This window comes from Gymnoscopelus microlampas (genome assembly GCF_963454915.1).
Source record: "Gymnoscopelus microlampas genome assembly, chromosome: 1".
Classification (NCBI taxonomy): domain Eukaryota; kingdom Metazoa; phylum Chordata; class Actinopteri; order Myctophiformes; family Myctophidae; genus Gymnoscopelus; species Gymnoscopelus microlampas.
The window spans coordinates 3848002-3908793 of NC_139962.1; the positions used below are offsets into that span (position 1 = coordinate 3848002).

The window sequence follows — 60792 nt, forward strand, 5'->3', positions numbered from 1 at the left end:
AAACAAAAGAGTTGGAGAATGTCTCTAAAGCAGGGGTTCTCAAACGTTTTTTCGGCCGCCTGGGCCACCACACAGGCAGAGGGCCCCATGAGATCTCAACACTAGGGCCTCCCTCAAACCAGAGGAGACAACTCTTGAGCGCTGCATTTACATTTGAATCAGCACAATCTAATCTAAATTCACACACTCTCACTCTCTCTCTCTCTCTCTCTCTCTCTCTCTCGACCCAGGGGCCTGATACTGGGGTTTGCCTAGGGCCTCCTGATCATTAAGGTTTTTCTCCAGTGTGGATACGCTGGTGTGTCTTCAGGTCACTTGACTGATTGAAACTCTTGTCACAATGTTTACACTGGAAAGCTTTTTCTCCAGTGTGGGTACGATTGTGTGACTTCAGGTGACCTGACTGATTGAAACTCTTGTCACAATGTTTACACTGGAAAGGTTTTTCTCCTGTGTGGACATGCTGGTGTGTCTTCAGGTCACCTGACTGTCTGAAACTCTTGTCACAATGTTTACACTGGAATGGTTTTTCTCCAGTGTGGACACGCAGGTGTTTGTTCAGATTACCTGACTCTCTGAAACTCTTGCCACAATGTTCACACTGGAATGGTTTTTCTCCAGTGTGGACACGCTGGTGTCTCTTCAGGTCATATGACCCACTGAAACTCTTGTCACAATGTTCACACTGGAAAGTTTTTTCTCCAGTGTGAACACGCTGGTGTGTCTTCAGGTTACTTGACTCACTGAAACTCTTGTCACAGTGTTTACACTGATAAGGTTTTTCTCCAGTGTGGACATGCTGGTGTCTCTTCAGGTTACCTGACTGACTGAAACTCTTGTCACAATGTTCACACTGGAATGTTTTTTCTCCAGTGTGGACACGCTGGTGTGTCTTCAGCTGACCTGACCGACTGAAACTCTTGTTACACAGTTTACACTGGAATGTTTTTTCTCCAGTGTGGACACGCTGGTGTGTCTTTAGGTTACCTGACTCACTGAAACTCTTGTTACAAAGTTTACACTGGAATGTTTTTTCTCCAGTGTGTACACGCTGGTGTCTTTTCAGGTCACCTGACTGACTGAAACTCTTGTCACAATGTTCACACTGGAATGTTTTTTCTCCAGTGTGGACACGCTGGTGTGTCTTCAGCTGACCTGACTCACTGAAACTCTTGTTACACAATTTACACTGGAATGTTTTTTCTCCAGTGTGGACACGCTGGTGTCTCTTCAGGTCACCTGACTGACTGAAACTCTTGTCACAATGTTCACACTGGAATGGTTTTTCTCCAGTGTGGACACGCTTGTGTGTCTTCAGGCTAAATGACTCTCTGAAACTCTTGTTACATAGTTTACACTGGAATGGTTTTTCTCCAGTGTGGACACGCTGGTGTCTCTTCAGGTCACCTGACGCACTGTAACTGTAGTCACAATGTTTACACTGGAAAGGTTTTTCTCCAGTGTGGACACCCTGGTGTGTCTTCAGGTAACCTAACTGAGTGAAACTCTTGCCACAATGTTCACACTGGAATGGTTTCTCTCCAGTGTGGACACGCTGGTGTGTCTTCAGGTTAAATGACTCTCTGAAACTCTTGTTACACAGTTTACACTGGAATGTTTTTTCTCCAGTGTGGACACGCTGGTGTCTCTTCAGGGCACCTGACCGACTGAAACTCTTGTCACAATGTTTACACTGGAAAAGTTTTTCTCCAGTGTGGCTACGCTGGTGTCTGTTCAGACTACCTGACTCACTGAAACTCTTGTTACACAGTTCACACTGGAATGTTTTTTCTCCAGTGTGGACACGCTGGTGTCTCTTCAGGTCACCTGACTCTCTGAAACTCTTGTCACAATGTTTGCACTGGAAAGGTTTTTCTCCAGTGTGGACACGCTGGTGTGTCTTCAGTTCACCTGACTGACTGAAACTCTTGTCACAATGTTCACACTGGAATGTTTTTTCTCCAGTGTGGAAACGCTGGTGTTTGTTCAGCTGACTTGACTCTCTGAAACTCTCTTCAGTGACTTCAGTGTCAGATTCAAGCTCAACTTCAACTTCAGAGCAGTGTGAAGAGATGTCTTCATCAATTTCACTTTTCACTGCTAGTAATGTCAACATTGATCCATCAGGCTCCTCTGGTCTTTGAAGTAGCTCCTCCTGTTCCTCTTTAATGTGTGAAGGCTCTGGTTTCTCGTGGAGCAGACTGGGGCTCCTCTCCTGTTCAGAAGAATCCTCCTCTTTACACACAACAAGGTGCAGGATGTCTAGGAGCAGAACAATAACAATGATATTGAACAATGGATTTCTAAAATGTAACACTATTCTTCCTTTGTCCATGTAGAACAGGGGTCGGCAACCTTTTCGACATGAAGTGCCATGTTTTTATTTTCTTGATAATCAGTGTGCCTTAAGTTTAAGTATGACACCACATCAAAATGTCGTATGTCCACCTGATTTTCATTGTCCCTAGGCTATGCATAACAAAAATTAGACTCAATGACCCACCTACCTCCCCAGTCAGAGTTATCAGTTTGAATGAATGTAGAATGATGTGCAGGATGTAATTTGTATATAGATTTGAGGAGACTTAATTTAACTGACTAAACCTTTTTTGAATATTTCATTTTAAAAGAAAAAAAAACCTCTCTCTCACACTTATGTCAGTGTGCCAATGATCACCCTCCCCTGCGCCAATGTTGGCACTCGTACATAAGGGTGCCTACCCCTATTGTGTAATAATTCATTGTGGCCCTTTGATGTCATTGGTGTCGTAGGCTTGCCTTCCAGCTGACCAGGGAGCATTGTTGTAGCCAACAGACCAGCACCACCTTCCCCACAGGAGTCGGCACCAACCGCCAGTCCTTCCCGCTCTACTCCTGAGGCCCACATCACCGTTCAACTCTACGTTACTCTGCAGGCTGCCATCGCTCAAACCCAAGCTACCCTGCAGACCAATGCCACCGTTCCAACTCCACACTACACTGTTGGCCATCTCCGTTCAACTTCACGCTATACCAATGTTTTCTCTATACTTGCCTACTTGAAACTTGCCACTTAAAGTTGCGGTTGAATGTATAGACCCCTTAACAGACGACGTCACACTGAACCAGTATGCGTGCTACCAGTATGCGCGCAATGAAACCCATTCTGTCAGGTCTCGCTAGGACGCGCCTCACTAGCCAACACACAAGAGGGGGTTGGGGTGTGCTGAAACCAGCGCACCCCAAAACAACAGGTTGGGAATTGATTGCATGAAACAATCAACTGTGCGTCCAGTCTCAATGTTAGTAAACAAATAATTGGTCTATAGCCCAGGGGACGGCAACCTTTTTGACATGAGTGCCATGTTTTAATTTTCTTGATAGACAGTGTGCCATGTCAACATTAAGTTTAATTATGACACCACATCAAAAAGTTATATTTCCAACTGATTTTGATTGTACATATACTGTACATAACTGTTTTTTCTTCTTCTATATCGGGATGTAATGATCATTAGACTCAGATCAATAACCCACTTATCTCCCAGACAATTTGCTATGTACTAGAGATGCACCGATACAGGGTTTTTCAATTTCAATCCGAGCCGATATATGAATTTGGATATTTTCCGATACTTTGCCGATATCCGATACTTATAGTAAATATTAAATAATAAAAAGGAATTATCTTTCAATTAAAGCCATTTATTAATTGTAGGATAGGCTTCAGTTCAAATAACAGAGTGCAGTCAGTGCAACTGAGTGCAAAATGCAATGGCATTGGCAACTCTTTTAAATACTTTAGGCCTATACTTTAAATACAAAACTATCAATCAAGTGCCTTACAGTGCAAATACATACAACTGGCAAATACAAAAAAAGTGGCAACAAGGAAACCACATCAGTGGCTTGTTTTAACAAATAAACAAGTGTCTGGCAGTGCAAACTGCAAATACTTAACTGGCAAATACAAAAGAAGTGGCAACTCCTTAATTTGTTTTACAGAATATTTTAAAGTGCAATAACAGCATAAAAACAGATAGACTATGATCTATCACCAAAAGAAAATACCTTCAAATACTAAATTAAAACAATGTGCATAGCTGCTTCTTAAAATTATATTAAACACAATAAATAAAATACTGTAGGTCTGTTTTAATGCAGCAGCAACCACTGTAAACAAGGAGACCACGTCTCTCATTGTGTAGTTTCACTACTGACATCTGGTCCTCTGACGTTAGCCCAATGTCACTAATCAGTCTCTCACTGTGCATTGGGTGAGTGTGGAGAATTATGCTTTTAATAAAGCAGTGCTGCAGGTGATAGAATGCAGGCCCAGGGGCTCACACCAGTGATTTGATTAAATCCACAATGAAGGAGATGCTGGATAACTGGAAGATCCCGCTGGCTAAAGTACATGTGGTTTTGAGAGACAACGCAAGTAACATGAAAAAGGCGATGGATGAGGTGCCGGTTGATAGTTTGGCCACACACTGCAGCTAGTTGTTAACGAGGGGATTCTCTCCCAGCGGCCAGCGCAGTGTACATGATGCCCTCGCTAACGCAAGGAGAATAGTGACTGATTTTCTCAAGTTGCACAGTCAGTCCCGCTTTGAAGACATTCAAACAGAGCTAGGGCAGGAGCAGGACACAAAACGTCTTCAGCAAGACGTTCAGACAAGGTGGAACAGCTCGCTGATACAAAGCCTACTGGAACAGAATATACGATACGATGATACACTTTCTCCACCCCTCGGAACATTGGCTTCACATCATTGCACTTTGCTGTGCTGCGTCTCAATTGTAAAATATCTCCAAATTACGGACATATTTTCTTTGTTTGTGCCGGCCCGGCTGCACCAAACGAAAACACTTTCTTCAGCGGTGCTACTGCGTGTCGCGTTGATAGGCAAACGGGAGACTCGCACCAAAACTCATGGCCCCATTGTTTTTTCGCGGACCAGCGGTTCTCGTATTTGTTTTACTGAGGATAAGGTTAGAAATAAGTTTAGGGTTAGGCATAGTTTACTGATGTTAAGTTTAGGAATAAGGTTAAGTTTTGGCACCGTTTTACTAAGGTAGGTTTAGGCATAGTTTACTGAGGTTACGTTTAGGAATACCGCCGGATTTGCCGCGGGGCGACTGTGTTTTTGGACGAGCGTTTTGGTGTTCAGTCTACAGGCTGCCCATGCTGTGAAGCCGTGAGTGAAGAGTGGATAGCGACGAAAAAAAGTTTTCTGGATAAGATTGTGAATTTGTGGGATCGTTTTATTTAATGATAATTTGCTAAAAGGTTTGATTATGGGCTTATGGCCGTCATTATATTATATTTATAAACCAGAGACTTTATTTTTATTTTTTATTTTTTATCGGAACGTGGATCGGTTATGTCATGACCGATATCCGATACGTGAATTAAGTCATTTCGGAACCCTATACCGATACGGTATCGGTGCATCTCTACTATGTACCCTCTACACCAAATCTCTTCTCCTAAAATAGCTGATCTACAAGCTAGAGATCTTGTAGATCAGTTAATTTCAGCAAATGCCCCCCCCCCCCCAAAGGAAAATAGGGATGCTAGGGATCAGTGTTACTATTGTAACAGCTCTACAACAAAACAGAAAATATGAAAGAAAGAGAGAGCATATGAAACTTACTGAGGTGTGGATGGTCTTCAGGCTCCTCCTGTTTAATAGAAATGTCCCTGGCTGAGTCTGGAGAGTTCATCTTCACCTGCAGTCTGGACTCCACACACTGGTCTGAAATGAAGCAATTGAAAAAGGACTTTGTTAAATGAAGAAAAAAATAACAATAATATTTGCAGAAGGCAAAGGCAAAATGGCAAAGCCCAACTATCCAACATATGAATCTTGGGAGCAAAGATTAGAGGATTCATATATTAGGGAAGAAATCCTTCGTAATTTAGGATTGCACAAGGAAGAATGTGTCAAAAGATGGATTCCTGCGATGCAAATAATGGTCTTAAGTGAATAAGCTGAAAGTAGCCAATCAGTTTGTCATGTTTCTGCAACCAGACAGAGTGAGCAATTTGTTTTAATCATCAGGATATTATCATTGTCATGATATATTTTGTCATGATTATTTCTTAGTAAAATTAGATATTGTGACAGCCCTACAACAGAAGAGAAAAGAATAGTGGGTGGTCTTCAGGTTTCTCCTGTTTAATAGAAATGTCCCTGGCTGAGTCTGGAGAGTTCATCTTCACCTTTAGTCTGGACTCCACACACTTGTCTGAAATGAAGGAATTGAATAAGGACTTTAGGGTTCCGTGGTTCTACTTCCCCTAAAACGGTGATCATTGGGTATTATTAACCCATTTAGACCTGAGGCCCATTCTAAAAACGCCTTCTAAATCCTGACCTAAGTTTTCTGAAAAACTTCAAATATTTATTCCAAAATTACAAACAATGTACAGTATGCAACAAGAAGTTAAAATAATATTTTTATGTGGACAAAACCCACCAGTTCAAAAGATATAGGCCTATGGCCCTATGTCAAACCATCTATTGCTTGTATGCATATTATAGACATGATGCAAATTCAACCGATTTTTTTTTACTTTTCAGCATTTAGAGCTGAATTAATATTCCCACTGCGTGTTTGCCGTTTTCGTAAAATTGTGATGTAACAATAAAATGTACACACTTTATAATTTGAAAAATAAGGAGAAATCCTTTGTCAATTATAATAACAGCAGACAGGTGAGTTTGGAGCTAAAACTGTCAATTTGCAGCCCATGAACAAGACAGGGAGATCATTTCCAATTCCATGCATTACCTGGATGGTCATTCTAGGTCTCACACAATACAGCATGACAGATGTTTAGTTGGTATAAGGATTCAAGGTGCATGAAGACATGGAGCTCTAACTTCACTTGACAATCACATTAACATTACAGACAGACTCTGTCTGACAGAGTAAAGATACTACTGGTGGTTTACAGGCCGTGACCCCCCAAGATAATCATATTTGAACTGAGGACCCCCCACCCTGATAAGGATAAGAGTTGAGGATCTGCTATTGTGAAAATAGCAGATCTATAAGCTGACAACGCCTCGCGAGCTTGTAGCTCGGCTATTTTCAAAACGTTTGCCTATTTCTTATATTATTTGACGATTTGGCCAATGTTTGACCAGTTTTTTATAGTACTTTGTTGATTACTTTTGATGCAGTAAATTATTTTCGAGGTATTAAAAAGGTCTTAAAAGTCCTACAATTGTCACTTCACCGTCAACTGCATGGGACCCCCCAAAATCATGTGGGGACCCCCCTGGGGGTCCCGACCCACAGGTTGAGAACCACTGAACTATAGGGTTACAGTGACAATGGTGACGTCAACAACAACAAAACCATAGCCTGGCGTAGCCGACTATATCAGAGTGCAATTTTTTTTTTGCACTCGCAGATTCGTCTGGTCCCAGGCTAACAAAACCATACATGTATTAATGCTGCTGCTATAGGGTTACCATGACAATAGTGACGTCAACAACAACAAAACCATTCATGTATTGCTGCTGCTATGGAGCTATTGTTGTGTTTATCATCACCTTATAACAACCTAACAGCTAAGAGTCATTGGATTTATGTTCCAACTTAAATTATGCATTAATAAAGACAAATACATTAAACAAGACGTGATCCGTTCATCTAAAATGATACATAGATGCAAAACAACCTGAATGAGTTGATCTTTATACCTGCTGTGTTTCAGTGGTTGAGCTGCTAACAAACGTCCTCCTGCTGCTTAACGACGACACTGTTTAGAAACGACACGTTTTACTTTTCTTTGCATTTTACTTTGATATAAATCTATGGTATTTTAAAGTGTCAACAACAGTCAGTAACACGCCATGCTGTTTACACTACTGCATTGTGGCACTAGAGCAGTGTTGCCAGGTTTTGTGAGAGATATAAGCAACCAGGTCTAGGAAAACAAGCCCAAAAGGCCACATGAGCACTTTAAACCTATATGATATATATCTAGCCTATTTGAAAAGAGCCAATCTACAAGCTCACAACACGTTGTGACTGTGAGGTAGTAGTTCTGCTAGATTTGCTATTAGTTTTGAAGCATTTTAACAACACAAATCTGGTGCGGGGGTCCCTGCCAAAAAAAAAACGCAACTCGCCGCAACTTTTAATATTTACAAGAAACCTTACTTATAATAAGCAGACATGGCAACCCTGATTTGTTGTTCTTCTTGTCTGGCATTTCAGGGATGTTGCGTCCGAATCCAATGAGCAGGCGCGCCGCCTACTGGGCAGGAGAGGAATAAGAAAATGTGGCACTACAGATTCCCAAACTTTTCAGACGTGACCCCCAAAATAATGACATTTGAAATGGGGACCCCTCACCCTGACAGCTTAAGGCTTAAGCACTAGGAGTAGGAGTTGAGGCATTTAGTTAGCATTACATACAATTAGTATCGCAACCTGAAAATGTAGCTAAATTCTATTTAATAGAGAGCTGGAGAGACACCTGTTACTGAACAAAAGTGGGTTTCAACCTTTTTCATGCCAAGGACCCCTAAATTGAAGCAATGATTTGAGTTAAAAATGTTCGCTTATAAATATAAATATTCAAAGATGTGCACAAATGTTCAAGATTTTTCAAAAATAGCAGATCTACAAGCTCATAGCGCGGCACTCGGTGTCGTGCAATGAGCTTGTATATCTGCTATTTTTGAATAGCCAAAGCTAAGTGGTTAAAATGATTGTGACGCTATGTTAACTCATTTCAATTTCAAACCAGTCATTAAACCAGGTTTATCAAGCTGTGGGCTAGCACACAGGAGCACATTGACAATGTATTAAAATGGCATTAACATTAACATTGAAGTTCAACCTGTGGATGGTCGTGTCCAGCAGTCCTATTTTGGACATGTTATTAATACACAACCACAACAAAAACAACTACTTTTAAAGAGGTTTTGACATGTTTATTAATTGAAATTCAGCATCTAAAAAGCTATGAGGTCAAGTTTTCAGGATGGATGGGGCTGGGGTTGGTTGGTGGAGGAGGTATCTCTCTTCAGTTATAGCAGGGGTCATCACCATGCTTTCTTGTGGTGGACATTTTGGTCAAAATTCCATTTTTGCCACAGACATACAAAATGAGTTGACAATAATATTACCAGAAACACATAAAGAGCTAACCCTGAATGACCTTATAACAGGTCTGTAACTCTGAGCGTGTACAAATGGAACCAAATGGACCCTTATGGGTCCATTTGGTTCCATTTGTACACTCTCAGAGTTACGGTGGTCCTTGCAAATAAAACATTTGTGAACCACTAGTACTAGTAGGACTCCTAATGTTCCATACATAGTGTCATAGTAAATCAGAGTCATACATATTCTGAAGAAAACTAAATAAGAACATTATAATGGTGTGTAAATCAAAATAATTTGCCACTGACAAGACCAAGTCTTTGCCACGGACACATTTGTCTGTGTACGGACATGTTGATGACCCCTGGTTATAGTCTTGCTTGATCTCTTTTTTTAAAAACATTTTTAGTTGGCAGCCATGACCTGGTCCTGTTTTTTTACCAACACACAGACGTAAAGGGTGTTCAATGGTCCTGATTTATGGAAAAACATGCAAAAGCGTCAAAATGGTGTAAGCTGGTTTCTGCCGGACAGCATAATTGTTACCGTTAACACTTGAAGGGATATTTCACTTTAAAAAAAACGTTGGGTCATTTTATCGTCTACTCAGGCTTATGGGAACACCCCGGACAGTTTTTAAGTTGCTTGATTCAGTATTTAGATATTTGATAGTCATTTTATCAGACACGCCCCCTTCCTATACAAACCCAATGTAACTTCAAACTCTATTTTAACCATGTTAGATTCATCGGAAACACCCGTCCTTGGTTCTGGTGACTGATATTGTCGTTCTAATACGTGAGGAGACCGTGTTTTTTCAATAACTTTTTTCATTCATATTCTTTGGAAAATGAAAAGAATTAAATACAACAAAAAATTAATTAAAAATGGAGAAGAGATCAACGGTGGAGCAACACAGACTTTTTAAGCCTTTTATTTATTTAGGTGCAAGTATAGACTGACGTTTCGGTCTTTCGACCTTCCTCAGAGTCAGCTGATTAAAAAGTTGGAGTTTGAAGTTACAATGGGTTTGTATAGGAAGGGGGCGTGTCTGATAAAATCAACATCAAACATCTAAATACTGAATCAAGCAATTTAAAAACTGTCTGGGAGGCTCAAAAAAGCCTGAGTAGACGATAAAATGACCCAACAAACATTTTTTTTAAAGTGAAATATCCCTTTAAAACAAATGAATGTGAGGATTTAAAAGAAGAAAACAAAAGAGCTGGAGAATGTCTCTAAAGCAGGGGTTCTCAAACGTCTTCATACCACGACCCCATATTATGAGGGAATTGTTTGGCGACCCCATCACCCTGGTTGTCTGTCTGTGAGAATGATCTCCCCGCTCGGTAATGTTACATCGCCATCTGTAAATTGAACGGTTTGTTGACTCAAATGCCGATCGGAGACTTATTTTGTTTGCTGGTTAAACTATACACAGTGACGTGGTCCATGTATTTGTGCCCTCTCGGTATCGGAGTAGGGCTTTCACAACTAGAGATTTTTACTGGTCGACTAATTTGCCCCAGTGGTAGCCGACTAGTCGACTAGACGATGTTTACCTATTACCATTGTTTTAATGCCAGGCCCATTACTGTTATTATTAACCTCCTGCCTTTATTTTTATGCCGTTTTAAGGGAAGCGCTTCTGGCACAGCAGCAGAGCAGCACAGCAGCGCCTCCAAGGATCCTCAAAAGGGGGTTATTGCCCAATAGGCTATTATTGGGCTAGCCATGGTTCACATGACGCTTGTATACAAGCGTCATGGAGCCGAGAGTTCCTGGTTTAGAGTGGTGTTCGATTTCTTTACATTGCCAACTCTCACATACATAAACGTTCATATTTCAAATAAAAAGTGCTTACCCCCGAGCCACGGATGTTACAAGTTGATCCGTTCCGCAATAAGTACCCGTATCTCCCGTATTGTTCAATAAAAAGCATTTTAATCCAATCACAGGTAATTTTCTCCATAGCTTTCAACCATGCAAAACTAATGGTTGGGAGGTGTATTGCACTCTGATGATCGGATTAAAATTCTTTTTTGGGGCGCGTCTTCTCCTCCGCGTCATCAGCGCCCATAGCTGGGTCGGGTTGGCGAAAGGGCCTACTGTGTGTGGAGTTTGCATGTTCTCCCCGTGTCTCCCAGTACTAATCCTGGTCATTCTACCGCCTCCCCCATGACAGCCGGGGTGCCTGATGGAGGGAAGGGAACTGGTTGGAATAGCGTATTCCTTCCACGCGCTATGTCCTACCAGGGAAACTCCCCTCTGTCAGGTGACAAGAGGGTCAGTTGGCTCTCATGCACTGAAGGAAGCATGAGCTCGGCCCTGGCCTCCCCAGGCTGTGGGGGACTGGTGTAGCACTGGGCACCGGGTAAAAAAAAATGGGTTACAAAAATCGCGGGATAAAAAAAAGTTTAAAAAACAAAGCTTTTTATTGAACAATACGGGAGATACGGGTACTTATGGCGGAACGGGTCAACTTGAAACAACCGACGCTCTGTGTGTCGATCGTCCTGGAGCAATATGTTCTGTGGCTCTTGAAAGGTTGGTAAAAATGCTCTGGCACTGGCTGATTTAATTCATTAATTAATTCTGGCACTCACTCGATCCTTTTGGTGTGAATAAGCTGATGTCTTTTAAAGTAACCTGGGTGATTTTTTTTTAATATATAAAAATAGAAATTAACAGCTTTCCAATCCATTCGAGGCCCTTAAAAAAACTCCATCATGGCCCCCCAAACAGTCAGGGGGCCCCATGAGATCTCTCTCTCTCTGATAGAGTTATCAGACAGTCTGTCTGTCTGTGGACACACACACACACACAAACATACATGTGTACATTTAGGAAAAAACGTTACAGCTCGATCTGCTATTTTCAGTCCTTTAAATAATATATATATTTCATTTAATTTTTTTTGTAAAACGCCTTTTGAAATAATTAAAAACTAAATGTAGGAAACAAAAAATAACGGGTTATTTACTCGAGACCCTGAAAAATTGGTCCGCGACCCACATATGGGTCCCGACCCAGGGGCCTCATACTGGGGTTTGCCTAGGGCAGGGTTGTCAAACTGGTGTTTCGCGGGCCAATTCCAGCCCGCGACGTCGTCAAATCTGGCCCACGAGGTGATTTAAAAAAAACGGCATTTAATACTACCTCTAATGGAAAAAAAAACGAGAGAGCGTACAGGGGCGTGCTTAAGGAGGACCTAGGCCCTAGGGCCTCCTTAAGCACGCCCCTGTACTCTGGTGTTTCTTCAGGTCATATGACCCTCTGAAACTCTTGTCACAATGTTCACACTGGAATGTTTTTTCTCCAGTGTGGACACGCTGGTGTGTCTTCAGCTGACCTGACTGACTGAAACTCTTGTTACACAGTTTACACTGGAAAGGTTTTTCTCCAGTGTGGACACGCTGATGACTTTTCAGTTCAGATGACTGACTGAAACTCTTGTTACACAGTTTACACTGGAATGGTTTTTCTCCAGTGTGGACACGCTGGTGTCTCTTCAGGCCACCTGACTGACTGAAACTCTTGTTACACAGTTTACACTGGAATGGTTTTTCTCCAGTGTGGACACGCTGGTGTATCTTCAGGTCATATGAATAACTGAAACTCTTGTCACAATGTTCACACTGGATTGTTTTTTCTCCAGTGTGGACACGCTGGTGTCTCTTCAGGTGACCTGACTGACTGAAACTCTTCTCACAATGTTTACACTGGAAAGGGTTTTCTCCAGTGTGGACACGCTGGTGTCTCTTCAGGTGACCTGACTGACTGAAACTCTTCTCACAATGTTTACACTGGAATGTTTTTTCTCCAGTGTGGACACGCTGGTGTTTCTTCAGGTCACCTGACTCTCTGAAACTCTTGTTACACAATTTACACTGGAATGTTTTTTCTCCAGTGTGGACACGCTGGTGTCTATTCAGGTTACCTGACTCACTGAAGCTCTTGTCACAATGTTCACACTGGAATGTTTTTTCTCCAGTGTGGACACGCTGGTGTGTCTTCAGCTGACCTGACTGACTGAAAGTCTTGTTACACAGTTTACACTGGAATGGTTTTTCTCCAGTGTGGACACGCTTATGTCTCTTCAGTTTATATGACTCACTGAAACTCTTGTTACACAGTTTACACTGAAATGTTTTTTCTCCAGTGTGGACACGCTGGTGTGTCTTCAGCTGACCTGACTGACTGAAACTCTTGTTACACAATTTACACTGGAATGGTTTTTCTCCAGTGTGGACACGCTGGTGTCTATTCAGGTTACCTGACTCACTGAAGCTCTTGTCACAATGTTCACACTGGAATGTTTTTTCTCCAGTGTGGACACGCTGGTGTGTCTTCAGCTGACCTGACTGACTGAAAGTCTTGTTACACAGTTTACACTGGAATGTTTTTTCTCCAGTGTGGACACCTCCACTTGTCTCACCCCAATCATCACTGTCTTCAGTGACTTCAGTGTCAGATTCAAGCTCAACTTCAACTTCAGAGCAGTGTGAAGAGATGTCTTCATCAATTTCACTTTTCACTGCTAGTGATGTCAACATTGATCCATCAGGCTCCTCTGGTCTTTGAAGTAGCTCCTCCTGTTCCTCTTTAATGTGTGAAGGCTCTGGTTTCTCATGGAGCAGACTGGGGCTCCTCTCCTGTTCAGAAGAATCCTCCTCTTTACACACAACAAGGTGCAGGATGTCTAGGAGCAGAACAATAACATGATATTGAACAATGAATTTCTAAAATGTAACTCTATTCTTCCTTTGTCCATGTAGAACAGGGGTCGGCAACCTTTTCGACATGAAGTGCCATGTTTTTATCTTCTTGATAGTCACTGTTCCTTAAGTTGAAGTATGACACCACATCAAAATGTCGTATGTCCACCTGATTTTGATTGTCCATAGGCTATACATAACAAACATTAGACTCAATGACCCACCTCCCAGACTGCCTCCCCAGTGAGAGTTATCAGTTTGAATGAATGTAGAATGATGTGCAGGATTTAATTTGTATATAGATGTGAGGAGACTTCATTTAACTGACTAAACCTTTTTTGAATATTTAATTTTAAAAGAAAAAAAAACTCTCTCTCACACTTATGTCAGTGTGCCAATGATCACCCTCCCCTGCACCAATGTTGGCACTCATACGTAAGGGTGCCTACCCCTATTGTGTAATAATTCATTGTGGCCCTTTGATGTCATCGGTTTCGTAGGCTTGCCTTCCAGCTGACCAGGGAGCATTGTTGTAGCCAACAAACCAGCACCACCTTCCCCACAGGAGTCGGCACCAACCGCCAGTCCTTCCCGCTCTACTCCTGAGGCCCACATCACCGTTCAACTCTACGTTATTCTGCAGGCTGCCATCGCTCAAACCCAAGCTACCCTGCAGACCAATGCCAGCGTTCCAACTCCACACTACACCGTTGGCTATCTCCGCTCAACTTCACGCTATACCAATGTTTTCTCTATACTTGCCTACTTGAAACTTGCCACTTAAAGTTGCGGTTGAATGTATAGACCCCTTAACAGACGACGTCACACTGATAGGAACCAGTATGCGTGCTACCAGTATGCGCGCAATAAAACCCATTCTGTCAGGTCTCGCTAGGACGCGCCTCACTAGCCAACACACAAGAGGGGGTTGGGGTGTGCTGAAACCAGCGCACCCCGAAACAACAGGTTGGGAATTGATTGCATGAAACAATCACCTGTGCGTCCAGTCTCAATGTTAGTAAACATATAATTGGTCTATAGGCCAGGGGACGGCATCCTTTTTGACATGAGTGCCATGTTTTAATTTTCTTGATAGTCAGTGTGCCATGTCAACATTAAGTTTAATTATTATGACACCACATCAAAAAGTATACTTCCGACTGATTTTGATTGTCCATATACTGTCCATAACTGGTTTCTTTTTATGATCATTAGACTCAGATCAATAACCCACTTGTCTCCCAGACAATTTGCTATGTATCCTCTACACCAAATGTCTTCACCTAAAATAGCTGATCTATACAAGCTAGAGATCTTGTAGATTAGTTAATTCTGATCTACAAAATAGGGATGCTAGGGATCTGTGTTATTATTGTAACAGCTCTACAACAAAACAGAAACTATGAAAGAAAGAGAGAGCATATGAAACTTACTGAGGTGTGGATGGTCATCAGGTTCCTCCTGTTTAATAGAAATGTCCCTGGCTGAGTCTGGAGAGTTCATCTTCACCTGCAGTCTGGACTCCACACACTGGTCTGAAATGAATCAATTGAAAAAGGACTTAGCTGAAGAAAAAAATAACAATAATATTTGCAGAAGGGAAAATGGCAAAGACCAAGTCTCCAACATATGAATCTTGGGAGCAAAGATTATAGGATTCATATATTAGGAAAGAAATCCTTCGTAATTTACAATGCACAAGGAAGAATGTGTGAAAAGGTGGATTCCTGCGATGCAAATAATGGTCTTAAGTGAATAAGGTGAAAGTAGCCAATCAGTTTTTCCATGTTTCTGCAACCAGACAGAGTGAACAATTTGTTTTAATCATCAGGATATAATCATTGTCATGATATATTTTGTCATGATTATTTCTTAGTAAAATTAGATATTGTGACAGCCCTACAACAGAAGAGAAAAGAATAGTGGGTGGTCTTCAGGTTTCTCCTGTTTAATAGAAATGTCCCTGGCTGAGTCTGGAGAGCTCATCGTCACCTGCAGTCTGTCTTGTTATGGACATGACAAACCTAAAATGCTGTTCTAACACAGTATTGGTGAGATGTCAGCTATACTCCATATGAAATATGAAATCTAGCCTAGCTGTAGCCCTGAAACATGACTGTCATACCATGAGAGTCATGGGCCCACCTGTTCCTAGTTTCCTGATAATTTCTTACATTTACAACTTCCACCAAGCGCTAGGGCTGTCAGTTGTACTGTAAAATGCCATTCGAATTTCAAAGCCTTTTTATTTGTAATATTCGAATATTTTCGAATATGTTCGCGCGCGCGATTTTTTGGGGGTTTTATTTTTTAAAATGTTCGGTTTTCGGGCGGGTTCGGGTACTTTTTTCCCGTTTAAAAAAACCTTATTTTGGTTTTAGGGTTAGGTTCGGGTTACACAGTACAACGAACATCGAGGTGGTTAATTATGCACGTTATGTCCACTAAACGGCGCCCCATCCAAAGCTACTTTTTCAACGCAACAACGCTGATGTCGCTTGCATGTAATAATGGTAGGCAGGCACAAAATGTATAACGTTGGATACGTTGTATTTTATTGAGTACAGCACAGATTGCTATCTAATGCACTTCACTTGCACTCAGTAGACTCAATATGAAACGAGGAAGGAACAGTCTTTAACAGCAGGACAAGTCCAGTTTCTCTCTCCTTTTTTTTTAACAATGAATAGGCTATCAATCATGACATGAACACATTGTGTTCATGTACGCTGAACAGTCCCAATAAGTCCAGCAATGAAAGTGAAATAAGCGAACATTGCGACATTGCAACTGTGTAAATCTTAATCTGTTAAATTATCTTGTCAACTTTGACCAAACAAAACCACTGTTCCAAACGAGTAAAATAATATGAAAATAATAAAGTGCTCAGCGTTCAGCAGCATCAAATAAAAACAAAATAAAACAACAACATTGGCGAGACTTAAAGGTTGTTAGCCAAGAACACAAGGCGATCCACGTTTTCTGGATCTAATGCAGAGCGTTTTTTATTTACGATTATCCCGGCGGTGGAGAAAACCCTCTCTGCTCTAACCGAAGTACCCGGGATGCACAAATAGCGCCGTGCCAGCTGGGCAAGGTGGGGGTACTTGGAACATGACACCCCCCACCACTCCAGTGGGTTGCCGTTGCTCGGTAGCGGGGTCTCTCTCTCGTACGACACCATCTCTTGTTGTAGTAGGTCTACGGTGGCACCTATAGGACCACATTGAAAATAAGTGTTTCGTTACACTTTACACTGGGTTTAAGTTATATTGTGCTTACTTTTATTTATTTTACCCAAAAAATGTACCAAAATAAAATAAAAACAAACCTGATGGATCTGGTGCTTGACTGTAAACATTCCCAAACAGATCTCCCATGGCGCTAAGAGCTGTTTTCTTGGCTGTCTTGCCCTGTCGCGATGTCCCTGCTGTAGCCATGGCTGCTCCTTCCTCGTCTTGCCCCGGGCCCTCAGCAATCACAATCACATCTCGCCCCTCTTCAACCGGCAGCAACTGCAGTTCACTTTTAATTTTCTCACGTACTTTATGTTTTTGTCCGTCGTCCAAATGAACCAGCCGAAGGAACCGCGGGTCGAGGTAGCTAGCGGCGTTAAGTAGCATGAAGGCAGATTTGTCCTCGCTGTATCTCTTCTTGAGGTCAGTTGAGATCTTTGTTTTCATTTCATTGACTGCTGCTGGGTCGTCGGTGGAAGCCTGGAGTTGCGACAAAAGCACAAACTTAAGGGGAAGAACGGCTGATGCTGTTGGGAATCGGTCGGTTGATAAACCCTCAGTGGCCACTTTGAAAGGCTTAAGCACTTCTCTGACCCTCTCCATAATCCTCCACTCATTGGTGCTCAACTCCAGATGACTGAGTTTTTTTTACATGATTACCGCTGCAACGGGGGCTTGTTGCTCAGCTGCCCGACACACCATGTCGTAGGTGCTATTCCACCGAGTAGCGCAGTCGTTGACTAGCTTATTTTGTGTGACTTCAAGTGCCGTCTGCTTGGCCTCCAGGAGGTACATGTCTGCTGGAGACTTGTTGAAATGCAGTGCTGTGGCCTTTAGTCTGCTGACCGGAGTTTGAATGGCTCGAACTGCTAGACCTTTCCTCACAGCCAGGTTAATTGTGTGAGCCATACACGGGACGCTGGTGGCATGGAGGTGCTGCTCCACCGCATTAATATAATTAGTTGCGTTGTCCGTGGTGATGGCGAGAACGGACTCACTACTAACGTTGTACTCATCGAGTATGCCTTTTATGTAGCCTGCGACATTCTCAGCTGTGTGGCTTGTCTGGGCTTCCGCGGTTTTGAGAATGACATCTTTCATCTCCCATTTCTCATTTATAAAATGTGCAGTGAGTGTCACATAGCTTTCCGTTGCTAGTGACGTCCACCCATCTGTGGTCAGGGCAATCTTTTCTCCAGTAACCATTTCTCTGACTTTGTTTTTAGTGACATCATATAGCTTCACAACTCTGTCAGTGATTGTGGTGTTGCAGGGAATTATGTACCTTGGCTCAAGCTCCCGTATGAACTCTTGGAACCCAGCCCCCTGCGAGAGGTTAATCGGTCTCATATCTTTGCAGATAAATTGGGTCAATTTATTTGTAATCGCCTTCTGGCGAGCAGCAGGTAAACCTCGCGACGAGGAGGAGGGGGGCAGAAACGAGGTGATCCTAGCCTGTTTTAACTGTGGTTCATCCAGATCTGCCATCTCGGCAAACGTAGCAGGGTGCAACATTGCGACATGATTCCTCAGGTTGCTTGTAGTGGTGTGATACTTCATTTCGATCTTGCATACTCTACAGATTGCTATGTCTTTTCTTGTTATTTTTCCGTTTTTGGATGGAAATCCAAAAACTTTCCACACATCACTCCTTAAATGATCAGGAGTGGTGATCTCTGGTGCATCCACGACCTCGCCGCCTTCTGCCATGTTTACATCTTCTACTGCACTCACTCACTGTCGCGCGGTGCTGACTCACAAACAGTATTGTTGATATCACGTGACCTGACGAGCACATTCTTTACATGCCTGCAGGCAAGAAGCGGCCTTGTTTCGCATCGTTAGATTCTTTAATAAAACACATTTTATTTAAAATTTTATAAAAAACAAAATGTATTTAAAAAAAAAAAAAAAAAGATAAAAGCTACATTCGAATATCAATTTTAACATTCGAATATTATAAAAAAAAATAACATTCGAATTATTTTCGAATAGTGAAATTCGTTCTGACAGCCCTACCAAGCGCGTACGGTCACTGGGGCCAGCAAGGCCATGGCCCGGTCTGTAAAAACCATGCTTGCCACTGTGTTGGGTAAGATCCGTTGTGGTACGAGCGTTCCGTTTTCCACCCGGAATGGCTCGGTTTCTCAATAGATTTATCAGCCGTTGTTGTGTGAACCCCCCCGATCAGATTAAAAAGCTTTTTATTGAACAATACGGCAGATACAGGTACTTGGACCATTTGCGCCTCAACTTGTTACATCCGTGGCATGGGGGTCAGCACTTTATATTTGATGTCTGAACGTTTATGTAGATTTGCGCTGCAGTAATCTGATCCCTGGTCAGTCAGTCTATCATAGCAGCACTTGATTCTTGCAGCCCGAGCCCCACGGGCATCTGCTTCTTTCACACCCACAGGCAGAATACGTAAAGAACAGCGATTTGTTGAGTATTAGCTTGTCTGGCTCCTAGTTTATTGAGTTGAGAGAGCAACTGCACACGTAGCCAGTAACAGAACGGTCATTGCGGCAAGAGGCAAGCATGCAGCCAATACACAACAACCATTGTGCAACACGATGGGAACAGTGGGGTGCTAGACCAGCGCTGGTCGGGTATTTTCTTTTTAAATAAACAGACCAGCGGTCGGCGAGATCGACAAGCCGATTGCTAGGCCCTTCTGACCCCCCTTCCGGTGCCTATGGTGTGTGCACCACAAGGCAACATGGCCAATTTGTTTAATCATCTTTAATCATCGGGATATTATCATAAATTTTGTCATGACTATTGCATAGTAAAATGTTCATATTGCGACAGCTCTACAACAGAACAGAAAAATATTTAAGAAAGAGAGAGAACATTAAACGTACTGAGGTGTGGATGGTCTTCAGGTTCCTGTTTAATAGAAATGGCACTGGCTGAGTCTGGAGAGTTCATCTTCACCTTTAGTCTGGACTCCACACACTTGTCTGAAATGAAGGAATTGAATAAGGACTTTAGGGTTCCATGGTTCTACTTCCCCTAAAAAGGTGATCATTGGGTATTATTAATATATGAGGAAGAATGTTCTTCCAAAAATGGTGTTATAATTATATTTTTATGTGGACAAAACCCACCAGTTCAAAAGATATAGGCTTATGGCCCTATGTTAAACCTAGCCTGGCGTAGCTAGACTATATCACTGCGTGGATATGAGTCTGGTGCTTCCATGAGGACATGAGGTTTTGTTTCCCAAGGGGCGGGATCAAAACAATGTCCCTCGACGCAATTGGTTAGACCTACAACCAACTACCAATTACAGTCGCCCATATTCGAATACTGGGCCCTGATTGGTGCCCCACGTCTTGTGGAACAGGAAATGGATTCTCTATGGAGCGGTGCCAGACCCAAATCGCAGAGTGCAATTTTTTTTTGCACTCGCAGATTCGTCTGGTCCCAGGCTATGTTAAACCATCTATTGCTTGTATGCATATTATAGACATGATGCAAATTCAACTGATTTTTTTTCTCTTTTCAGCATTTAGAGCTGAATTAATATTCCCACTGCGTGTTTGCCGTTTTTGTAAAATTGTGATGTAACAATAAGGTTTACACTGTATATAATTTGAAAAATAAGGAGAAATCCTTTGTCAATTATAATAACAGCAGACAAGTGAGTTTGGAGCTAAACTGTCAGATCATTTCCAATTCCATGCATTACCTGGATGGTCATTCTAGGTCTGACACAATACAGCATGACAGATGTTTAGTTGGTATAAGGATTCAAGGTGCATGAAGACATGGAGCTCTAACTTCACTTGACAATCACATTAACATTACAGACAGACTCTGTCTGACAGAGTAAAGATACTACTGGTGGTTTACAGGCCGTGACCCCCCAAGATAATCATATTTGAACTGAGGACCCCCCACCCTGATAAGGGTAGGAGTTGAGGATCTGCTATTGTGAAAATAGCAGATCTAAGCTGACAACGCCTCGCGTTGCGTAGCCCTAGAATGTCTGTGATCTTACATACATTTCATGTATTCCAAATACACAGTCATAGATCACCCTCGTCGACGCGCTGTGTAGTGACGATCTGCGCGGCCATAAAAGTGCTCTAAACTCCGTCTGTACTCACCCAATAATGAATTCCTAAGACTTGGAGTCATATTTTGTCCTCTAGTTTCATATCCATTTGAAAGTTCTGCCAGAAAACGTGTTTAGTCAAATATCTCCACTTTTCCACGAGCTGCACACGGACGACTTTCTGTACGGGCGAGGGGCACGGACTTGAGTGAAGGACCACATTTAAAACGTCATAACAAATTGACACAGGGATGCACAAACGAACGGGGAACACAATTGACAGGTGCTTGTGATTGGTGCGGGGTAATGAATCACTCCATCTGCCAATTGTGTGTCCCAAACATTTGTGCGTCCTAAAGGAAGTTCACATATATGCAGTCCTGCACTCATCCCTGGGCCCCTCGCCCGTACAGAAAGTTGTCCGTGTGCAGCTCCTGGAAAAGTGGAGATATTTGACTAAACACACGTTTTCTGGCAGAACTTTCAAATGGATATGAAACTAGAGGACAAAATAAGACTCCAAGTCTTAGGAATTAATTATTGGGTGAGTAAAGACGGAGTTTAGAGGACTTTTATGGCCGCGCAGATCGTCACTACACAGCGCGTCGACGAGGGTGATCTATGACTGTGTATTTGGAATACATGAAATTTATGTAAGATCACAGACATTCTAGGGCTACGCGTTGCGAGGCGTTGTGAGCTTGTAGCTCAGCTATTTTGTTGTTTGACCAGTTTTTTATAGTACTTTGTTGATTACTTTTGATGCAGTAAATTATTTTCGAGGTACTAAAAAGGTCTTAGAAGTCCTAAAATTGTCACTTCACTGTCACCTGGGGACCCCCCAAAATCACGTGGGGACCCCCCTGGGGGTCCCGACCCACAGGTTGAGAACCACTGAACTATAGGGTTACAGTGACAATAGTGACGTCAACAACAACAAAACCATAGCCTAGCTGGCGTAGCCGACTATATCAGAGTGACATTTATTTTTTGCACTCGCAGATTCGTCTGGTCCCAGGCTAACAAAACCATACATGTATTAATGCTGCTGCTATGGTCTGGAGCTATTGATTGTGTTTATGATCACCTTATAACAACCTAATAGCTATTAAAGTCATTGGATTTATGTTCCAACTTAAACGATGCGTTAATAAAGACAAATACATTAAACAAGACGTGATCCGTTCATCTAAAATGATACATAGATGTAGCCCTGAAACTGAAATATGACAGTCATGGAACCGAGAGTTCCTGCTTTAGAGTGGTGTTCGATTTTTTTTTTACATTTACAACTCTCACATGTACATAAACGTTCAGACGTGCTTTATACCCCTGAGCCACGATGTTACAAGTTGATCCGTTCCGTGATAAGTACCCGTATCTCCCGTATTGTTCAATAAAAAGCATTTTAATCCGATCATCAGAGTGCAATACATCTCCCAACCGTTAGTGTCGCATGGTTGAAAGCATCGGAGAAAATGTGGAGAAAATGGCCGGCGATCAGATTAAAATGCTTTTTATTGAACAATACGGGAGATACGGGTACTTATCGCGGAACGGATCAACTTGTAACATCCGTGGCTCATGGGTAAACACTTTATATTTGAAATGTGAACGTTTATGTACATGTGAGAGTTGTAAATGTAAAACAAATGGAACACCACTCTAAAGCAGGAACTCGGCTCCATGACTGACGCTTGTATATACAAGCGTCATGTGAACCATGGCTACTGGAATTCATGCATCATCAAACGCACTCACCTTTTCATCCAAACCGCCTTTTAACACCCAATAACATAAGTATTTCTCACAAGTGATTTATATAAACATAACAAACATGTGCAACAAACAGAACAGAGTACATCCACCAGCCACGGTGTGACGATGGGAGAAGTCACATCCGGTAGCGTCGATGGGGTGTGGCACATGCGCAGAGAAGCATATTCGGTAATGCGTTACAGCGCATGCGCAGAGATGATAAGGTTTAAGCAAAGCCATATACATATATCTATGGTTTAAGCCAGTTATATTGATTGTAAATATGTTTGTATGTCATTGCTCAACCCATGCCTACACTTTTTGGCCAGAAAAGAAAATATTTCACTGAAAGGAAAATCTGGTCATTAGAAAAAATCCATTGACCAGATCTGTAGAGGGCGCAGTGGAGCAACCAAAAACATGTTTTCCTTCCGGTGAAATATTTTCTTTTCTGGCCAAAAAGTGTATTATACAGAGAAGGAGGGGTGCTGAGAGGCTTCCCACCTCCGAGAACAGACTTTCAACAACACAAAACAACCTTTGTTTTCGTGAATAGTGAAGTGGTTTTGTTTATTTTCACTACAGTAGGAGCCCTCGCAGGGCAGTGGAATTCCTTGTCTATGAGCAGAGCCGAGCAGCTGGCAGACTTTCGCACATGAGTGAGGCTGGGACCGAGGGCGTTAGAGAAATAGAGAAATAAGCGTTAGAGAAATAAGCAACCAGGTCTAGGAAAACAAGCCCAAAAAGCAGGCCACATGAGCACTTTAAACCTATATGATCTATCTAGTAGCTCTAGCCTATTTGAAAAGAGCCAATCTACAAGCTTGTAGATCTGCTAGATCTGCTCTTCTCTTTGAAACATTTTAACAGCACAAATCTGGTGCGGGGGTCCCTGGCACAAAAAAACGCAACTCGCCGCAACTTTCAATATTTACAAGAAACCTTACTTATAATAAGCAGACATGGCAACCCTGCTTTGTTGTTCTTCTTCTTGTCTGGCATTTCAAGGAAGTTGCGTCCGACTCCAATGAGTAGGCGTGCCATCTACTGGGCAGGAGAAGAATAAGAAAATGTGGCACTACAGATACCCAAACTTTTGAGACGTGACCCCGCAAGATAATGACATTTGAAATGGGGACCCCTCACCCTGACAACTTAAGCACTTGGCATTGTAGAAGTTGAGGCATTTAGTTAACATTACATACAATTAGTATCCCAACCTGAAAATGTAGCTATCTTCTATTTAATAGAGAGCTGGAGAGACACTTGTTACTGCAAAAGTGGGTTTCAACCTTTTTCATGCCAAGGACCCCTACATTTATTTGGCCGCGGACCCCCATCTGAAAATGTTTTGTGCCAGGGACCCCCCAGAAGCAAAGATTTCAGTTAAAAATGTTTGCTTTACACATATATATATATATATATATATATATATATATATATATATTCAGAGATATACACAAATTTTCAAGATTTTTCAAAAATAGCAGATCTACAAGCTCATAGCGCGGCACTTGGTGCCGCGCTATGAGCTTGTAGATCTGCTATTTTTGTCGTTATCAGTGAGAACCAGTCATACAACAGGTTTATCAAGCTATGGGCTATCACACCGGAGCACATTGAGAATGTATTAAAATGGCATTAACATTAACATTGAAGTTCAACCTGGAGTCGACTAGTGTCTCTCTCACAACAACTCTGGATGGTCGTAACCGGCAGTCCTATTTTAGACATGTAATTAATACACAACCAGAACAACTAAAACTACTTTTAAAGAGGTTTTGACATGTTTATTAATTGAAATTCAGCATCTCAACATCTAAAAAGCTATGAGGTCAAGTTTTCAGGATGGAGGGGGGCTGGGGTTGGTTGGTGGAGGAGGTATCTCTCTTCAGTTATAGCAGGGCTCATCACCATGCTTTCTTGTGGTGGACATTTTGGTAAAAATTCCATTTTTGCCACGGACATACAAAATGAGTGGACAATAATATTACCAGAAACACATCAAGAGCTAGCCCTGAATGACCATATAACAGGTCTGTAACTCTGAGCGTGTACAAATGGATTACGGGTCCATTTGGTTCCGTTTGTACACTCTCAAGAGTTACGGTGGTCCTTGCAAATAAAACATTTAAGAACCACTAGTACTAGTAGGACTCCTAATGTTCCATACATAGTGTCATAGTAAATCAGAGTCATACATATTCTGAAGAAAACTAAATAAGAACATTATAATGGTGTGTAAATAAAAAAAAATCACACCCAGTGTGAAGTGGGCGGTGTGTGGTCATCACAACATGACTCACTTTAAAAAAAGGATAAATGACTTTTTTTAAAGTCCATACTGCTATTCATAGGGCTGCACATGTGTCATGTGTTTTGCTAGCCAATCACGGTCCTGAATTTGCAAAGTCAGCCAATCACATTACAGTTAGTGGTGATGACACTAGCTGTAATGTGATTGGCTGACTTTGCAAAAGTTTCGATTTGCATTAACAATGGAAGGGTTAGGGGGTATACAATGCGTTGTAGACTATTGGCCAATCACGGTGCAGGATTGGTCGGTGTCCAAAACTCACTTATCGCCACAGACAAGACCAAGTCTTTGCCACGGACACATTTGTCTGTGTACGGACATGTTGATGACCCCTGGTTATAGTCTTGCTTGATCTCTTTTTTTTAACACAAGCTCATATTATGAAATCATTGTTTAACATCTTATTAGCTTCAAAATAAGCCCACACATGTATGTATTCAACCTTGTATGAATGATTTAGACAAAAAGAGATGATTTAAGAGGACTTGACATTTACCTTAGATTCAAGAAGAAAGCTTTACATGCAACTAACTGGTTTCTTCCACAACCACATTTCACCAATGATTATACTTGCTACAAAATAAGCTTTTACTGTGAAATAAGAAAGAATTCAATTTGAGTCTGCATGACTTCACCTTTACCACACTTCCTGGGGACAGAGGGAGACAACAGATGTTGACAATAGTATTGAAATAGTATTGAAATCAGCCTGTTAACTAACAAAAGACTTGGCTCGGTGACTTGTTTTTAGTTCACACCTAAAGCTGAACTCCCATGCTCTAGGACAAAAGCCAGGATACTTAAAGTGTTGACTGATCAACACATCAATAGCAGAGACATGCATCTTGTATTCAACAGGCATGCAAACAGCCCGAGGTGAAAAAGGTGACAACATGTTGTTTTCTTTTGGGTCAGGTGTCACACAATTGCCCTATTTGGGTTCAAAAAGGTGACTGTAGCTGAAAAGTGACACTTTTGCATGTCTGATTCAAATCTAGGGGGTTTGCTCCCTTGCTTTCTCATCCTGCTGACTCCAAAAGGTCACAGCTTTACCTGAAAATCTCATACTGTTATTAACCAATACTAAATGATATAGTCCTGGATCTCTCTCTCTCTCTCCCTCCCTCCCTCCCTCCCTCCCTCCCTCCTGATCATTAAACACGCCCCTGTACGCTGGTGTGTCTTCAGACTACCTGACTCACTGAAACTCTTGTCACAATGTTCACACTGGAATGTTTTTTCTCCAGTATGGACACGCTGGTGTATCTTCAGCTGACCTGACTGACTGAAACTCTTGTTACACAGTTTACACTGGAATGGTTTTCCTCCAGTGTGGACACGCTGGTGTGTCTTCAGGTTACCTGAATCTCTGAAACTCTTGTTACACAGTTTACACTGGAATGGTTTTTCTCCAGTGTGGACACGCTGGTGTCTCTTCAGGTCACCTGACTGACTGAAACTCTTGTCACAATGTTCACAATGGAATGTTTTTTCTCCAGTGTGGACATGCTGGTGTTTGTTCAGAATACCTGACTCTCTGAAACTCTTGTTACACAGTTTACACTGGAATGTTTTTTCTCCAGTGTGGACACGCTGGTGTGTCTTCAGCTGACCTGACTGACTGAAACTCTTGTTACACAGTTTACACTGGAATGGTTTTTCTCCAGTGTGGACACGCTGGTGTCTCTTCAGGCCACCTGACTGACTGAAACTCTTGTTACACAGTTTACACTGGAATGTTTTTTCTCCAGTGTGGACACGCTGGTGTTTGTTCAGACTACCTGACTCACTGAAACTCTTGTTACACAGTTTACACTGGAATGTTTTTTCTCCAGTGTGGACAAGCTGGTGTCTCTTCAGGTCACCTGACCGACTGAAACTCTTGTCACAATGTTCACACTGGAATGTTTTTTCTCCAGTGTGGACATGCTGGTGTCTCTTCAGGTCACCTGACTCTCTGAAACTCTTGTCACAAAGTTCACACTGGAAAGGTTTTTCTCCAGTGTGGACACGCTGGTGTGTCTTCAGGCTAAATGACTGACTGAAACTCTTGTCACAATGTTTACACTGGAATGCTTTTTCTCCAGTGTGGACACGCTGGTGTTTGTTCAGACTACCTGACTCACTGAAACTCTTGTTACACAGTTTACACTGGAATGTTTTTTCTCCAGTGTGGACACGTCCACTTATCTCACCCCAATCATCACTGTCTTCAGTGACTTCAGTGTCAGATTCAAGCTCAACTTCAACTTCAGAGCAGTGTGAAGAGATGTCTTCATCAATTTCACTTTTCACTGCTAGTAATGTCAACATTGATCCATCAGGCTCCTCTGGTCTTTGAAGTAGCTCCTCCTGTTCCTCTTTAATGTGTGAAGGCTCTGGTCTCTCGTGGAGCAGACTGGGGCTTCTTTCCTGTCCAGAAGAATCCTCCTCTTTACACACAACAAGGTGCGGGATGTCTAGGAGCAGAACAATAACATGATATTGAACAATGGATTTCTAAAATGTAACACTATTCTTCCTTTGTCCATGTAGAACAGGGGTCGGCAACCTTTTCGACATGAAGTGCCACGTTTTAATTTTCTTGATAGTCAGTGTGCCTTAAGTTTAATTATGACACCACATCAAAAAGTTATATTTCCAACTGATTTTGATTGTCCATATACTGTTTTTTCTTCTTCTTTATCGGGATGTAATGATCATTAGACTCAGATCAATAACCCACTTATCTCCCAGACAATTTGCTATGTACCCTCTACACCAAATCTCTTCTCCTAAAATAGCTGATATACAAGCTAGAGATCTTGTAGATCAGTTAATTTCAGCAAATGCCCCCCCCCCCCCCCCCCCCCCCCCCAATAACATAGGGATGCTAGGGATCAGTGTTATTATTGTAACAGCTCTACAACAAAACAGAAAATATGAAAGAAAGAGAGAGCATATGAAACTTACTGAGGTGTGGGTGGTCTTCAGGTTCCTCCTGTTTAATAGAAATGTCCCTGGCTGAGTCTGGAGAGTTCATCTTCACCTGCAGTCTGGACTCCACACACTGGTCTGAAATTAAGCAATTGAAATAGGACTTTGTTAAATGAAGAAAAAAATAACAATAATATTTGCAGAAGGCAAAGGCAAAATGGCAAAGACCAACTCTCCAACATATGAATCTTGGGAGCAAAGATTATAGGATTCATATATTAGGGAAGAAATCCTTCGTAATTTAGGATTGCACAAGGAAGAATGTTTCAAAAGGTGGATTCCTGCGATGCAAATAATGGTCTTAAGTGAATAAGCTGAAAGTAGCCAATCAGTTTTTCCATGTTTCTGCAACCAGACAGAGTGAGCAATTTGTTTTAATCATCAGGATATAATCATTGTCATGATATATTTTGTCATGATTATTTCTTAGTAAAATTAGATATTGTGACAGCCCTACAACAGAGGAGAAAAGAATAGTGGGTGGTCTTCAGGTTCCTCCTGTTTAATAGAAATGTCCCTGGCTGAGTCTGGAGAGCTCATCGTCACCTGCAGTCTGTCTTGTTATGGACATGACAAACCTAAAATGCTGTTCTAACACAGTATTGGTGAGATGTCAGCTATACTCCATATGAAATATCAAATCTATGACACCGTGTGGCACCGGGGACTCCACCTGAAGCTGCTGAGGACAATACCGGACCGCCACATGGTGAAATTCATCATGGAGAGACTTTCCAACCGCAGCTTCATCCTCCAGACCAGCAGTGGCCAGTGCAGTAGGCTCAGAAGACTGAGGAACGGGGTACCGCAGGGGTCTGTTCTCTCACCGATGCTGTTCAATGTTTATATCCATGACCTACCTGATACAGCATCCAGAAAGTATGGCTATGCAGACGATCTTGCCATCATGCTGAGCCGACCAACGTGGAAGGCGATGGAAGAGGGTCTTAACGAAGACATGGGCACACTGGTAGCATACCTTCGAAGGTGGCGTCTACAGCTCAGCGTCGGAAAGACAGTCGCAGCGGCATACCACCTTAGCACCAGAGAAGCCAGGAGGGAACTTGAGGTGCACGTCGACAACAAATGTCTGGAGGTCCAGCAAGCCCCTAAGTACCTTGGAGTGCGTCTGGATCGGACATTATCCTTCAAACAACATCTGGAAGAAGTCAAGGCCAAGGTGACATCCAGGGTCGCGCTGATCCGCCGCCTCGCTGGAACAACCTGGGGAGCCTCCGCTAAGACGCTGCGAATATCCACCCAAGCCCTGGTCTTCTCTGCAGCGGAATACTGCGCCCCAGTCTGGAGCAGAAGCCCACATGCGAGAAAGGTCGACGTGGCTATCAATACCTCACTCCGAATTATAACTGGATGCTTAAAGCCTACCCCTGTGTCCCTCTTGCCAGTCCTCGCGGGAATAGCACCGGCCGGCCTCCGACGGGAGGCTGCCACCCTCGCCCTGGCCAGGAAGGCACAAAAGTATGACTGGCACATCCTGCACAACACCACAATAACACCAGCACCTCCAAGCAGACTCAAGTCCCGCCACCCCTACAACAAGGCAGCACAAGAGATGCTCAACTCCACCTCTGCTGCCAACATGCATGGTTGGCAGCAGCTTGGAAGGAGGAGTGGGAGTCAGCCGGGCCCTCCCGAATCCACCGTTACATCTGGGACCCAGGAGATGGCGCCATTGGAGGAGATGACCTACCACGCCGGCAATGGACCACACTGAACCGTCTACGAACTGGGGTCGGTCGCTTTAAAACATCAATGAAGACGTGGGGCTTGGCGGACAGTGCGGCATGCGAGTGCGGTGACCCTGAGCAGACCGCCGACCATATAATCACCATCTGCCCCTTATATAGACCACCCTCGGAAGCCAACCTCTTTGACCTATATAGGACCAGAGATGCGGGCATGGCTACACGACACCGAGTTGGACCTCTGACGTTACACGAAAGAAGAAGAAGAAATCTAGCCTAGCTGTAGCCCTGAAACATGGCTGTCATACCATGACAGTCATGGGCCCACTTGTTCCTGGTTTGCGATCTTTTTTTACATTTATAACTGCCACATCTACATAAACGTTCAGATTTCAAATATAAAGTGCTGACCCCCGAGCCACGGATGTAATGTAAGTTGAGGCGCAAAAGGTCTAAGTACCTGTATCTGCCATATTGTTCAATAAAAAGCATTTTAATCCGATCGGCGGCCATTTCTTTTTTTTTTTGGTAATGTATCAGAGTGCAATACACCTCCCAACCAGTAGTGTTTCATAGTTGAAAGCATCAAAGAGAATTCGGAGACAATGGCGGGCGATCGGATTAAAAAGCTTTTTATTGAACAATACGGCAGATACAGGTACTTAGACCTTTTGCGCCTCAACTTGTTACATCCGTGGCTCGGGGGTCAGCAGCACTTTATATTTGAAATCTGAACGCTTATGTAGATTTGCGCTGCAGTAATTTGATCACTGGCCAGTCAGTCTATCATAGCAGCACTTGATTCTTGCAGCCCGAGCCCCACGGGCATCTGCTTCTTTCACACCCACAGGCAGAATACGTAAAAAACAGCGATTTGTTCAGTATTAGCTTGTCTGGCTCCTAGTTTATCGAGTTGAGAGAGCAACTGCACACGTAGCCAGTAACAGAACAGTCATTGCGGCGAGAGGCGAGCATGCAGCCAATACACAACAACCATTGTGCAACACGATGGGAACAGTGGTGTGCTAGACCAGCGCTGGTCGGGGATTTTTTTTTTTTAATAATAGACCAACGGTCGGCGAGATCGACAAGCCGATTGCTAGGCTCTTCTGACCCCCCTTCCGGTGCCTATGGTGTGTGCACCACAAGGCAACATGGCCAATTTGTTTTATCATCTTTAATCATCGGGATATTATCATATATTTCATCATGACAATTGCATAGTAAAATGTTCATATTGCGACAGCTCTACAACAGAACAGAAAAATATTTAAGAAAGAGAGAGAACATTAAACGTACTGAGGTGTGGATGGTCTTCAGGTTCCTGTTTAATAGAAATGGCACTGGCTGAGTCTGGAGAGTTCATCTTCACCTTTAGTCTGGACTCCACGCACTTGTCTGAAATGAAGGAATTGAATAAGGACTTTAGGGTTCCATGGTTCTAGTTTCCCCTAAAAAGGTGATCATTGGGTATTATTAATATATGAGGAAGAATGTTTTTCCAAAAATTGTACAGTAAGTGTTAAAATGATATTTGTATGTGGACAAAACCCACCAGTTCATCAAGTATACCTGGTTGGCACCTTAGCTCCACCCACCTGACCAAGTCCCTCCCCTCCTCCTACATGACATGGCTTTCCTCCGTGGTAGCTAAGATAGTCCTCGGCGCTGGCACTGCCTGGGGGGGGAGGGGGGGGATAATTTACGATTCTGTCCCTATCGGTACATAACTCCAACGGCGCTGAGTCGGCTCTAGTGGACTTTGCAACGTTTGGTACGGCGGCTCGCTCGGCGGTGCCTCTTGTTGCTCAAGTCCACTAGAGTCGGCGCGCCGCCGACGTTGTAACTACTTCCTCTTCCTAACTTAATGGCTGTAGTCTGTTCTCACCTAGCCTCGATCTCCAGGCTTTTATTTTTCAGTTTTGCTAAAAAAATAAGAGCCTGGACCAGCCTATTGATGCGACTGCAATAGGAAGTGTTTCATTTCCCCAACCAACCAGAGTGCATTGGGCGTCGCTCCAAATGTTGTGACGTCAGGGCTCTCAAATACTTCACATTGGGGAGGAGGAGGGGCATGGGGCGGGGCGGGGGCTGACTGACAGATCGGTGAACCAATAGGATCCGGCGGAATCTTTCTCCGCAGATTTTGAACCCGCCCCTCTATGCCAGATATGAGACACGCTAGGGCAGCCTAGTTCTCACCAAGTGGGCCGAGTGGTCCGCTTCGCTGGTCGAGACAAAAACTATGCCTAAACCTAACCTTAACCTTAATAAAATAATGTGCGACAGATTTTAGATTAGATAAATAAACAATGGTGGGAGAGGGATTCCATCCAGACTAGATGCTGGGATTGGAAGTCCAATATTGAACGTTGAACGCCACAGAACCATGTGGTATTTAGGGATGGGACGATAATCGTTATCATCGTTTATCGTGAAAAAAAAACCGCTCACAATAATCGTATCGCAGAGATTTTGAATTTATCGTGAAATTGTCCTCCGTCATACACTGGGATCAATTCAGCTTTGCCGAGCTGCATATCCGGTACCACTTAAACCCTGTAGGATTGGTAAAACGCGATTGTAAAGGACGTACTTGATACAGTCTTTTTTTCACTCTCTAAATCTCTTTGCCAAAAATAGCAGATCTACAAGCTCACAGTGTGACCCCTTGCGTCGCGTTGTGAGCTTGTAGATCTGCTATTTTTGGCAAATGTTTCACCCCAGACTAGGGATGCTGGGGTTCAAGTGGTTAACAAAAGTGGCATTTTAAGACCAAATTTACACACGTAGGTGATCTGAAAATAGCAGATCTACAAGGTATTGAATAATGATGCATCCCGATGAGACACATTGGGCCCGATTCACTAAGCTGTTTACGCCCATATTTTTTACGTAAAGGAATTTACGTAACTTCCAATGTTAGTAGTTCTGATCCATTCATTCTTTTGTCTGTGAATTATGCGGGAGGCTCGCTCTTTCTTACACATAGGACCAAAGCTTTGGTATGTCATTAGAATGCATTATTCTTCATGAAAAATATATTACAATCGTGCCAAACCTCAAATAAAATATGTATGTGCCCAACATTTGTCATCACATATATAAAAAAAGATATAGGCCTATTATGGCCCTATGTCAAACGATCTATTGCTTGTATGCAGATTATAGACATGATGCAAATTCAACTGATTTTTTTCCTTTTCAGCATTTAGAGCTGAATTAACATTCCCACTCCGTGTTTGCCGTTTTCGTAAAATTGTGATGTAACAATAAAGTTTACACACTTTATAATTTGGAAAATAAGGAGAAATCCTTTGTCAATTATAATAACAGCAGACAGGTGAGTTTGGAGCTAAACTGCCAGATCATTACCTGGATGGTCATTCTAGGTCTGACACAATACAGCATGACAGATGTTTAGTTGGTATAAGGATTCAAGGTGCATGAAGACATGGAGCTCTAACTTCACTTGACAATCACATTAACATTACAGACAGAGAGTAAAGAAAACATTTCACCGGAAGGAAAATCTGGTCAATAGAAAAAATCCATTGACCAGATCTGTAGAGGGCGCAGTGGAGCAACCAAAAACATGTTTTCCTTCCAGTGAAATATTTTATTTTCTGGCCAAAAAAAGTGTATTATACAGAGAAGGTGGGGTGCTGAGAGGCTTCCCACCCCCGAGAATAGACTTTCAACAACACAAAACAGCCTTTGTTTAGGTGAATAGTGAAATGGTTTTGTTTATTTTCACTACAGTAGGAGCCCTCACAGGACAGTGGAATTCCTTGTCTATGAGCAGAGCCGAGCGGCTGGCAGAGCGTTAGAGAGAATTCACTTAATGCTCTGGACCAGAGCTAGTTTACAGGATACATTTGCATCTCATTGCTTATTATGGAGATTATCCACTGTAATGATGTAGCATTGATGTAACTATAGAGTTACCATGACAATAGTGACGTCAACAACAACAAAACAATGAGTATTGCTGCTGCTATGGAGCTATTGTTTGTGTTTATGATCACTTTATAACAACCTAACAGAGTCATTGGATTTATATTCCAACTTAAATGATGCGTTAATAAAGACAAATAGATTACACAAGACGTGATCCGTTCATCTAAAATGATACATAGATGCAAAACAACCTGAATGAGTTGATCTTTATACCTGCTGTGTTTCAGTGGTTGAGCTGCTAACAAACGTCCTCCTGCTGCTTAACGACGACACTGTTTAGAAACGACACGTTTTACTTTTCTTTGCATTTTACTTTGATATAAATCTATGGTATTTTAAAGTGTCAACAACAGTCAGTCAACACACCATGCTGTTTACACTACTGCATTGTGGCACTAGAGCAGTGTTGCCAGGTTTTGTGAGAGAAATAAGCAACCAGGTCTAGGAAAACAAGCCCAAAAGCAGGCCACATGAGCACTTTAAACCTATATGATATATCTAGCCTATTTGAAAAGAGCCAATCTACAAGCTCACAACACGTTGTGACTGTGAGCTTGTAGATCTGCTAGATCTGCTATTATCTTTGAAACATTTTACAACACAAATCTAGTGCGGGCCGGGGGTCCCTGGCACAAAAAAAACGCAACTCGCCGCAACTTTCAATATTTACAAGAAACTTTACTTATAATAAGCAGACATGGCAATCCTGCTTTGTTGTTCTTTTTCTTGTCTGGCATTTCAAGGAAGTTGCGTCCGACTCCAATGAGCAGGCGTGCCACCTACTGGGCAGGAGAAGAATAAGAAAATGTGGCACTACAGATTCCCAAACTTTTCAGACGTGAACCCCAAGATAATGACATTTGAAATGGGGACCCCTCACCCTGACAACTTAAGGCTTAAGCACTTGGCATTGTAGGAGTTGAGGCATTTAGTTAGCATTACATACAATTAGTATCCCAACCTGAAAATGTAGCTATCTTCTGTTTAATAGAGAGCTGGAGAGAAACACCTGTTACTGAACAAAAGTGGGTTTCAACCTTTTTCATGCCAAGGACCCCTAAATTGATATACATTTGGCCACGGACCCCCATCTGATTTTGTTTTTTTGCCAGGGACCCCCCAAAAGCAAAGATTTCAGTTCAAAATATTTGCTTTAAAAATATATATATATTCAAAGATATTCACAAATGTTCAAGATTTTTCAAAAATAGCAGATCTACAAGCTCATAGCGCGGCACTCGGTGCAGCGCTATGAGCTTGTAGATCTGCTATGTTTGTCGTTATCAGTGAGAACCAGTCATACAACAGGTTTATCAAGCTGTGGGCTAGCACACAGGAGCACATTGAGAATGTATTAAAATGGCATTAACATTAACATTGAAGTTCAACCTGGACTCGACGTGTCTCTCTCACAACAACTGTGGATGGTCGTGTCCAGCAGTCCTATTTTGGACATGTTATTAATACACAACCACAACAAAAACAACTACTTTTAAAGAGGTTTTGACATGTTTATTAATTGAATTTCAGCATCTCAACATCTAAAAAGCTATGAGGTCAAGTTTTCAGGATGGATGGGGTCTGGGGTTGGTTGGTGGAGGAGGTATCTCTCTTCAGTTATAGCAGGGCTCATCACCATGCTTTCTTGTGGTGGACATTTTGGTCTAAATTCCATTTTTGCCACGGACATACAAAATGAGTGGACAATAATATTACCAGAAACACATAAAGAGCTAGCCCTGAATGACCATATAACAGGTCTGTAACTCTACACTCTACTCTACACTCTCAGAGTTACGATGGTCTTTGCAAATAAAACATTTGTGAACCACTAGTACTATAGGACTCCTAATGTTCCATACATAGTGTCATAGTAAATCAGAAAAAACAAATAACGCACATCCTCCGTTCTTTTGGTGCTGAGCTTTAACTGTAAAAACAGTAATAATGAGAAAAAGATAGAGCTCGCAACTCACTTTTGTGCTCCAGGTTTTATTCAAACAAAACACAGCTCATGATACGACGTTTCGACCCTTTCGGTCTTTTTCAAGTATGTAAATCAGAGTCATACATATTCTGAAGAAAACTAAATAAGAACATTATAATGGTGTGTAAATCAAAAAAATTGCCACGGACAAGACCAAGTCTTTGCCACGGACACATTTGTCTGTGTACGGACATGTTGATGACCCCTGGTTATAGTCTTGCTTGATCTCTTTTTTTAAAAACATTTTTATTTGGCAGCCATGACCTGGTCCTGTTTTTTTTACCAACACACAGACGTAAAGGGTGTTCAATGGCCCTGATTTATGGAAAAACATGCAAAAGCGTCAACATGGTGTAAGCTGGTTTCTGCCGGACAGCATAATTGTTACCGTTAACACTTGAAGGGATATTTCACAATTTAGATATTTGATATTCATTTTATCAGACACGCCCCCTTCCTATACAAACCCATTGTAGCTACAAACTCCATTTTAACCATGTTAGATTCATCAGAAACACACGTCCTTGGTTCTGGTGACTGATATTGTCCTTCTAATACGTGAGGAGACTGTTTTTCAAAATGAAAATAATTAAATACAACAAAAATGTTTTATTAAAAATGGAGAAGAAATCAACGCTGGAGCAACACAGACTTTTTAAGCCTTTTATTTATTTAGGTGGAAGTCTTTCGACCTTCCTCAGAGTCAGCTGATTAAAAATGGAGTTTGAAGTTATAATGGGTTTGTATAGGAAGGGGGCGTGTCTGATAAAATTAATATCAAATATCTAAATACTGAATCAAGCAATTTAAAAACTGTCCGGGGGACTCAAAAAAGCCTGAGTAGATGATAAAATGACCCAACGTTTTTTTGAAAGCGAAATATCCCTTTAAAACAAATGAATGTGAGGATTTAAAAGGAGAAAACAAAAGAGCTGGAGAATGTCTCTAAAGCACGGGTTCTCAAACGTTTTTTCGGCCGCCTGGGCCACCACACAGGCAGAGGGCCCCATGAGATCTCAACACTAGGGCCTCCCTCAAACCAGAGGAGACAACTCTTGAGCGCTGCATTTACACAGCACAATCTAATCTTCTCTCTCTCTCTCTCTCTATGCTATACTGTAGTTATAGCAGTGACTGAGACAACAGACTGAAACACAATGCTTTATAACTGAATGCCACCATTGGAGAGAAAGAAAGAGTGATATTATTTAATTTCACAAGAATTCACTATGAATACTAGAAAATGTGCTCCACGGAGCACAAGTCTCTGCCAGCAGACTTGTGTTCTTCCAGAGAGTGTAGCAATCTTTGCTGTGTCATGTTGTCAGCATTTGTGGCTCGTCTTTGTTTTTTGTCATTTAGGGATTCAAGTGGTCTTTGTCTCTGTTTCTTAGCTTTGGCTTTCTGCTGTCGGCATTGCGCCTTTGCTTCTTCATGAGGTTTCAGACGATAATTTCCTGCTTCTTCAGTTTGCGTAATGACAGTTAGTTGCATTGTGTGATCTCAGCTGTGATCTCACTTTGTACTGGTGTGCTCCTCTATTCTCGGTGTGCGCTCCTCTCTTCTCACTGTGCGCTCCTCTTCTCGCTGTACGCTCCTCTCCTCTCTGTACGCTCCTCTCCTCTCTGTACGCACTCCTCTCTTCTTGGTATGTGCTCCGCCTCCTTGTAATGGAAAGTACTGGAAAGTACTGTTCCTTGGTATGTGCTCCTTGTACTGGAAAGTACTGTTCCTGAGCACAAGTCTCCGCCAGCAGCAGGATTCTTGGTAAGGAATTTATTCCAAGATTGGAACTTTTTCTGCTAATATCTCCTGACTAAATGGCTGATGGCACTGATGTCACTTCGAAACATGCACCGCAGTGTTTCTAAGTGATTCACCTATTTATAGGTATGTATTTCGTCATGCGTCTCGCTAGCCAATCAAAGCACACCCTTTCAACATATTGTCACGTGTCACGTGAAGCTTGACCAATGTTAGCTTGGCTAGGGGGGGGGGGGGACACAACGAAAATTAAACGAAAACATACTCTCCACCATGCTTTCGGCCTGGCGGAGACAATAACTTGTAATGTAGTGAGATTGGAATAGTGTTATCAGACAGACAGACAGACAGTCTGTCTGTCTGTGGACACACACACACACACACACACACACACACACACACACATGTGTATATTTAGGAAAAAAACATAGCTCGATCTGCTATTTTCACTCCTTTAAAAAATATATATATTTCATTTTAATTTTTAAGGTTTTTATGAGTTATTAATGTCATCATGCATCTCGGTAGCCAATCAAAGCACGTCCTGCGAAGTGACGTGCTTACATTTTATACATTATTATTAATTTCATCATGTGTCTCGCTAGCCAATCACAGCCCGTCCTGCAGAGCTTAGCCTATGGGCGTGTTTTCCACAGCATGGCGTCACAGCGAAAGACAAATTTTCACGACAGAAAGTAAAACTTTCGCCACGGATGGGTCCTAAACCCTCTTATAGGAGTGGTTGCACCGCTCAATGATTAACACTGGAATGTTTTTTTCTCCAGTGTGGACACGCTGGTGTGTCTTCAGGGTACCTGACTCTCTGAAACTCTTCATACACAGTTTACACTGGAATGTTTTTTCTCCAGTGTGGACACGCTGGTGTCTCTTCAGTTCAGATGGCCAACTGAAACTCTTGTCACAATATTTACAATGGAAAGGTTTTTCTCCAGTGTGGACACTCTGGTGTCTCTTCAGTTCAAATGACTGACTGAAACTCTTGTTACACAGTTTACAGTGGAATGTTTTTTCTCCAGTGTGGACACGCTGGTGTGTCTTCAGCTGACTTGACTCTCTGAAACTCTTGTCACAATTTTTACAGGGAAAAGCTTTTTCTCCAGTGTGGGTACGATTGTGTGACTTCAGATTACCTGACAGACTGAAACTCTTGTCACAATGTTTACACTGCAAAGGTTTTTCTCCAGTGTGGCTACGCTGGTGTTGCTTAAGAAAAAATGACGCACTGAAACTCTTGTTACACAGTTTACAGTGGAATGTTTTTTCTCCAGTGTGGACACGCTGGTGTGTCTTCAGCTGACTTGACTCTCTGAAACTCTTGTCACAATTTTTACAGGGAAAAGCTTTTTCTCCAGTGTGGGTACGATTGTGTGACTTCAGGCTACCTAACTGAGTGAAACTCTTGTTACACAGTTTACACTGGAAAGGTTTTTCCCCAGTGTGGACACGCTCGTGTTTCTTCAGGCTACCTAACTGAGTGAAACTCTTGTTACACAGTTTACACTGGAAAGGTTTTTCCCCAGTGTGGACACGCTGGTGTTTCTTCAGGCTACCTAACTAAGTGAAACTCTTGTTACACAGTTTACATTGGAATGGTTTTTCTCCAGTGTGGACATGCTGATGACTCTTCAGGTCACCTGAATGACTGAAACTCTTGTCACAATGTTCACACTGGAATGTTTTTTCTCCAGTATGGACACGCTGGTGTGTCTTCAGGGTACCTGACTGACTGAAACTCTTGTTACACAGTTTACACTGGAATGGTTTTTCTCCAGTGTGGACACGCTGGTGTCTCTTCAGGTTACCTGACTGAGTGAAAATCTTGTTACACAGTTTACACTGGAATGTTTTTTCTCCAGTGTGGACACCTCCACTTGTCTCACCCCAATCATCACTGTCTTCAGTGACTTCAGTGTCAGATTCAAGCTCAACTTCAACTTCAGAGCAGTGTGAAGAGATGTCTTCATCAATTTCACTTTTCACTGCTAGTAATGTCAACATTGATCCATCAGGCTCCTTTGGTCTTTGAAGTAGCTCCTCCTGTTCCTCTTTAATGTGTGAAGGCTCTGGTTTCTCGTGGAGCAGACTGGGGCTCCTCTCCTGTTCAGAAGAATCCTCCTCTTTACACACAACAAGGTGTAGGATGTCTGGGAGCAGAACAATAACAATGATATTGAACAATGGATTTCTAAAATGTAACTCTATTCTTCCTTTGTCCATGTTGTTGTTGATGACAACAACATCCTCTGTGTAGTTCTGTGGATATGTAAATGTTGAACACTGTATCTATTAGATATTTTTCTCTATCTGATTACCCTGTGGTGTTGTCCCACCCACTGATAGATAACGTGACCTGTGGGTGTCTATTTAAGTGGGTGAGGTACACACTTCTCCAGTTTGACCCCATGAAGAAGAGCCTTGGCTCGAAACGTTGTCAATAAATTTACATTGGAGCCAATCTGGGAACCCAGAGCCAATTGAGAAGGAAAAACAACGCCCTCTGGTGTTTGTACTATCTCAGTTGGCTCTGGGACAAAGACGACGGAGCACCCGTGCGCAAGGAAACCGGGGTTTTGGTCTGCCTTCAGCCTTTCACTTCCGGACGGTGAGACTATGTTTTCATTCCCACTAACAATATTTCTACACGGAACACTAACACCACTTCTCCCAGAGAACATGGGTCGTTTTGGTTATAAGCCCACTTGTTTCTATTATGAAAGAGCAAGATAAAATGTGAATATCTTTCCGTGGTTGTGTCTGCTCCGCGGACGCTATTCTTAAATTAGTTTTGGTTTATTTCGAGTGGGGAAGGATCGGCGGACAGAATACGTAAAGAACAGCGATTTGTTGAGTATTAGCTTGTCTGGCTCCTATTTTATCGAGTTGAGAGAGCAACTGCACACGTAGCCAGTAACAGAACGGTCATTGTGGCGAGAGGCAAGCATGCAGCCAATACACAACAACCATTGTGCAACACGATGGGAACAGTGGGGTGCTAGACCAGCGCTGGTCGGGGATTTTTTTCTAAATAAATAGACCAGCCGATTGCTAGGCCCTTCTGACCCCCCTTCCGGTGCCTATGGTGTGTGCACCACAAGGCAACATGGCCAATTTGTTTTATCATCTTTAATCGTCGGATATTATCATATATTTTGTCATGACTATTGCATAGTAAAATGTTCATATTGCGACAGCTCTACAACAGAACAGAAAAATATTTAAGAAAGAGAGAGAACATTAAACGTACTGAGGTGTGGATGGTCTTCAGGTTCCTGTTTAATAGAAATGGCACTGGCTGAGTCTGGAGAGTTCATCTTCACCTTTAGTCTGGACTCCACACACTTGTCTGAAATGAAGGAATTGAATAAGGACTTTAGGGTTCCATGGTTCTACTTCCCCTAAAACGGTGATCATTGGGTATTATTAATATATGAGGAAGAATGTTTTTCCAAAAATTGTACAGTAAGTGTTAAAATGATATTTGTATGTGGACAAAACCCACCAGTTCATCAAGTATATCTGGTTGGCACCTTAGCTCCACCCACCTGACCAAGTCCCTCCCCTCCTCCTACGTGACCACCCCCACGTGTGTCGTTTTCCTACCCGATCGTAGTAACTTGGCAACGCCCCCTTCTGTGACGCACGTGGAACTGCTTCGCCCCTAATCACTGCGTCTCATTCCAAGAGGACAGCACTGGCCGGCTTTCCTCCGTGGTGGAAGATAGTCCTCGGCGCTGACACAGCCTGGGGGGGGGGGGTAATTTACGATTCTGTCCCTAACGGTACATAACTCCAACGGCGCTGAGTCGGCTCTAGTGGACTTGAGCAACAAGAGGCACCGCCGAGCGAGCTGCCGTGCCAAACGTTGCAAAGTCCACTAGAGCCGACTCAGCGCCGTTGGAGTTAGTTGTTTACTAGAGTCTGCGCGCCTCCGACGTTGTAACTGTTATTATTTTTTTTATTATTTTAACTACTTCCTCTTCCTAACTTAATGGCTGTAGTCTGCTCTCACCTAACCTCTATCTCCAGGCTTTTATTTTTTAGTTTTGCTAAAAAAATAAGAGCCTGGACCAGCCTATTGACGCGACTGCAATAGGAAGTGTTTCATTTCCCCAACCAACCAGAGTGCAGTGGGCGTCGCTCCAAATGTTGTGACTTCAGGACTCTCAGTGCTACACATTGGGGAGGAGGAGGGACATGGGGCGGGGCGGGGGCTGACGGACAGATCGGTGAACCAATAGGATCCGGCGGAATTTTTCTCCGCAGATTTTGAACCCCCCTTTTGAACCCCCTTTGAGCCCCTCTATGCCAGATATGAGACACGCTAGGGCAGCCTAGTTCTCACCAAGTGGGCCGAGTGGTCCGGTTCGCTGGTCGAGACAAAAACTATGCCTAAACCTAACCTTAACCCTAATAAAATAATGTGCGACACATTTTAGATTAGATAAATAAACAATGGTGGGAGAGGGATTCCATCCAGACTAGATGCTGGGATTGCAAGTCCAATGTTGAACGTTGAACGCCACAGAACCATGTGGTATTTAGGGATGGGACGATAATCGTTATTATCGTTTATCTTGATAAAAAAACGCTCACAATAATCGTATCGCAGAGATTTTCATTTATGGTGAAATTGTCCTCCGTCATACACTGGGATCAATTCAGCTTTGCCGAGCTGCATATCCGGTACCACTTAAACCCTGTAGGATTGGTAAAACGCACCTGTAAAAGGACGTACTTGATTTTTTGCGTTGTGAGCTTGTAGATCTGCTATTTTTGGCAAATGTTCCAGCCCAGACTAGGGATGCTGGGGTTCAAGTGGGTTCAAGTGGGGTTTAAGAGTTTTAAAGCATATTTTGATTATCGTGATAATATCGTAAATCGCAATTATTTTGGTCACAATAATCGTGACATGAAATGTTCATATCGTCTCATCCCTAGTGGTATTTCAGGGTTTGGGGATTTATTTAAAGTGGTCCGCTCATGTGAGAGGCAGTTTTGCGGACCCCCAGCAAAATGTATAGCATCAAAATCACTGTAACCACTTTAAACCTAATTTATATACGTAGGTGATCTGAAAATAGCAGGTCTACAAGGTATTGAATAACGACGCATCCTGATGAGACACATTGGGCCCTGATTCACTAAGATGTTTACGCCCATATTTTTTACGTAAAGGAATTTACGTAACTTCCAATGTTAGTAGTTCTGATGCATTCATTCTTTTGTCTGTGAAGTTTGCGGGAGGCTCGCTCTTTCTCACGTCTGCTAGAAGGCAGACTTACACATAGGACCAAAGCTTTGGTATGTCATTAGAATGCATTATTCTTCATGAAAAATATATTACAATCGTGCCAAACCTCAAATAAAATATGTATGTGCCCAACATTTGTCAACACATATATAAAAAAAGATATAGGCCTATTATGGCCCTATGTCAAACGATCTATTGCTTGTATGCAGATTATAGACATGATGCAAATTCAACTGATTTTTTTCCTTTTCAGCATTTAGAGCTGAATTAACATTCCCACTGCGTGTTTGCCGTTTTTGTAAAATTGTGATGTAACAATAAAGTTTACACACTTTATAATTTGGAAAATAAGGAGAAATCCTTTGTCAATTATAATAACAGCAGACAGGTGAGTTTGGAGCTAAACTGCCAGATCATTACCTGGATGGTCATTCTAGGTCTGACACAATACAGCATGACAGATGTTTAGTTGGTATAAGGATTCAAGGTGCATGAAGACATGGAGCTCTAACTTCACTTGACAATCACATTAACATTACAGACAGAGAGTAAAGAAAACATTTCACCGGAAGGAAAATCTGGTCAATAGAAAAATTCCATTGACCAGATCTGTAGAGGGCGCAGTGGAGCAACCAAAAACATGTTTTCCTTCCAGTGAAATATTTTATTTTCTGGCCAAAAAAAGTGTATTATACAGAGAAGGTGGGGTGCTGAGAGGCTTCCCACCCCCGAGAACAGACTTTCAACAACACAAAACAGCCTTTGTTTAGGTGAATAGTGAAATGGTTTTGTTTATTTTCACTACAGTAGGAGCCCTCACAGGACAGTGGAATTCCTTGTCTATGAGCAGAGCCGAGCGCCTGGCAGAGCGTTAGAGAGAATTCACTTAATGCTCTGGACCAGAGCTAGTTTACAGGATACATTTGCATCTCATTGCTTATTATGGAGATTATCCACTGTAATGATGTAGCATTGATGTAACTATAGGGTTACCATGACAATAGTGACGTCAACAACAACAAAACAATGAGTATTGCTGCTGCTATGGAGCTATTGTTTGTGTTTATGATCACTTTATAACAACCTAACAGAGTCATTGGATTTATATTCCAACTTAAATGATGCGTTATTAAAGACAAATAGATTACACAAGACGTGATCCGTTCATCTAAAATGATACATAGATGCAAAACAACCTGAATGAGTTGATCTTTATACCTGCTGTGTTTCAGTGGTTGAGCTGCTAACAAACGTCCTCCTGCTGCTTAACGACGACACTGTTTAGAAACGACACGTTTTACTTTTCTTTGCATTTTACTTTGATATAAATCTATGGTATTTTAAAGTGTCAACAACAGTCAGTCAACACACCATGCTGTTTTCACTACTGCATTGTGGCACTAGAGCAGTGTTGCCAGGTTATGTGAGAGAAATAAGCATCCAGGTCTAGGAAAACAAGCCAAAAAGCTCACAACACGTTGTGACTGTGAGCTTGTAGATCTGCTAGATCTGCTATTATCTTTGAAACATTTTAACAACACAAATCTGGTGCGGGGGTCCCTGGCACAAAAAAACTCAACTTTTAATGTTTACAAGAAACCTTACTTATAATAAGCAGACATGGCAACCATGCTTTGTTGTTCTTCTTGTCTGGCATTTCAAGGAAGTTGCGTTTGACTCCAATAAGCAGGCGCGCCGCCTACTGGGCAGGACAGGAATAAGAAAATGTGGCACTACAGATTCCCAAACCTTTCAGACGTGACGCCCAAGATAATGACATTTGAAATGGGGACCCCTCACCCTGACAACTTAAGCACTTGGCATTGTAGGAATTGAGGCATTTAGTTAGCATTACATACAATTAGTATCCCAACCTGAAAATGTAGCTATCTTCTGTTTAATAGAGAGCTGGAGAGAGACCTGTTACTGAACATAAGTGGGTTTCAACCTTTTTCATGCCAAAGACCCCTAAATTGATATACATTTGGCCGCGGACACCCATATGAAAATGTTTCGTGGCAGGGACCCCCTGGAAGCAAAGATTTGAGTTAAATATGTTTGCTTTAAAAATATAAATATTCAAACAGATGCACAAATGTTCAAGATTTTTCAAAAATAGCAGATCTACAAGCTCATAGCGCGGCAATGAACTTGTATATCTGCTATTTTTGAATAGCCAAAGCTAAGTGGTTAAAATGATTGTGACGCTATGTTAACTCATTTTGCCGGGGGGCCCCAGCTGGTAGGCTACCCCCCAAGGACCACTGGTGGTCCCCGGAGGGGGGGGGGGGGGGGGGGGGGGGGGGTTGTTATCAGTGAGAACCAGTCATTTAACCAGGTTTATCAAGCTGTGGGCTATCACACAGGAGCACATTGAGAATTAAAATGTATTAAAATGGCATTAACATTAACATTGAAGTTCAACCTGTGGATGGTCGTGTCAAGCAGTCCTATTTTGGACATGTTATTAATACACAACCACAACAACAAAAACTACTTTTAAAGAGGTTTTGACATGTTTATTAATTGAAATTCAGCATCTCAACATCTAAAAAGCTATGAGGTCAAGTTTTCAGGATGGATGGGGCTGGGGTTGGTTGGTGGAGGAGGTATCTCTCTTCAGTTATAGCAGGGGTCATCACCATGCTTTCTTGTGGTGGACATTTTGGTCAAAATTCCATTTTTGCTACGGACATACAAAATGAGTGGACAATAATATTACCAGAAACACATAAAGAGCTAGCCCTGAATGACCATATAACAGTTCTGTAACTCTGAGAGTGTACAAATGGAACCAAATGGACCCTTACGGGTCCATTTGGTTCCATTTGTACACGCTCAGAGTTACGGTGGTCCTTGCAAATAAAACATTTGTGAACCACTAGTACTAGTATAGGACTCCTAATGTTCCATACATAGTGTCATAGTAAATGAGAGTCATACATATTCTGATGAAAACTAAATAAGAACATTATAATGGTGTGTAAATCAAAAAAATCGCCACGGACAAGACCAAGTCTTTGCCACGGACACATTTGTCTGTGTACGGACATGTTGATGACCCCTGGTTTTGATCTATTTTTTTTAACACAAGCTCATATTATGAAATCATAGTTTAACATCTTATTAGCTTCAAAATAAGCCCACACATGTATGTATTCAACCTTGTATGAATGATTTAGACAAAAAGAGATGATTTAAGAGGACTTGACATTTACCTTAGATTCAAGAAGAAAGGTTTACATGCAACTAACTGGTTTCTTCCACAACCACATTTCACCAATGATTATACTTGCTACAAAATAAGCTTTTACTGTGAAATAAGAATAATTACAAGAATTCAATTTGAGTCTGCATGACTTCACCTTTACCACACTTCCTGGGGACAGAGGGAGACAACAGATGTTTTCACTTCGGCCACCATCCTTACATATAGACAATAGTATTGAAATCAGCCTGCTAACTAACAAGACTTGGCTCTGTGACTTGTTTTTAGTTCACACCTAAAGCTGAACTCCTGCTCTAGGACAAAAGCCAGGATACTTAAAGTGTTGACTGATCAACACATCAATAGCAGAGACATGCATCTTGTATTCAAATCTAGGGGGTTTGCTTCCCCTGCTTTCTCATCCTGCTGACTCCAAAAGGTCACAGCTTCACCTGAAAATCTCATACTGTTATTAACCAATAATAAATCATATAGTCCTGGATATACCCCCCTCTCTCTCTCTCTCTCTCTCTCTCTCTCTCTCTCTCTCTCTCTCTCTCTCTCTCTCTCTCTCTCTCTCTCTCTCTCTCTCTCTCTCTCTCTCTCTCTCTCTCTCTCTCTCTCTCTCTCTCTCTCTCTCTCTCGACCCAGGGGCCTCATACTAGGGTTTGCCTAGGGCCTCCTGATCATTAAGCACGCCCCTGTACGCTGGTGTGTCTTCAGACTACCTGACTCACTGAAACTCTTGTCACAATATTCAAACTGGAATGTTTTAGCTCCAGGGTCTGTGGACACGCTGGTGTTTCTTCAGGTCACCTGACTCTCTGAAACTCTTGTTACACAATTTACACTGGAATGGGTTTTCTCCAGTGTGGACACGCTGGTGTCTATTCAGGTTACCTGACTCACTGAAACTCTTGTCACAATGTTCACACTGAAATGTTTTTTTCTCCAGTGTGGACACGCTGGTGTCTCTTCAGGTCACCTGACTGACTGAAACTCTTGTCACAATGTTCACACTGGAATGTTTTTTCTCCAGTGTGGACACGCTGGTGTCTCTTCAGGTCACCTGACTGACTGAAACTCTTGTCACAATGTTTACACTGGAAAGGTTTTTCTCCCGTGTGGACACGCTGGTGTGTCTTCATACCCGACTCACTGAACCTCTTGTTACACAGTTTACACTGGAATGGTTTTTCTGCAGTGTGGACACGCTGGTGTCTCTTCAGGTCACCTGACTGACTGAAACTCTTGTCACAATGTTCACACTGGAATGGTTTTTCTCCAGTGTGGACACGCTTGTGTGTCTTCAGGCTAAATGACTCTCTGAAACTCTTGTTACATAGTTTACACTGGAATTGGTTTTCTCCAGTGTGGACACGCTGGTATGTCTTCAGGTTACCTGACTCACTGAAACTCTTGTTACACAGTTTACACTGGAATGGTTTTTCTCCAGTGTGGACACGCTGGTGTTTCTTCAAGTCATATGACCCACTGAAACTCTTGTCACAATGTTCACACTGGAATGTTTTTTCTCTAGTGTGGACACGCTGGTGTGTCTTCAGCTGACCTGACCGACTGAAACTCTTGTTACACAGTTTACACTGGAATGTTTTTTCTCCAGTGTGGACACGCTGGTGTGTCTTCAGGTTACCTGACTCACTGAAACTCTTGTTACAAAGTTTACACTGGAATGGTTTTTCTCCAGTGTGGACACGCTGGTGTCTCTTCAGGTCACCTGACTGACTGAAACTCTTGTCACAATGTTCACACTGGAATGTTTTTTCTCCAGTGTGGACACGCTGGTGTGTCTTCAGCTGACCTGACTGACTGAAACTCTTGTTACACAGTTTACACTGGAATGTTTTTTCTCCAGTGTGGACACGCTGGTGTTTCTTCAGGTCACCTGACTCACTGAAACTCTTGTTACAAAGTTTACACTGGAATGTTTTTTCTCCAGTGTGGACACGCTGGTGTCTCTTCAGGTCACCTGACTGACTGAAACTCTTGTCACAATGTTCACACTGGAATGTTTTTTCTCCAGTGTGGACACGCTGGTGTGTCTTCAGCTGACCTGACTCTCTGAAACTCTTGTTACACAATTTACACTGGAATGGTTTTTCTCCAGTGTGGACACGCTGGTGTCTATTCAGGTTACCTGACTCACTGAAGCTCTTGTCACAATGTTCACACTGGAATGTTTTTTCTCCAGTGTGGACACGCTGGTGTCTCTTAAGCTCCCATGACTGAATGAAACTCTTGTCACAATGTTTACACTGGAAAGGTTTTTCTCCCGTGTGGACACGCTGGTGTGTCTTCAGTTTACCTGACTCACTGAAACTCTTGTTACACAGTTTACACTGGAATGTTTTTTCTCCAGTGTGGACACGCTGGTGTCTCTTCAGGTCACCTGACTGACTGAAACTCTTGTCACAATGTTCACACTGGAATGTTTTTTCTCCAGTGTCGACACCTCCACTTGTCTCACTCCAATCATCACTGTCTTCAGTGACTTCAGTGTCAGATTCAAGCTCAACTTCAACTTCAGAGCAGTGTGAAGAGATGTCTTCATCAATTTCACTTTTCACTGCTAGTAATGTCAACATTGATCCAACAGGCTCCTCAGGTCTTTGAAGTAGCTCCTCCTGTTCCTCTTTAATGTGTGAACGCTCTGGTTTCTCGTGGAGCAGACTGGGGCTCCTCTCCTGTTCAGAAGAATCCTCCTCTTTACACACAACAAGGTGTAGGATTTCTAGGAGCAGAACAATAACATGATATTGAACAATGGATTTCTAAAATGTAACTCTATTCTTCCTTTGTCCATGTTGTTGTTGATGACAACAACATCCTCTGTGTAGTTCTGTGGATATGTAAATGTTGAACACTGTATCTATTAGATGTTTTTCTCTATCTGATTACCCTGTGGTGTTGTCCCACCCACTGATAGATAACATGACCTGTGGGTGTCTAGTTAAGTGGGTGAGGTACACACTTCTCCAGTTTGACCCCATGAAGAAGAGCCTTGGCTCGAAACGTTGTCAATAAATTTACATTGGAGCAGATGAGTGTGCGGATTTATTCTTTTTCTTCATATTACTTTCCAACCCAGCACCTCAATGAAGTGATGTGCGTATTCTATTAGTTTTCATATGAGCTATACTCCATATGAAATATAAAATCTAGCCTAGCTGTAGCCCTGAAACATGACTGTCATACCATGACAGTCATGGGCCCACTTGTTCCTGGTTTGCGATTTTTTTTTACATTGACAACTGCCACATCTACATAAACGTTCAGATTTCAAATATAAAGTGATGACCCCCGAGCCACGGATGTAACAAGTTTAGGCGCAAAAGGTCTAAGTATCTGTATCTTCCGTATTGTTCGGTGGCCATTTTCTATATCTTTTTTTGTAATGTATCAGAGTGCAATACACCTCCCAACCAGTAGTGTTGCATAGTTGAAAGCATCAGAGAAAATTCGGAGACATTGGCCGACGATCGGATTAAAAAGCTTTTTTATTGAACAATACGGCAGATACAGGTACTTAGACCATTTGCGGCTTAACTGATTATATCCGTGGCATGGGGGGTCAGCACTTAATATTTTATATCTGAACGTTTATGTAGATTTGCGCTGCAGTAATCTGATCCCTGGTCAGTCAGTCTATCATAGCAGCACTTGATTCTTGCAGCCCGAGCCCCACGGGCATCTGCTTCTTTCACACCCACAGGCAGAATACGTAAAGAACAGCGATTTGTTGAGTATTAGCTTGTCTGGCTCCTAGTTGATTGAGTTGAAAGAGCAACTGCACACGTAGCCAGTAACAAAACGGTCATTGCGGTGAGAAGCGAGCATGCAGCCAATACACAACAACCATTGTGCGACACGATGGGAACAGTGGTGTCCTAGACCAGCGCTGGTCCACCTGATTCGGATGCTATTGTAATAAATGCGGGTTCTTATCTTTTCCACACAATGGTAGATAATGTCAGACCATGAAATAAGCAGGACAACCAGGATGTACACTTTTACAGAGCGATCTTTATTAATGCATACTCTAAGTTTATGAAACAATACAGTGCTTGAATGAAACCCCTAATAATAAAACCATTTGCTACACTACTTAAAATACAGTGCTTTTATATGTGCACCAATGTTAGGCAATCATACTCGATTGTTGACATGGGTACTTAACTCGCCAAGCGGCGGGACCCTCCCCCGGGGTCTGAGCTTGTGCCACCGTCCAACTCCCCGGGGAGATACTGGCTGGACGACGGGAACGTGCGTGCGGATAAGGTTCAATCAGTCCTTGTGCTGGACCTCGCACAGTTGAAGATCGGCGGAGCAGTGTGCCAACACTCACTAAATTCCCCCTGGCTAACTACAGGAGACCGTGGTTGTAGTCTCCCCTCCTGCTGACAACAATAGCTCCCCCTCGCTACCTATCTTCACGTCGGCAAGACTACAACTTGCGAACGCCCCTCCCGTCCCTTGAGTGCCGGTCACAAGACGTGTTGCTCCGATCCGTGTCTAAGTCCGACTGACTCTTTTATAGTGTCTGTGTTCACACCGCACCTGAAATCAATGCAGTCAATCACTGCGTCTGTCTCATCAATGTCACTCATGAGTCTGTGCTCTGCCACACCCATCACACTTCTCCCCGACTTGAAGAATGAGACTCGTCCTCGAGTCTATAGTGACACATCGTAATCACATAACCACACGGCTGGTCTCCGCTGGCGTGCTGGACGTCCTCCCCTTAACGTTGGCACCCCTGGAGCGTCTTGTGTCCACCGCCCAGGATTGGACACAGACAGATCCAAAGGCTGGGCTGATCCAGCGGCTGCGGAACCTGCTGGTATGTTGACCTCTCGCAACCCAGCTGGTGAGCTCTGCAGGCGTGCTGAACGCCCCTCCGCAAACTCTGACGCTGCTGAGGCTTGGGAGCCCGGCTGCGCAACGGCTACAGACTCATCCAAGGGAATGGCTACTGCAGAGGCTGCAGACTCGACTGGCATGACCCGCTGCGTTACCGGTGATGGGGTCCTCTGTTGCCCTCCCACATCCTCGGTCGTCCCTGCCGGCGTTGTCGTCATCTCCGCAGGGACATCCCGGCTGGGCGGACGAAGCTGGACCCAACTGGCACCAAACGGGACCCCCGACTGCTGACATTGCTCTGGTTGAATAGGGCAGTCCCTCTGTTCACCTCCCATGGATGTCTCACTCTCCACCGACTCTGATGGCACTACCAAGGAAGAAGTACAAGGTTTGAGTCGGTTGAAATGCACAACACTCTCTGAGCCTCCCTCGACTGGCACTAGCCTATAGAGGACCTCTGTCACCCTGTCCACTACTCTAAAGGGGCCTTTATACCGTCTCTGTAGTTTGGGACACAGTCCACGCTTTTTAGCCTTATTCCTCATCCAAACTAATTCTCCCTCGGAATAATATTGGAATTTTGCCCTGAAATCATAGGCCACTTTCTGGTGTCCTGAGGCCCTGGCTTGATGTTTTTTAACTGCCTCAACAACAGTGGACAACGTGTCCCTCAACCTAGACACATACTCATCCACTGAGGTGAAGGACTCCTGGTTGCCTACGTTTAACATAACATCAACCGGTAAAACCATTTCCTGTCCAAACAATACTCGGTAAGGGGTGAAAAGGGTGCTAGCATGTACACTACTACGATATGCCATCATAACATAAGGTAAAAGCGTGTCCCAATTAGACTGATTCTCTTCCACAAAGAGGGATACCATATCTAACAGAGTACGATTGAACCGCTCAATCAATCCATCTGACTCGGGGTGATAAGGTGTGGTGCGAGTTTTGTGCATATGCAGCAGCCTACACAGTTCTCTGAACAGATTAGATTCAAATTTGCGTCCCTGGTCTGAGTGCAGACTACGTGGGGCCCCATAATGACACACCCATTCCTCCGTCAAAACTTTAGCGACAGTACAGGCTTCTTGATTAGGTAGAGGAAAGGCCTCTGTCCACTTTGAGAAGTAATCACCTACAACCAATATGTACTTATTCTTTCTCGAGGTCACTGGGAGGGGACCAAGGATGTCAAGTGCGACCCGCTCGAATGGCCTAGATGTCACAGATGGCTGTAAAGGGGCACGTGGCAGTTTCCCCTGAGTCTTACGGGATCCACAATCTACACACTGTTTGACCCACATTTTAACATCTCCAAACCATCCCGGCCAGTAAAAACGGTCTTTAACTTTTCCCTGCAGTTTTTGCACACCCAAATGTCCCCCTGTAGGAACATTGTGCAACTGTTTTAAAACTTCAGGAACCAGCGACCGTGGTAACACTACCTGTACCCGGGATGCAGCATCAGAATAGGCAGGAGGAATCCTCACTAATCTACCTCCTTGTACCTGCAGCTGTGTCCAAACTGGGACATATTTCTGTAGGTCAGAGTCTTCTGGGATTACCCCATCAGTAGCCAGATTTTTACATTCAATTATTCGCTGCAACTCACTATCTGCCCTCTGTGCCTGAGTCAACTCATCCATCTCCGCAGCCACTATAGCATCAGGAACCTCTTGCACTACACGCACTTTTGGGTTAATCCCGACTATTGTTTCCTGATCAGATAGCTGTTTCTTTTCGAGAAAGCCGGGTAGCCTAGAGAGGGCGTCAGCGTTACTGTGTAGCTTGCCTGGACGATGGATGATAATGTATTGAAAATTGGCCAGCTGTTCAAGCCAGCGAGCCAACTGCCCCTCTAAACCCTGAAAATTGTGAAGCCACCTCAGGGAGTTGTGGTCAGTTCGTAACACAAACTCTTTGCCTAACAGATAGTGCCGAAAGTGTTTTGTATACACCACCATACTCAAAAGCTCCTTTTTTGTGGTAGCATATTTGCGTTCTGATTTACTGAGAGCTCTACTTGCATATGCAATGACTCGCTCCATCCCCCCTTCCTCCTGAGATAATACTGCTCCAATCCCCACATCGCTTGCATCAGTATCCAAAATAAATGGTTTACATGGGTCTGGGTAAGCTAAGACAGGGGCAGTAATCAAAGTGGTCTTAAGTTGATCAAAAGCACATTGGCAGGCCTCACTCCATTGAAAGCGCTTCCCCTGCTCTGTCAGCTTATGTAAAGGGCGAGCAATATCTGCAAAACTCTTCACGAAACGTCTATAATAAGATGCTAGGCCTATAAAACTGGCAACCTCCGTCTGATTAGTAGGGACAGGCCACTCTCTGACTGCCTCCACCTTAGCTGGGTCTGGCCTAACTCCCTCAGCAGAAATGACATGGCCGAGGTAATGGACTTGTTTTGAAAACAAATTACACTTAGATGGTTTTACTTTAAGGTTGGCCTGCTGGAGTTTGTCCAGTACTTTGTCTAGACGTGTCAGATGTTCCTGAAAAGTACGGCCAAAAACTATTATGTCATCTAAGTAAACTAAGCACGTTGTCCACTGCAAATCAGCGAGAATTAGATCCATTAACCTCTGAAAAGTGCTAGGTGCATTGCAAAGTCCAAAACTCAAAACATTAAACTCAAACAGTCCTTGACGGGTGGCAAAGGCAGTCTTATGGCGGTCCTCTGAGTCTACTTCCACCTGCCAATAGCCACTAGCCAAGTCCAGGGTGGAAAACCAGCGAGCATGTGAAAGGCTATCTAGAGCATCATCAATCCTAGGGAGGGGATATGCATCTTTTTTAGTAACCTCGTTAAGTTTCCTATAGTCAACACAGAAACGTAGTCCACCCCCCTTCTTTTTCACAAGTACAACCGGGGCTGCCCACGGACTACAGGAGGGACGGATTATGCCATTGGCCAACATTTGCTTCAGGTTCTTAGTCACTTCTTGTTGTAAGTGCAGAGGGACCCTTCGAGGATGCAATTTAACAGGTTGAGCATCACCAGTATCAATTTTGTGTGATGTTAGCTGTGTCCTACCCAAATCTGTGTCCCCCCGACTAAACACATCCCTGTATTTATTAAATGATTGCCTAATTGCTGTCAACTCATCTGGGGCAAAACCTTTCCCCCCCACCCCAAAATGGCCCATAAGTGTCTCCACTGTCCAAGGTGGCAATAGAGTTTCTCCCTCACTATCCTTACAGTGCTCTATCATCTCCTCTCCCACTTCAATATCTGTAAATAGTGTGCCTACTTTCATGCCACTCTTTAGCGGTAAAGCGTCGTTAGTTACGTTAATAACACGCACTGGCAGTCTACCATGCTGCACACTACAAACTACTCGGGCTACTAAAATGTCACTCTGTTTGGAGATGAAGGAAGGTTCTAATAACCCTTCAGCATAATCCCCCCACCCACTTCGGACCTGACCCCAAACGATGGCCTCACTGCGAGGAGGTATCACTGTATCAGTCTGGACAGTGACTATTTGAGGCTCCAATGATGGGTTAAGATCGATCAAAGGAAATTGCTTGCCCATTATCTGACAATTCTTCTTTCCCAGGTCGACAACAGCTCCATACTTTGATAAAAAATCAAAACCTAGCAAAACTTCTTCTGAGGGGATATCGGAGACCAAAAACTCTGCGACAAGTGCAAGTGAATCAAATTGACAAACTGTCTGCCAGGACCCCAAAATGTGCATCCCCCCACCATTAGCTGCTGTAGCTCTGCCAACATAATTTACTAGGTCGCTTCCCCCTTTAGTAGCAGAAAGCCACAGTTGCTTAGGAATAATGGAGCGTGAGGCTCCTGTATCAACCAATACATAGCAATCCAACCCACCTATTTTAGCTTTCAGATATCCGGAACCACCCTTTGAACTAACCGGGGCCACAGTTGACAGAGAATGGGGGGCGGGCATTGGACCCGTTGTGCACGCCCCCTCTAGTTTCCCTGTAAATAAGGACAATCACGTCGAATGTGGCGAGTACAACCACACTCCCAGCATCCCCTGTTCCGTTCAGCCTCCCGTTTAAATGGAGTGGGCGCTTGAACTGGGCGTACAAAAGGAACCGATGGTGAGGGTATAGGAACAAATTTACTGGGGTGGCCGATAGCCTGTACTGTCGATTGCAGAGATTTAACCTCCTGTCGTAGGCCCTCCACCACCCCAAGCAGGGAGTCCATTCGCTCATCACTAGTAGATTTATCAACAACCCCCCGCACCTTAGCATCGGTCATTGAGCACCCACCCTCCAAACCCCTAATGAGCTCAAGCTCTGCAGCCAGGTTAATGGCTTCCTCCAATGTTGCCGGCTTGACACTGCGAAGGCTAATGCGCAAATCTCCATTTCCCACATGTGCAATGAAATGGTCTTTCGCCAACACATCCTGGGTATTAAGATCTATTGAGGGGTAGGCTTTAGTAACCAGACGGCGAAGCGCAATGCCAAATTCTCTGACAGTCTCATTATGTAACCTCCTACGTGAAGAGAAGCTAGCCCTGTTCCAGTCATCGCTATCACAAGGGTCTAAACATCTCCCCATGGCGGTCTTTAGCAAGGCATAGTTAGCTTTAGCAGTTGCAGACAACCCACTATACACCTCCCGAGCGCGACCAGACAAAAGCAGGCTCATAAATTTTAATCTCAGGGATTCATCCCAATTATTAACATCAGCTGCCATTTCGAACTGTTCAGCCCAATCAACCCATTCCCGCCCTGTGCCCGTGAAGGTTTCTGGCATAAAGACTGGCCGTGGAGTTGCAACCAAATTAACCTGGTTAACATTGTTGCCATCGTCTGCATTATGTTCAGGGTCTGGCATTTTGATAGATCCCACCGCTGCCACCAGTGTAATAAATGCGGGTTCTTATCTTTTCCACACAATGGTAGATAATGTCAGACCATGAAATAAGCAGGACAACCAGGATGTACACTTTTACAGAGCGATCTTTATTAATGCATACTCTAAGTTTATGAAACAATACAGTGCTTGAATGAAACCCCTAATAATAAAACCATTTGCTACACTACTTAAAATACAGTGCTTTTATATGTGCACCAATGTTAGGCAATCATACTCGATTGTTGACATGGGTACTTAACTCGCCAAGCGGCGGGACCCTCCCCCGGGGTCTGAGCTTGTGCCACCGTCCAACTCCCCGGGGAGATACTGGCTGGACGACGGGAACGTGCGTGCGGATAAGGTTCAATCAGTCCTTGTGCTGGACCTCGCACAGTTGAAGATCGGCGGAGCAGTGTGCCAACACTCACTAAATTCCCCCTGGCTAACTACAGGAGACCGTGGTTGTAGTCTCCCCTCCTGCTGACAACAATAGCTCCCCCTCGCTACCTATCTTCACGTCGGCAAGACTACAACTTGCGAACGCCCCTCCCGTCCCTTGAGTGCCGGTCACAAGACGTGTTGCTCCGATCCGTGTCTAAGTCCGACTGACTCTTTTATAGTGTCTGTGTTCACACCGCACCTGAAATCAATGCAGTCAATCACTGCGTCTGTCTCATCAATGTCACTCATGAGTCTGTGCTCTGCCACACCCATCACACTATCAATGCATTGAATGGGAGATTATCTGTCTGTGTTGTTTGTGTAGCGTCTGTGTCTCACAACCGAAGAGGCTGAGACTGCTCGGTTTTGTGTTAGCCTATGCTTAAAGTGTTTTTTAGCGTCCGTGCGCCGCGCGTACAGTCCGCGTCGGGAGGACCGTTGGATCCGCGAACGAACAAACAACAACTGGATCTCAGCGAGGCGACAGCCACGGCGGATCCGGACCGGCCATGGTACCAAAGGTAAAGGGGAGCCTGGGAACCTATTAACAGGCGGAGCGCGGAGGTTGGAGGAGTGTTGGAAGGGGGTTATTTTTGTTTATTTTGGGCGAAACTGTTTCCTAAACAGGATTTATTTTGGGCTTTTGTGGAGTAAGGATTTATTAACTGTGGGTATTTTTGGAAGGGGAACTGAAGAACTGAACTATGAACTGAACTGAGTTATGAATACAATCCTACAAGGTACTTTTTGATTTAAACAAGGACTGCGTGTTATTTTCTTTAATGTGAACGGTTTTGAAATGTATGTGTTGAATTGAGAGTATTCCCCTGTGACCAATTGTGACTGAAACGGTTTGGTGTGGAAATTATGGGTTCATGTTATACATGCAGGTTGCATGGCTGGTAAATATGTATCCTTGTGGTAGGTTCTCTTGAAACCTGGCGGAGACAATAACGAGTAGAGGTCATACAACTTGCATTGTGGTGGTTGTGTAGTAAGTGAGTGAATAATTATCTCACACAGGTGTGAGGACATTTGTTGTGTATCCATTTGGCATGTTTATTATGGTTAATTAGCATACATTATGAATATGTAATGACTCACAGCAAACACATGGTTATTGTCTCCGCCAGGCCGAAAGGCATGGCGAGAGAGTATGTTTTACCCTCCGTTAGGGGTGGGACGATATACGATATTATCGTACATCGCGATAAAAAAAATCCACGATAACTTTATCGCGGGGTCTGTAATTATCGCGATTAAAAAAAAAAAAAAAAAAGTTCGACCAAAAAAGATAGGTGTCCATTTGCTTTGCCAGGTTTCATATCCGGCCTAGAGAGAATCAAAGGAAACGGAAACAGCTGTGAGCATGCATATATATATGTGTGTGGACTGCACAGGATACAGTTCCAAAGAAGGCGGGTGTAAAAGGCAGCGTCGCAGCGAGTGTAATATCAGCGTCGCAGCAAGTCAGTGCACTGACTGCACTCGCCTCGCTGTCCCTTGTAGGCTACTAGTACGAAGGTGTCCGTAGCTGAGATAGAGAATATACGGCAGTGCCGTCGAGAACGCGCGTTGTACCCAGCTTGAATTTTTTTACCGCCGAGGCAAAAAAAATCTGGTGAAAAATAAAATGTTTTTTCTGCGCGGAGCTGGCTCTCAATCGGCTTCAGTCAAGCTGCTTCGTGCTGCTCATTAACAACAGCTGCTATGTGCGTGGCCGCCACGGCCTTTCATCATAAAGTTTAAATATAAAAACTTCGAAATTAAACAAATATGTTTAGCTCAGAATCAGCTATATAAACTCGGTTATCTTGGCATATGCTTACATTTGTTATAAGATGGTTGGATCATCTGTGACAGCACGTTTGGGAAACATCGGATTTTCATTTTGCGCCGCTGTCTCGTTAAACCCAGCTGGTTGAATATTCAACACTTTACCACGGTAAACGCTATGCTCATGTAATGTTCACTCAGTGGTGGCTTATCCAACGGGCTTGAGGTGCTGAAGCACGCAAAACTGCGAAACTTTAGAAGCAGGGCTCCGCAGCGCAGCTCCTGTTTAAGTTAAAAATTGCCTTCACTTGCTGTTGCTGTGCTGCTGCGCAAAAGGGCAGATCTCCGCCAGGCCAGGTGGCCCTACCCAGGCTCATGAAATTGATAGGCAGTCTACAGTAGCCAATTAGAATTAAAGCTGCTAAAACTGACTCATACACTAATACAGAACCATATATAGGCTAAATATTGTCTCTGACTCTCTGTGTTGGGAAAACTGTTCATTTTATTTTAAAACAATTTCAAATGGTGAAAAGAAATCTACAAGCTATAATTATTAAAAATTAAGAAATACTATATTTGAAATAGTGAAAAATACAGAAAATAAGGGAAAATACATAAAATCTCTAATATGTGATTTTAATGTGACCCCTGAAGTCCAGGGCTGAATGTGACAAATATTGAGACAAATAGGCTATAACCCAATACATAATTTTATTAAATAAATGGGGGGTTATATTTTACAGATAGTTACACTATTCTTGTACTATATTAAAATTAAATCATCCTTAAAGGTAGGGTAAGTGATTTGCTTTGGTTAAAATAAGTGTTAAATAGCTCTATATTCTGATAGTACTCATTGCTATAGAGTGTTTGTTCAGTATTAGGAGTCTCCTTGTCTCTCCACCTCTTTATTAAACAGAAAATGCATTTTCAGTTTCATTTCCAATTTTATTCAACCAGGACAGAGAACTCAATCAGGGTACAGATTAAACAAGTGACATTGGAAGTGATGACACTAAGAAATGAGCAGACAAAATTGGAAATGGAACACTATACAAATTAAGCTTAAAAATGAGTACTTTCTCCTGATTGGCTGAGATTTTGACACCTACCGAAAAAAAATATTTTCTGTTTATTAAAGAGCTGGAGAGACAGGGAGACTCCTGTTACTGAACAAACACTCTATAGCAATGATTACTATATGCAGCCTTTTTATTTTTTACAGAACAGTGCCAGTGTTCAGGACAAGTAGTTTGTTTTCAAAAAAGGTTCAAAGAAAGTATGAAATACAGTTTGCACTTGCATAGTTGCATTACAGTTGCACTATTGTTTGGTTGCACTGTAGCAGTCTCTTTGGGTGTTGCTAAACATGCAGCCTGGAAGAAAAATATTGTGTTTTATGTAAAGAGAAGAGACCTTATTGTGAATAATTGAAGTTGAGAGATTACTTGTGGTGTTATTAAAATGTATGTTTACATTGTCTTTCTCTACCTCCATGTGAGACAGTCTTGGATGTTTACAAATTGCCCTGTGTGACAAGACAATAAATATTCTTTAACAGAAATGACAGGTCATGTGATTTCACTATTTTTCTAGCATTTGCAGAATTTTATAAGCAGCGCGCTAATATCGTGATAATATCGTGATATTTTTGGCCATCAATATCGTGATAATATCGTAATCGTGATATTTTTGGCCACCATTATCGTGATATGACATTTTCTAAGCAGCGCGCTAATATCGTGATAATATCGTAATCGTGATATTTTTGGCCACCATTATCGTGATATGACATTTTCATATCGTCCCATCCCTACCCTCCGTCCGTCCGTCCGTCCGTGTGTCCGTGTGTCCGTCCTTCTGTCTGTGACCAGTTAATCTCCGCCACCGTTGGCCCGGTCACTGTGAAACTGCGCACACACACTCCCTGGATGCCACGGCAGAATCTCTGCCCAACATTTTTCAGATCAGCCTGTCATAGCGCCACCATGAGGCCGACTTTTGCAAAACTATTATTACTCCTACAGATTTTGTCCAAAACACACGCAAATCGGTACACAGTATCTCTATATATGTGATCAACACGCATCTGTCAGATTTTCCATATTCCATCATGACTGGCTAAAATTGGCTTCCAAAGTTTGCAGGATTGGTTCATTTTGAACAAAATGCCTCAAATCATGAACGCAGCATGCTATTTCCGTGAAAATTTCCACAGAGATTCCCACTTGGCCCAGGAAGAAATGCCACTTGAAAACGTTCACATCAGCCTCATGGTGGCGCTATAACAAGCCGATTCACGTTTTTAGCAATAACTGCACCGATCTGTGTGAAACTTTGCATGCACACTCCCTAGAGGCCAAGGAAAAACCTTTAGCCTGCATTTTTCACATATGCCTTTTAGAGCGCCACCAGGAGGCTGAGTTTTGTAAAACTCATTTTTTGCACTTACTCCTTCAGATTCTGTCCAAAAATCACGCAAATCGGTACACAGTATCTTTATAGTCATGTGATCAAGACAGATGTGTCCGATATTTCATATTCCATCCTACTTGGCTAACATTGGCTTCCAAAGTTTGCAGGATAGGTCCCTTTTGAACAAAATTCCTCAAATCATGAACGCAGTGTGCGATTGCCGTGAAATTTCACACGCACATTCCCACTAAGCCGAGGAAGAAATGCCACCCTTTTCACATTGGCCTGTTATAGCGCCACCAGCAGGTCTAATTTAGCAAACCACAT

At 42.9% G+C, this 60792-nt stretch overlaps 1 protein-coding gene across 1 annotated transcript; it reads right to left on the reverse strand.

Annotated features, from left to right (window-relative positions):
- Positions 1 to 8758: 8758 nt before the first annotated feature.
- LOC311049279 (uncharacterized protein) lies at positions 8759 to 44262 on the reverse strand (the record flags this gene model as incomplete). Its single annotated transcript, XM_084062808.1, has 5 exons — positions 44093 to 44262; positions 40868 to 40966; positions 28162 to 28263; positions 12560 to 13816; positions 8759 to 8784 (listed from the first exon to the last, which is right to left on the reverse strand). The coding sequence occupies exons 2-5, from the start codon at positions 40932 to 40934 to the stop codon at positions 8759 to 8761; spliced, it is 1452 nt and encodes a 483-aa protein (XP_083918934.1). The 5' UTR covers positions 40935 to 40966; positions 44093 to 44262.
- Positions 44263 to 60792: the final 16530 nt, after the last annotated feature.